This window comes from Cyprinodon tularosa, unplaced genomic scaffold, assembly GCF_016077235.1.
Source record: "Cyprinodon tularosa strain WSP-4 unplaced genomic scaffold, ASM1607723v1 ctg478, whole genome shotgun sequence".
Classification (NCBI taxonomy): Eukaryota; Metazoa; Chordata; class Actinopteri; order Cyprinodontiformes; family Cyprinodontidae; genus Cyprinodon; species Cyprinodon tularosa.
Genome location: NW_024039205.1, coordinates 58,951 through 130,626, shown reverse-complemented (window position 1 = coordinate 130,626; position 71,676 = coordinate 58,951). Strand labels below are relative to the sequence as shown.

At 36.6% G+C, this 71,676-nt stretch overlaps 3 protein-coding genes across 16 annotated transcripts in view; 1 reads left to right on the top strand and 2 right to left on the bottom strand.

The window, feature by feature from the left end:
- LOC119794382 (cAMP-specific 3',5'-cyclic phosphodiesterase 4C-like) overlaps window positions 1-39,509 on the top strand; it is a 168,172-nt gene extending 128,663 nt beyond the window's left edge. For 7 of the 11 annotated variants that reach the window (XM_038301908.1, XM_038301909.1, XM_038301911.1 and 4 more), the window contains 15 exons: window positions 13,670-13,861; window positions 15,762-15,803; window positions 17,908-17,944; window positions 20,109-20,182; window positions 20,269-20,318; window positions 21,945-22,057; window positions 24,831-24,924; window positions 30,726-30,898; window positions 30,974-31,072; window positions 31,655-31,819; window positions 31,911-32,010; window positions 32,315-32,469; window positions 33,377-33,499; window positions 34,786-34,968; window positions 35,106-39,509. In XM_038301908.1, coding sequence (XP_038157836.1) covers window positions 13,670-13,861; window positions 15,762-15,803; window positions 17,908-17,944; window positions 20,109-20,182; window positions 20,269-20,318; window positions 21,945-22,057; window positions 24,831-24,924; window positions 30,726-30,898; window positions 30,974-31,072; window positions 31,655-31,819; window positions 31,911-32,010; window positions 32,315-32,469; window positions 33,377-33,499; window positions 34,786-34,968; window positions 35,106-35,660 — 2,155 coding nt within the window. In that variant the 3' untranslated portion in view covers window positions 35,661-39,509. Of the gene's footprint in view, window positions 1-3,822; window positions 3,858-13,669; window positions 13,862-15,761; window positions 15,804-17,907; window positions 17,945-20,108; window positions 20,183-20,268; window positions 20,319-21,944; window positions 22,058-24,830; window positions 24,925-30,725; window positions 30,899-30,973; window positions 31,073-31,654; window positions 31,820-31,910; window positions 32,011-32,314; window positions 32,470-33,376; window positions 33,500-34,785; window positions 34,969-35,105 lie in introns of those variants that run through there. The other 4 variants (XM_038301913.1, XM_038301912.1, XM_038301910.1 and 1 more) reach the window with 2 other exon arrangements.
- A 2,874-nt stretch (window positions 39,510-42,383) lies between these two features.
- On the bottom strand, window positions 42,384-44,296 carry LOC119794384 (gamma-interferon-inducible lysosomal thiol reductase-like). Its single transcript, XM_038301917.1, has 7 exons — window positions 44,073-44,296; window positions 43,543-43,731; window positions 43,173-43,244; window positions 43,010-43,102; window positions 42,791-42,943; window positions 42,630-42,698; window positions 42,384-42,503 (listed from the first exon to the last, which is right to left on the bottom strand). The coding sequence occupies exons 1-7, from the start codon at window positions 44,208-44,210 to the stop codon at window positions 42,435-42,437; spliced, it is 783 nt and encodes a 260-aa protein (XP_038157845.1). The 5' UTR covers window positions 44,211-44,296; the 3' UTR covers window positions 42,384-42,434.
- A 6,399-nt stretch (window positions 44,297-50,695) lies between these two features.
- On the bottom strand, window positions 50,696-71,257 carry LOC119794397 (phosphatidylinositol 3-kinase regulatory subunit gamma-like). Of its 4 annotated transcripts, XM_038301937.1 has the most exons (13): window positions 70,662-71,257; window positions 68,095-68,205; window positions 67,559-68,056; window positions 65,092-65,244; window positions 62,279-62,384; window positions 61,255-61,353; window positions 58,786-58,966; window positions 58,536-58,658; window positions 56,926-57,068; window positions 56,654-56,830; window positions 56,321-56,392; window positions 55,984-56,145; window positions 50,696-54,446 (listed from the first exon to the last, which is right to left on the bottom strand). In XM_038301937.1, exons 3-13 carry the CDS (start codon window positions 67,938-67,940, stop codon window positions 54,257-54,259), a joined length of 1,788 nt encoding a protein of 595 aa, XP_038157865.1. In that variant the 5' UTR covers window positions 67,941-68,056; window positions 68,095-68,205; window positions 70,662-71,257; the 3' UTR covers window positions 50,696-54,256. The 4 variants fall into 4 exon arrangements, with proteins under 4 accessions (XP_038157865.1, XP_038157864.1, XP_038157866.1 ...); XM_038301936.1 differs by having other exon boundaries at window positions 67,559-68,205; XM_038301938.1 differs by having other exon boundaries at window positions 58,536-58,655; window positions 67,559-68,205.
- Window positions 71,258-71,676: the final 419 nt, after the last annotated feature.

Below are 71,676 nucleotides of genomic sequence, written 5' to 3'. Positions count from 1 at the left end.
GTTAAATACAGATTAAGTAGAGCTTTGTGTAGCTGCTGCAGGCCTTAAATGAATAAACTTCAGAGTCTTATTAGAAGACAGTATTGATGAGGAAGTTCTGTAAATGTGCCACTACTGAGAAACAAGTTTATCATACTGCAATTTGGGTCCTTTGATTTAGAGTTGGCAGTTTGTTTTATAGCAGTTTACAGCATGAATGAATATTGTGGATCTGGATTTAAGGTATAGAAATTACCAACAGTACTGTCTTTACTAATGTATGATGCTTTTGTTGTGTCTCCTACCTGTTCTGTCATCAAAAAAGATTTTTTTCTTAAATTTGTAATATTTGTATCGAGTTCCTTGTCCAATCCTTGTTCTCATTTGTTCTAATTTTCTAATATAAAACCATAAACTAGTGGTCCTTAAAAGGCTAACTTAACTTTTTTTCTAGATCTAAATGGAGTGGAAATTCAAATATTAAAAATACGCCTAATCTATCATAATTATATTTTAGGAAAAAATCTATTTTTGGCGGTTCTTACTGGTATATAGCAGGATATTATGTGCTTCCTTTCTGTGCAAAAGGAAAACCAGTTATAAGTTATAAGTTTAAACATTTAAAGAGGAAATGCTGCATGTTTTTTTTTCTAACAAAAGCAGTGGAGATGGATGGGGTGAAGGGTTTTTTATATAAAAAGGTGTTGTCAAAAAGTATTTGCGCCCTTACCTATTTGCTTTTTTCTCCTCATAATTCCTTTTTTACACTTTCAGTCTCCTAAGGCCAAATAGGCCGATGCTTTATCCTAGATACAGTACCCAATTTTTTACTCTGTTTTTCAGTTATCATTACACAAATCCTTTTCTTTTTTTCATTTCTGGATCATGAATAGTGACCTCAATAGTTAAATGACATCCACTCTGCAAACACTGATGTAACAGGAAAATCATTTAGGGAAGCGCCTCCACAAATATGTATTTTTTTTTAGCTTTTTTATCTAAAAGAGCAGAAGTGAGGTGATTTTAGGAGACAGGGCAGCCTGACAATGACTCTACAATGACCAGTTCCAAAAACAACAATGAATGCCATTGCTTTCCAATTGTTTATTTAGTTGGTATGGAAGCAGACGCCTTTTTGAATATGAAGAAATGCTGGAAGACTTTGTGGGAATGATCGATATTTAACGATACCCATATGAACCCAAAACAAAATCTGGATCTCATTAAAAAAGGAAAACTTAAAAGAACCATCATATGGTTTGATTTTATTGTTCTTATACACAGCAAAATATATTTAACTCACGACAAAATACATTCAACACAACATTCAAGTATTAACATTTTCAATAGACCAATAAAAAAATGTTAAGAAATATGGGATTAGGAATAACAGGTTAATAATGATTTTATATATTTAAAAGTTATTTCTAATGTGACGAATGAGCTTCAGTGGAAGATATATATAGATATTTTTATATTTATTTGTATTAAACAGAACATTTAATGTTTTTTTCAGCTGAGGTAGACAGAATAACTGAAAACTGCAACTATTTAAAGAGTTTTTAACACAACAGCGGATCTAAGCTCTTTACATGAAAAAATCACTTTAAGACACATTTAAGACCCTGTTGTCTACATCTTGTCTTATCCTGCTGATCAGAGCTGTGATTGGCTGCTTCTAAGCTAATTAATGGAGGAAGTGGCTCACTTGTTCTTTACCTCCAGACTCGATCCCTGTGCTCTGAATGGTTCCAATTAGTCCTGTATGTGCATGATTAGAGGAGCAATCGCAGCCTGTCCTGTTACTGGGCAAAGATGCTACGTTTGTGTGTGTCTGTGTGTGTGTTTGTTGATGGCCTGAACAAGCCTTTCTAGTTGTGTACCAGTGTGATGCCAGGTTGTTTGATTTTTGGGTCGATGCTAGGGCCAAATCTAGATCTCTGCTGCTGGGGCCTGTAATTACGTTCACACAGACACTGCCTTTTGGAGTGTCTGTGTGTGTGTGGGAGAGAGTGGTTTGTCCTGTTGCGTTACCACTTTCATCCAGTTTCTAATGATGTTAATGCTGACCTGCCACGGTATGGATTCCTGCCTCGCTGTAGGGGCAGAGCTAATCGCTGCAGATATGATCAATACCCATCCTGAGGAGCAGATCAACCTTTGAGGCGCCATGAACTCCAAAAAGTTGAATCCCAACAGCTCCAAAGAGTGGTGTCCAAAAACAGCCTTTTTTTATTTAGAGTTATCGCACAGTCTGGGGATATATGGGATTTAAATATTTTGTAGGACTGCACAAACAGTGTGAAAGTTTACATTTAACAGAAAAAAATGTCTTTTTTTGTCTCATTGTTTTAAAAGAATTATTGTCCATCCAACTGTAGATCAGTTTCTCCTCCCATTCCTGCATTAGTCCGTCCGTCCGTCCGTCCATCCGTCCATCCATCCATCCATCACAGATTCACACTAAAAACACACTGATCAGTGTGTTAGTGTCATAAGGCTCACAGCAACTTTCCACAAGTGTGGAAGGTGGGGGTTATGGGGGAAACACAGACAAACAAGAGTCTATCCTACAGTCAATTTCTAGCAGTTCTATACAGTTTTCAGTACAGACAAAAAAAAAAAAAATGAAATGTTCAGTTATCAGCCATTAACTTCAGTTTCCACGGCAGTTTTATTCTATGATAGCTGCTGAAGAACCGGCCTTTCATGCAGTGTGATCTGCAGATAGATGCATTGGTCACCATATTGCCATGACCAAGAATGGATTCAAACCCACAATTTTTTTTTCTTTTTCATTCTAATAACTCTACAAACCCTATGACATTCACATCATTAGCCATCCATCCATCCATCCATCCATCCATCCATCCATCCATCCATCCATCCATCCAGATATTCTATTTGTACCTACATATGCAGTCATGGAAAGCATTATTAGGCCAACCATATTTCTTTCATTTCTTGCTCTTTCTGATGTCTCATACAATTAAAGGTTTTTATTTTGGCCATATGTAATGATAAAAACAGAAATAGGTCATAAGTAGAATTTAACATCATATGTCAAGTCATTTTCTACATCTTGATATTAACCAGAATTATATCAGTTCTTACATCAATAGCTTTGGAATGAGGATTGAACTTAATTTTTTGTATATTTATATTAGAATTTATCTTTACACTTTATCTTTACATATTTAACCCTGACCTCTGTAGAAATCGCTGCTCTTTATTCTACAGTAAAGTATAAATACTTTAAAATGCCCTAAATACTAAGGATATTTTAGTCAGGAAAAGTATGGACTTTAAAATGGGAAATATGGAGAAACTTGCAGCTGAAGATACATTCTTTATTGTTCATCTTTACTTTGCAGAATCTGTGACTGGATTATTCCGGAACCATATTTGTAATGAGTTTACTTTGATATACCACATTGACATTCCCAGCCATGTTACACAAAGGGAGCATTTCCACATGCAGGTGGTTTTCCAAAAGTTGGAACCTGATGGTGGTATTTTTCAAATCTTCCACTCATTTTGAACTAACGTAGATTTATACGAGAGTTGGAAAAAATACTGGAATCCACATTGTTGGTCCATAAACCAAACATTTTTGTTTTTATTTATGCCTTGGAGGTCTGCTCTTTTCTGGCAAGAGTCAATCCTCAGCCTTTAAGTCAGAGGTGACAGAAAAATAATAAATACCCCAGCTGCTGTGACTGGCTGCAGCCCTCTACTCCTGCTGGCTATATTTAGAGACATGAGCTGCTCAGTGATCAGATGTTGATGTTGGACACAAACTGTTTGCTCCGTTTGAACAGAAAGCCACAGTAGATTGGTTAACAGAACTGGCTCTTTATGGAAGTTTGCCGGTCAAGGTACGTCATACATCAAAGTAGATTTAGCTCATCCCAACATCTCCCAGCATGGTGCAGGTTGGTTTGTTTAACCTATCAATAACATTGTTTTAAAATCCAAGGCAACAGGTCCATGTGGTTACTAAGGAACTACATCAGATATTCATTTGTTGTTCTAGTAAAACTGAAGTATTGATATTGCTGAAAAACCTCTGTTTTTCCCTATACGACTAACCTGACTCAGATCTGACAAATTTGTTCATCTGTACCTGGAAATTTGGCAACGGTTTTCTGTACACGCTGTAGGTAGAAAGTCATCATTACTTCAGTGATTATCTGTATTTTAACATTTATAATAATAAGTAAGGAAGGAAGGAAGGAAGGACAAAGGGAAATAAAGAAAAAGGAAGGAAGGAAGGAAGGAAGGAAGGAAGGAAGGAAGGAAGGAAGGAAGGAAGGAAGGAAGGAAGGAAGGAAGGAAGGAAGGAAGGAAGGAAGGAAGGAAGGAAGGAAGGAAGGAAGGAAGGAAGGAAGGAAGGAAGGAAGGAAGGAAGGAAGGAAGGAAGGAGCCAACTAAAATACTTTACATCTCAGAAGGAAAATTTTAAAATTAAATACAAGAAATTTTGAATTAAAAAAGAAAGTAGCAAAAGATGGTGACAAACAAAGAAGAAAAAAAGTCAGAAAAATGATTGGAAGGAAAGGAGAATACAATTTTAAAAAAGAAAAAAGAACTGAGAAGAGAGAACAGAATTTGAATGACAAATGTAAGGAAATTAGAAGAACGGTAGAAAAGAAAGTCATAAATAAAAAGGGAGCAATCGACAAAGGAAAGAGAAAATATGAAAGGGAGGAGAAAATGAAAATGTGTTAATGCTAAAGAAAAGAAAGATTAAAAAAGGACTAAAGAAAGTCAAGAAGAAAAGAGGGAGGGAGGTAATATGGAAAAATGAGAGGAATAATTTTGGGGATGAAAAAAAGGTAAAAATAAAAGAACAAGCAAAGAAATGTAAAAATGAAGATGTCAAAGAAGGACAAAAGTTGATAGAATAAACTGAAGGAAACTGAAATGATAAAGAATTTCAGACTGGAAAGAAAGGGAAAACAGAAAAATTAGGAAAGAAAATACAGAAAGAAAGACAGGATGAAAGGAAAGAAAAGAGGGTAAACAAGTGGAAAAGAAAGATGCAGGGATTTTCACCTACCTACTGTGGTTAAACAGTATACCGTATTTTCACGACCATAAGGCGCACCGTACTAAAAGGCGCACTCTCAGTTATGTGTGCCATTTCTGTATTTAACACACACATAAGGCGCACCGGACTATAGGGCGCGTTTTTTATATACAGGTACATGTCCTCTACTACCTTTAAATACCTCTACTGCGTATTTAAAAATACAGCGGGGGCAAAACTGAGTATGACTGTGCTTTATTCATGTATTTATTACAAAGTATTAATCAAACCTGGGTGCTGGCCGTGAGACAGACACATCGCAGATGACAGTGCGCTGTGATCACTCCTAAATTAACTTAAAATCCTGAAACCTGCCGACGGAATTTGTTCGCTTTTATTACTGGTATCCTGGTGCCTGCAGCTAAAATTATTTAGATGAAAAACACCTGCCAGCAGCCGCCGGTGAACCTGGAGGCTGCCCAGCCTAGAGGCTGCTGATGAATGGATTTCTGCTGTCGGTGCACCGCTGGTATGTGGGGGCTGACTGCAATTATTAAGTTTTCAGGTGTATTTTCTCACTTAAAAACATATTAAAACTACTTTATTCCCACTGATCACAGCAAATATAGCTGCAAGATTTCGATTATTTTGATGAAAAAACACCTGCCAGCCACCGCGGTGAAGAGGAGGAGACACGGCCCAGAGGCTGCTGTTGAATTAAGTTTTCAGGTAGAAAAATAGAGCAGGAGCAAAACTGAGTATGTTTGTGCTTTATTAATGTATTTATTACAAAGTATTAATCAAACCCATCAAAGTCATCCTCCTCTGTTTCTGAATTAAACAGCTGCACTAAATCAGACATGCCAATTTCCCCTTCTTCGCTGTCAGAGTCACTTTCCGTGCAGCGCGGCTCCTCAGAAATAATGCCGGCTTTTGCGAAAGCTTGAACAACAGAGCCAGCAGACACGTTATTCCAAGCATCTACAATCCATCCTCAAACGGTGGCGTAACTTGCCCGGCGCTGCCTTCCACTTATCCTGAAACTGTGGTCTCCGTCTGTCATCCATCGCTCCCACGCCGCTCGCAGCCTTACTTTGAACGGCCGCTTCACACCGATGTCGAGCGGTGGAAGTTCCTTTGTCAGATCTCCGAGATAACGGCGAGCACAGCGTTTATTTTTTTTCACCATGTTTTTCACATCAGCTGTGAGATGGGCAAGCATGGAGTCACATATTAAAAGCGATGGTGATGCATGGAAAAAAACCACCTGTTCTCCTCACATAGCCTACACCTCCCTCAGCCACGCTTTCATCATCTCCTCATCCATCCAGCCCTTTCATTTGCTTTAATATCATATGTCATCAGAGCGATGTGTCTGTCTCGCTGTCAGCTCCCAGATCAGCTTCTCTGATTGGTTGATGCGGCGCGTCCAGCAGCAAAACTTCAATTTTTTCCATCTCGAGCAGCAGCAGCGCGTTGGCGGTGCGCTCCCGACTCGCTCAAAACGCGCTGCGGGACCTTTTGCTGCGTCTATACGCTCGTCAACCGTTGACTTTGCATGTAAACTCGCTGCTTCTGCTGCACCTGCTGCGTCCGGTTCACAGCGAGCACAGCATTAATTTGTTTCACCATGTTTTTCACATCAGCTGTGAGATGGGCACGCATGGAGTCAGATTAACAGCGATGGTGTGGTGATGAGTGGAAAAAAAACCACCTGGTCTCCTTACATTCAGCCACTCTTTTATCATCTCCTCAATGAGGTGGTCTCAAAAGTCGCAGTTGCAACACACATAGGGCGCACCGCACCATAGGGAGCACCGCACATTTTGAGGGGAAAAAAAGACGTTTATGTGCGCCTTATAGTCGTGAAAATACGGTAAGTAAAACAGATGTATATCCAGTTGTTACAGCTGTGGCTTCATGTCTTTATGAAGATTTTTATTCTCTAAAGCTGGTTTGGCTTTATGGCAGATAAAGACAGTGTTTAACGGTATGAGACGTTTGTTAGAGCAGCATATTTGGTGTATTGCTTCCAGGGTCTACACCTGCTCTGTAGACCCCATATCTCATCATTGTGGATAGTCTACTGTACCAGTAACACTAAAGCAGAAACCTTTAGTTCGAAATTTGACATCTTTGTATAAAAGGCTGAGATCAACAGAATTAATCGGTTTGCTTGTTTTTTTGTCACCCAAGCATTTTGTAGCCCAAGCATTCTTCTTATTGTATGCAGTGGTTATGACATTTTAACAGAGAGAGAGAGAGTGCTGGGGACAAACCATACACAGTGGTGGTGATAGATATGTTTGGTATGGTGCTGGATGAAGGGGAAGCAGGTTGTTTTCAGATCACATGGACAAAAGACTTCAGGTGTAAAGCAAACATAAGCTCACACTTGCATCCTCATATTTTAAATTTCATCACTAAATTTGCGGGCATGCTCTCTCACTGGGATGGTTTGTTCTAACCTCAGAGAGGACTCTTCTTCATCACCTTTTGCCTCCTTGCCTTCTTTGTGTGATGTTTAGGGATTCTCTCATCCAATTCCCACGCTCAGAAGAGCTAAGAACACAGAAGAAACTGCATCTATGGATGTGTGTGTGTGTGTCTTAGAGAGTTTTGACCTTTGTCCATTCATCTGTATCATCTCCTCATCATAAAAAAACAAAACATCTGGCCTTGATGGTCATTTTCTAAATCACTCACGCATACATAGATGAAAGTCTCATAAGTCCCTTAGCTCTGGCTCCCATGGGCCTCTTCACAGAGCTGGACAACAACTGGAACTGATTGAGCATTTTCCTTATGACGTCTTTTCAAGTTGCCTATAAAGATGGAATAAGGTCCGGTTTTGATAACAGGAGTTTATTTAGTTTATTTACTGCAGGAAAAGGCAATTTTCAAACAAAACATCCATGTCTCAGTCTGTGCCCACCCCACTCAACAGAAAGCTGTGCTCATCTTTCTCCTTTGAATGTTTTCTAACATTTCAAAGTTATTGTTTTCTACTGGAATTTTATATTAAACAGAACTAAATAGTGCTTAAATGAAAAGTGAAAACAATTGATGGTTTTAAAAAAGTGTGATATACTCTGCCCTCTTTTTAATCTTATACCCCTTAATTATATTTGGTGTAAATAATTCTTCCAAGCTGCATATTCTAAGTAAATTGGATCCATCTGTTTGTATTTTGATCTCACTATAAATCCAGATGCTGTTTGAAGGTTTTTCTTTATGTAAACATTTGTGAACAAGACCAAGGAACACAGCCGACTGAATGAGGATGAAATTGTATGTTTAATTTAGGGTTATGTTGTATAACAGTATCCCATAGAGAACTGTTCAACAAGGAGATCATCATCAGAGAAGCTTAATAACTGAGTTGGAGAGATCCAAGTTCCAGGTGACAGAGTTCTCATCATTCATCCAATAAATCTATCCTTTAGAGAAGAGCACCAGAGGAAAGTGGGAAAACAGAAAGTCCTTTTTTAAATTCCCCTTCCTCTGGCCACATGGTCCCATACAGTTCTTCTTGGCCCACATGCAAAGCATTATGTGTGGAGGAAAACACTGCATGCCACCTTTAATATAACTCCCTCACAGTGACACATGTGGGCAACAGCATCATGTTTTTCTTTAACAGGGACACAAAAACTGGTTTTAGAGGATGGGACCATGGGGTTTACTAAAGAGCCTTTATTGAGATTAGGAGGGAGGTATAATGTAGGTGTCGTAATGGCCTAGTCAAAGTCTGGGTCAAAGTCTTTTTGGGAATCTGCAGCAAGGTTATCCGTCCAATGTCAATGAGCCTGAGCTCACTGTCATCAAAACAATAAGCAAACAGGTAGAAAGAGATATCTTTAAAAAAAAAAAAAAAAAAAAGGTCCAGTTTTGATTGTAGCTAAACATGCTTCTTTATACAAATGCATTCAGCAGTTTTCAGCTTTTATTTGAAAAGGACTTTTAAAACATGTCTGATAGTGTCACCCCATTTCAAAAATTCCAGTAGATACACTGAAGTTTGTGGTTGCAACAAATGCAACAATAGTTTTATGTGATTTTTAGAGATTTGTCTCCTGGAGCTCCAAGGGTATGGTTTGTTTGTCTGTTATACAAACAAATTGATTTTTTTTTATGTTTGAGTGAAAAAAAAAAAAACGTTAAAATAAGAAGCCTAATTAAAAAAAATCGAAATGCATAAAAATGTATTCACTCTGTCAAACCTTGAGCAATTCATTGCATTGCTTTTCTGTAGAATAATTCCTCCCCAGGCGGTAAACTAAACATCCTGTGAACAAAAGGAGAGGTGAGGATGTGGGTGTTCGGGCAACTGTTTGTTTATGAGGGAGGAAAGTTTACTAAGAAAGACTTAAAGCCAGAGAGAAAAAAGATGTGATGTACGTCAGAGAAATGGAGAACAATGCAGGAGGCAGGAGACAGATTGAGGTCAAATGTTCAAGCAAGTTTAAAATGAACCAGCTTTCCTGTCAGTCTTTATGCTTGCATTGGGAACAGCAGGAGTACAAGAGAAAACAATGAACTGTCAGTTATGTGCAAATAAAACAAAATATAGGAAGATATCATCCTGTTGAATAGGACAGAATATTTAACTCAAGACACAGGAGTAAAACACAAAACAATGTCAGAATCAGAGTTCATTTATTCTTATTGTGAAAAAATGTGATCTGTAACAAAACGTACAGTAGTGACCTACGTTTTGCTGACCTTAGTGGTCCACAGCACCTGAAAATTAATTTAGAGCGTCGGCAGAACAATATGCTGTAAAGCAGCAGAATGTAGCACACTTTGCAAGATAGAGGCGCAAACAACACTGACAGCTGCTGCAGTGCCTTAAATCGTTCACTAGTGGGTGCCATGTCCCCACTAAAAGCTTCTGGAATCTGTATTTCAGATTTTAAAACTTGCTTTACTTTTTACTATAACTGATAAGTTAAATTTGGGCATTATAGATTATCTATATGTTATAGATTTTTTTCCATTTGATCAGTCAAACTTTAAAGATACATTGTGACACATTGACTTTGTGTTTATACCCCAGCATAACTATGAAAGAAAACTTCATCTCATTACAGCTGGCCTTATCAGTCGAAAGGAAGGATCGTCTTTGAGTCAATGAGTCGATGTAATTAACTGGTTTTCCTTAGATAGAAAACTTTGAATCAATTTGACTGTATGATCTGGTGAACTGTAAAATGCCTTGAGATTACATTTGTTGTGAATTGGTGCTATAGAAACAAACTGAACTGAATTTAATTAAATTGAAGGCTTGGATTTCAATAACAGAAGAGGATATGATTAGAAAAAAATAATATATATATTTTAATGTAAATCTGGAGGTCTAGTTTAGAACCTCTGAGTGTTTAACATGTTTATAAAGCAAAGTACCACTTCAGGATCCAGTAAGACCAGAAAGAAATGTAAAATTTTTTTATTTAAAATACACTGGATAAAATGAGAGTCCTCACATATAACCTTGACTATATTGTTGTTATATAATAATATATAATTTATTATAATATAATATAAATACCTTATTTAATAATGTTCTGTTTACACTACCCCAGTAAAAAATGCTCATTTTAAATGCAGCTTTTGCTCAGAAATCTATTTTTGTGACTTTGTATGCCTGAGTGCATGTTTCAGGAAATACATGTGCAGAGCATGTGTTTATTTCTGCTTCAAACTGTGCAAGGTTATAGGTGTATTTTTGGAGGTTATGTACTTCCAATATGTTGAGGACAAACATCCATTATCATTAGTAAAGCAGGTTGAGCTTTTTTTAAATCAAGGGTGTAGGATGAAGGAGATGATTGAATGAAAGAGAAAACAAATGTAAAAAATAAGTTAAGATGTCGAGAGGTGAGCTGATCCTTGGAGTTACATTGTGGGATTTAAAAATAGTCTCTTAAACATATATTTGAAGGACAAATCATCTGAGATGGCTGGAGAGAAAAAGGGAGGAGGGGGGCATCTACGTAAGCATCACCACTAGTCTCCCAGTTCACCTCTTTCCTGTCAGGTAGATCTATTTTTAGCCTCTGACGTCACTGGGCTCTTCTGTTGGAGCCTCGTCACGGCCCACTACTGGGATCCAAGGGGAGGAGGGGGTGCAGAGCGGGGTGCTGCTGCTGAGAGTGGGGGTGGGGTGTTTTCATAGAGGTAAATCCTGCTGCTGCAGCCCTGCCTCTCTCCATCTCAACTCACCAATCGGGTGTGAGCTGCTAAACACATCACTATGGATGCAGCCTTAATGGTTTCTCCTCCTCACCATCCTCATCACTTCATCTCTCTGTGAATTGGACTAGTTCCATTCACAATGAGTTGCATAATAGCCCTGCTTCATTTATGTGAACTATTACTGGTAGAGCCCTGCAGGCAGGGCTAAAAATAGCCAGAGAGGCAACCTTGGTGCTTTGGTTTCTATTGATATGACCAAGGAAGGAGGGAGTGCAGCTGAGTGTGGCCTAAAATGGATCCCATTGACAAAAAAAAAAAAAAAAAAAAGCCCACAGAAATAAATACACAGAATATCTACTGTCCTGGGAGAATCAGATTTAGAAATAAATTGAAAATGAATATTATTTTTAAAGCAAACCAAAGCAGCGTGAATGTCTAGGGAAAAAAATACTGTTTTATCTAGGTTAATATTCTAAAGATTTTTCCATTCCTGATCAAGCAAATGTAAAAAGGGATTTTTATTGAGGCCAAATGTTTAGACATGTGATGGTGTTCTGCTCACAGCAGCAAACGCAATCAAAGCCTAGTTTTAAACTCTTGACGCTCTGCCCCATAAAAGTTGTTTCTGCTGCCATTGGGCAGAACTGGAGAGTAGCTGCTGTCATTGGGGCAGGGGTTTATAGGTCGTAGCTGTGCTGATGTAACATGTTGGCGTTGACGTCATGTGGAGACCGCACACAGAAAGATGTGCGTATGAGTATATTTGACTGCGAACAGCTATTGCTGACAAGGTGACCCGTTCTGCAATTGAAGGATATCTAAAGACTTTTTGTGGCGTTTGTTAGGGGGCGTTCAGTACGATTGTGTCATTTTTTAGAAGTTTACTTTTCTATTTTGTTTTGCACTTTCACCCTCTTTTATTTCTTGTTCTGCTGTCAGAGCATTTGGGTCAGTCTGTTCCATCCGACCCTGATTCCTGTTAGGAAGCAATGTTATTTCTGGGCCTTAAAGACTCCCCATCAATCAAAATTGAGTCATTTTAACTTTTTTTGTTTTATGATTTTAAATTCTGTTCAATTCGTCACAACTGTTTTTTTATTATTATTATTATTATTATTATTATTATAATTATCATTAATGCTGTTCACACCAACCCTCAATCATTTTAAAAGTATCCATCTCTGACTTTAATTTTGACCATCCTATAATGTTACCGCTAACATCAGAGATTAAAGGATCAAGTCGTACAATATTGGCTAAAAACATATTTCTTTCAAAATTGTTGATATTTTTAGCTAAAATATTTTTAAAACATAATATCCTGAAAAAATACTGAAGTCACTGTACTCACACAAAATACACAATATGATCCAACCGCTTTATTTAAAACAGAAACTACTTAAATAATCTTTGGTCTCCTACATGGTACGACCAATTCGGCTATAACATTGCTTCATCTGGTTATGTTCATTTTGATTCTGATAAGCTGAGATATAAAATGAACAAAATAAACCCTGGATATGCTTTATAGTAGTTTTCAAGTGGGTAGAATTTAATTATTGTTTAATTTTTCTCATTTTGGTTTTTATAGAGAACCGCATGTATAAGGTACTGATATTAGCTGAATAGTCGGGCAGTGGCCAAGAAAAAGCTCTTGACAATTTCAGGAAATATGCCGCTTAAAACGATCTTACAATTATCAAGGCTGCACTTTAAAAAATAAAAAAGTCTAGAGAGCTGTACTAAACAAAACTTCCCCTGCCTGAAGGTTCAATCGCACGCTTGGATACTTTTGAACATTATAGGGTTCTTACATGGCCTGCTTTAACAGTCTTGAAAAGTTTTTATTTCACTCTTTTTTTATGGAATAAAGTATAAAGAAAGGGGAAAAATACCCAAAAAATGTTATTAATTTCCTAACTTGTATCCTGCCAGGCAAAGAAAAGGTAATACTAAAATTGACTACAATACTAAAATGAATTTATATGCAGTGTTTATATTTTCATTTCCCATTTTTGCACTTTGCTTCAATTTTGAACATGTCAGTATTAATTTTTCTGGCTTCTGACCACGTGGTGTGATTTAAGTGCCAAACAAACCTGTTGTTAAAAATAGTAAAAGGACTAAATACTGCACTACTTAAGCAGCTCAAATATTTATTTGTTTGTTTCTTAAATGTCTGATAATTTTAAAAACTGGAGAGAGAAATCTAGAAATTTAAGTTTGAAAAAAAAGGTAGGACCCTGACATGAATGATTTGGAAGTTAACATTTCTGCACACTTAACTCTCCACCACTTTTTGTTTTTCTTTTTATTTATACTCCACACCTGCCACATGTTTTGTCAGGGAAACATAACTTCACATTATTTGGTAGAAATGATAAGAACTGGCATACAAATATTTAAAAGTTTCGGTTGGTTGTGTTTTAGTGTGTTGAATGTTTTTTTTTCTCGTTGCAGTTTTGATGTGGAGAATGGCCTGTCGGTGGGTCGCAGTCCACTGGACTCTCAGACTAGCCCAGGCTCTGGTCTGGTCCTTCAGGGCAACTTCCCTCACAGTCAGCGCCGTGAGTCTTTCCTCTACCGCTCCGACTCAGACTTTGATCTGTCGCCCAAAGCCATGTCTCGCAACTCCTCCACTGCCAGCGACCTGTGAGTAAATAGACATGCTGTGTTCTTGTAGTTGTACCTCACATTGACCAGGAACCCTGAAGGATCTGCTTTGTCTCCAACTGAACGATTGAAGAGCTTGATTTGCATTAGAGCTGTATTGTAGAGTGGTAAAGGGTGGAGATAGCTTTTCACCATGACTTAAAAGATGTACGCCTGCCAAGATGGAGACTCTTAACATTGAATCATTGGGAAAAATTAACATTTGAACTACATGCTAAGGTAAAGAATAGAATCAATATTAAATTGTGTGACTGTAAAAAGAGACTAAATGTTTTCTTACCTTTAAAAATACATTATTTTGTCTACATAAGATTAAAATAGTGATACATGTTATATTTGTTTACATTGATTTAATATTTTGCATTAAAACCAAAAGAGAAAATCTAAAGTTGTGCAAAAAAGAGTAAGAAAAAACAAAAACAAAATGCAATCCAATTTTTTGTTTGTTTGTTTGAATTCTGATCCTCAGTAACAGCTTATACTTTTCTAAACCAGTGAATGTTTCAATTGGATGGTTTCCACACTGTTGTATTTTAAGTAGATCATTTTAAGAAGAGATGTACTGCAAAAAGCATCTTGCTGTGAGAGCTCTCTCTGGATGAGCTGCAAATAGTCAGTATCTGAATTTTAACATACAACTTCTGAAAATGTGCCAACCTCCTCATCAATAGCACCATCAGAATGGCAATCTCTGAACTTTTTATTCTGTTAAGACAATAACACTTTAGGCCCTTTTTAGAATTTATTAAAGACTTATGCTTCATTTAAACCAAACACAATTTTAGCGGCAGAAGCAGCTGGTTTACATGCAAGGTCTATGCTTGAAGTGCAACAAGGAGCTTCAAAAGTTATTGCAGCTCAAGCAGCTCATCTTGAAGCATCTGAGCAGCTGCACTAGCGTCTCATGAGCATTTAAGCATTTGAGATGCTTGATGCTTTACCAGTAGTAGATGCTGGACTTGGAAAATGTGAACTTTTGCTGCTCGATGTGCCACATCAATCAATCAGAGAAGCTGATCTGGAAGCTGGCAGGGGCCCTCAGCACTGCTTATGCAGAACTCTAAGTTCTGGTGCCTGCAGTTTATACCACATACCTGAAAAAAGCTGATATCTACTTCCAGCCAACACCAACACTTGGGGAAAAGCCCCAAGAGGCGCAGGCTTGATGCAGCTACTGCCGGAGACTCCTAGTGATGGCTTACCACTGGTATATGGAGGTCTGTACGGCTCCAACAGCAAAATAATATTTTAATGCAGGGTGATGTGCTTTAAAACATATTAAAACTCATTTTTAACCACTTATCACAGAAAATATAGCAAAGCCACTCTGCCATTGAACAAAAGATCAATACATGGATCAGATGCATCTGTATAAACTGTACTTGACATGCATTGCACCTTAATGTGGACAAGCATCAAAGAATAAGAATATAATAGCAGACATTTCTTTGCTGCTCAAATCATGTTTGGTGTGAACGTAGCATAAAGTGAGGATGTTCTTATAATTCCTTTATTTTTTGCTGGATAACCTACTGCATATATATAAAACCAGGCCAGGTTTGACCTTTAAGAAAAAGACAAATCAGCTGGTCAGATATTATTTGGCAACAAAATATGGTGTTTTCCAGGAAAAGCCTGATTGGTGCATCTTTAGATTGTACTCTCATTGTTTTAGATGCTATTTTGCATCTGGCTTTGAAGCCTTTTAGGAGCAAAGCTTAAGATTCAACTTTCAGCCGATTAACGGCCTGTTTCGCCTTTCGTTTGTTTTGATTTCTATACCTAAAGAATTATCTGTGCAGCTAGAAGTCTGTTTAGAGACAGTCACTGTGTACATAGGGCCTCGACCACCAATAGCTCTCGCTCCTTTGTTTTAAAGGGAGGAAGGATTGAAGCATTGGGAAGTTAATTGGCTACCTCGGTGAGACAACGTGTGAAGAGTCCTGTGTTTTGTTTTCCTGTCTTTCCCCTTTGGGCTCCCTTATGTCTCCCGATCCTTGTGCTTCCAAGTCACCTTGTCTTGAACATGAAGTCTAAGCAAGCATTTGACAGGAATGAAATCACCCATACTTCATTTTTCATTGGGAGAATGAATCTGGGACTGATTTCACACAGCGTCAAAATGTGATGCACAGACTTAATTTTCCCTGCAGCATGATGTTTAAGTTTTTTGAAGGGAAAGTTTTTTTTTTTTTTTTAAAGGGGCTTTCTGTTATGAGGTTATGATGACTAGTTATTATCTCACTTAATGAACACGCAGAGAATTGCAAAAACCATGTTGTTACGTATCAACCACACACAAAGTAGTGCACAACTGTAAAGTTGTAAGAAATGATGTTCTTTTCATAAGCAAACATTAGAAATGTTCAATAAATTTAGTATACACTCTTTTTAATCTGGTACCTTTAACTAAAATTCAAATCCAAAAGAAGTCACCTAATTAGTAAACATATCATACCTGTTATTTTATTGATTTATTTGATTACATCAGTGAACAAAATACTCCATATGTCAAAGACGCATCAGAGATGGATCTAATAAGAAGTTAATAGCAGACTTAGCTTATAAAATGATATTTGAGGTATTCAACATCGCATGAAGCAACATTAAATCCAATATATGGAAATTAAGAAAGTTGAAAAATAAGCAGAACATTCATTTCAATCACAGCAGCAATACTCTTTGAGTGTGTCGACCAGCTTTGCACATCTTAAAACTGGTATTGTGTCCATTTATCTTTGGATATAGAGCATCAGTTTTCCTCCAATACTGGCTTGTGTTTAGCATCATCCATACTCCCATCAGTGCTAAACACCATTCCTGCTATAGAATAGCATCCCCACAGCATAAGATGCTGTACTTATGGGTATTGGCTCCTTGATATACTGTATAGCACTTACTTGTAGTGTTTAGTTTTGGTCTTCACTGACCAGAGCACCTTCTTAGTCACTGTCCTCTACATTTTGTCAAAACAAGGAAATTAACTTTTCATAGCTTTCTTTAAAAATGACTTTATCGTTGCCCCACAGCTTTATAGAGAGCATGGCTGCTCATTGTTTTCTTAAAAGTTTCTTCCCTCTGAGCTGTTGATCTCTGCAGCTCCTTCCAAGTTTCTATGGACCGTTTCGGCTGCCTCTGATTAATGCTGTGTTTGTCCAGCATGTTATACAGGGTGGCGTCCATGCTCTGGTAGGGTTAGGTACTCTTTCAGTTTAAGATAATGGACTCAACATTGTTTTGTTAAATGCTCAAAACGTAGTTGTCGTTAACTTGTCTAGTTGAGCTTTAAACATCTATCAACTTCATCACTGACTGTGCTCTTTGTCTTAGGGATATTTGTTCACTGATGTGCTTTACGACACCTCTGAGTTTATTATACTGGGATTACTTAAGATATTAAGTAATTAAGTATTAAGATTTTTATATGCCTTTTTTTAACATGAGGTACTTGTTAATGACAGAATTTCAATTTTACATATTTGGTAGCTGAAAGTCAAATGTTTTTAATAAAAGCAAAGAGGTTTAGGAAGTTCTAATCTGCAGGTAAGGTCTTTTTAGCCATAACATCATAACAGGATCCTTCTTCAAAAAAAATTGTGAACTATCCCTCTAAGGTGCATGCTGTAGACTCCTCTCCAAACAGCACTCAGAGCATGAACACTGCTCCTCGCCTGCTTTTTGCTGTTAATGCACAAACCTGTAAGCCTTTTCTGAAGAAGAAACATGGGTTTGTGGCTGGATTACCAACTGGAACATTTTAAGCCAATCAGTCCAGATAATTTTAGTATTTTCCTTCTTTTTAATCTTCATCAGCTTTAGAGATGTTTTGCATTTGTGTAAATAGAACAACCCACTCTCCATTCCCTTCACCTAGACTTGAGCACAGACCCAATATGTATGGTTTCAACAAAATGCAGCTGCCCTCCAATATCCTTGTGTTTTGTGTTTATTTGTCTGCAAGTTTTGAATCATATGCCTCTCCCTTTCCATGGATTTATTCAAATGTTTGTATGTGTACGTTTCAGGCATGGAGAAGACATGATTGTGACTCCATTTGCACAGGTTAGTCCCATCAATGCATTTTCCTGAAAGTTGATGTTTCTCATATTTGAATTAACCAAAAAGTGTATCCCAGCAAAGGTTTAATAACCCTAGAAAAAATGATAGATTTTTTTATTCAATCTCTAGTGTAGTTGGACCCCATAAGCATAATTAAATGAATTAGTTTAGACTAAAGAACAGAAAAAAAACACATTTATAAGTGTTTTCTGTTAATTGTCTTTATATTCCATTGGGTGGTAATATACTACAATTCTGCATGTTGTAAATGAAATGGTTGAAAAAATGTCAAAGATTTGACTCATATATCAAATACTAAACTTCTTCTGCCTTTCTGTGGTCTGGGATTATCTAATAATTGTATGCTCAGCGAGATGTTTTCTCTAAATTGATTTTATAAAATTGTTGCAGTAATCCTGCCTGTAAAATCTATGTACCTCCATGAAGGAGGTTACTCATCAGTCTGAGAATTAAAAGATGGTTCATTTTTCACAGAAAACACCCACACACATTCTCTTTGTACTGCACAGCTTGTTCTGACTATTTATCCCCTCAGCTCTCTCTGCACGAGGGATTTCTCTATTCATTACTCTGGGTTTCACCTGGAGGAAACTCAATATGTATTTTTTTTAACCATAATCATCAGCACACTTATTTATTTACAGTCTTAAGTTGCGAATTGACAGTGAGCTGCTCTAAGTCCAAAAGGCTACACTGATTTATGCTGTGCTTTGTTTTTTAAGGTGTGATTTCTTTTTCAACATTTGAATGATTCAGATCATTTGTCTATAATGATACTTATTTAAATGTCATTTATGATTGAAAAAGCTTCCTACGTCTAAAGATGAGAGGTTTCCCCAGCAGTGTAATGAAGACTTGTCCCTCCACCACCTGTTTTTTTTTTTCTCTGCCACTAAGCTGGATAGAAAAAGATGTTGCTACATTTCAACCTCCCTTAAAAAAAAGAAACATACAAGAGTTAAATACAAAAACTAACATCTTAAAACAGTCAAGGCAGCATCCTACTGTGAGAATATAGCCCATCAATAATAATAAGGTAACACCATTTTGAAGCTACATTTCACAAACTATTAGGAGAATAGCTGATAAACAGGTTGTTGGAATCATTAGGATAATTGACTTGCTAATATCTTCCTTTTACACTTGTGTTCTGGTTTATAATACCATTAACTAATGTGTTATGCCATTTCATCAGCAGCAGGTATACATTTTGCAGATATTTATTTCTCTTTTATTTTTTTAAATGTGTGTTAGTTTTAAGCTGGGAATATTTCATGCTGGGCGACGGCACTGACACTGAAGTAAAATCTAAAAGACACTTTAGAAAAACAAGGAGCTTTAGTCAATCAAATTATTTTAGATAAGTTTTGGGTCATAGTGCCACAATGTGTTTTTATTTAGGAAGTTAATGGAGTAATCAACCAGACTCTTGCAATACTTGTATGTAATTATAAAATTTGCAGAATTTACTTATAATTGTTGTAAAAAAAAAAAAAAAATGCATTTGTCAAAAAACAGTTAAAGGATACCTAAATGTGCTGATGTCCTCTGGAGTATGGAGAGTATGCTAGGAATTCCTAAAGTGTAACTCACCCCAAAATATCGGACACTGCGTTCCCCTGCCAGGTTGTACCGGAACTTTGGGATTAATAAATTATTTTTGAATTGAACTGAAATCACTTTTGAGTTTAAGCTGTATAAACTGAGCCTATGGGGTGCTATTTTAATATTACTGTGCATTTTTATACATTATTGTTGCTGTCACCGCGATTCCCTAGCACTTACAAAGAGTGTGCAAAAAGGAAAAGGAAAACTGATTTTTTACATTTTTTATAACCCTGATGGTACACCTTTAATGATGTTTAATAAACATAGTTTTAGACAATGTCTGCTGAGAAAAATAATGGTTAATAAAAATAGAAAATTGCAAAGATTACAAAGTTAGAGTTGAGTTTGTACTAATAACTATTTCTGCAAGCATTTGTTTTGCGTTTGGTCCGGCTTTTGAACTGATCTTTGTTTCAACAAAGTTTAAAGTTGCTTATTCAGAGGTCTTAACCATCTTAACAGAACCTCTCTACAGAAATCTGTGTTACTCCTCTAAAGAGTCTCTCAGGTTTATTCATACATCTTTTATTTTCTGTAGGTTTTAGCCAGTCTGCGAACAGTAAGAAGTAATGTTGCTGCTTTAACGCATCTCCAAGACCGTGTGGTAAACAAGTAAGTGTAGAATTATGGTCTAAATGACAAACAAATTGATGTTATTTATTTAATTATTTATTTTGACCTTATTTACTTTGTTCTAGGCGACCATCGAGCACCAGTCAGCCTCCTTTGTGCAAGCCGTGTCTTTCAGGTCAGTTTGTCAGCGGACTACGTTGGTGCAAACAAGTAATTCATCCATCACCTCATGTTGCAGGTTTTCCTAGTCGCCCAGCATGTAGTTAAATCACATTTTCTGACTTTTAAGTGCTTCTTTTGCATTTTATAGTATGACAAAAGTATTTAATTACCCACCAACAGTTAGAATTCTGGATACCAGGTCTGTTTACCTGTTTGAACTTATTATCTTTATTTAAGAGACCTTTTCACACACTTAAACTAACTCTAACCTCTCCACAATGGCCGAGACCAGGGAGACCTGCGCAAGACTGGAATGGGCTAGAGGAAATTAGGGAAGCAGTTTGGTGTAAATGGAAATAATTGAAAATGACAGCACATTTCCTGGCCCGTCCTAAGGTTTGCCAGAGACCATCTGGATGATGCAGTGGAGGAATGGGCTACGGTCATATGGTCTGATGAGACACACATAGTTTAGGTCTAACTCCACTTGCCTTGTTAGGAGGAAGAAGGAAGGGGACTAAACAAAGACAGCTATACAAAAAGTGAGTCATAAAGGTGGAAACATTGTTCTTTGAGGACAGAACGACCTTAAACCTCATCAAGAACTACAGGAAAAGTCTGTTATCTGTAATTGAAAACAAAGGTTTCTGTACCTAGTGTTGTTTTGTTTTTCTGATGAATCAAATATTGATGCTATGTAATAAAATGCTGTTTAATTACTAAGAATCAGACAAAATAATTATCTGGTTTTAGATTCCATGACTCACAGTTGACGAGTAACTGTGATACAAATTTAAGACTCCGATGTGCTTCTCCAAACCATGACTTGTTTTATTTTTTAAGTCAAACTTTAAAGTTTTTAAGTAGGGATGCACAATATAATCGGCCCCCTATCGGTATCGGCCTTAAAACTGAATATCGGATATCGGCCACCCCACCGATATTTAACCCGATATTTGATCAGCTTCTGAGTTTCTAAAGTCTAAAAAAATAAAAATAAAAAATACTACTACTTCTTCCTCAAAAACTTCTTTTTTACAGACTTAAAAACTTCTAAAGACGAGGGAAAAAATATTGATACATTAAAATATCACAATATCTTCATATGCTGATATATTGCCATTTAAAAACACCAAATCAATCTCTTTTACTAATGAAATATTGCTATATTTCATCGTTATGCTACGAAATACCCCTAAAATTCACAAAATTTTGCCATATTTTTATATGTTGATATATTGACGCGGTATCGATCTATTTTACTAACAAAATCTCACAAGAATTTGCAAAATATCACGAGAATTTGTAACCGAACGATGAAATTTCACGAGATTTTGAAAGTAAAATAGATCGATACCGCGTTTTTAAAAATCAATTTGATATCAGCATATGAAAATATATTTGAGTATATTATTTTTCAAAGTGTCAGAAATGGATAACAAAACTGCTATTTTCAATGACTACTTATTTTTGTCTAGCTTTAACATCGGTATCGATATCGGTTATCGGCTACATGAGTTTTAAAATATCGGCATATCGGATATCGGCCAAAATCCCAATATCGTGCATCCCTATTTTTAAGTCAAACCCTCTGTTTTCCCAACTTTTACCTGAAATGTTTATTTTTGACCTTTTTTAGAAGAACCTTATCAGAAGCTGGCGATGGAGACTCTGGAAGAGCTGGATTGGTGTCTGGATCAGCTAGAGACTCTTCAGACAAGACACTCAGTCAGTGAGATGGCATCCAATAAGGTAAACTAGCATGCCTCTCAGCTTCATGCAATAGAATGATGCTACAGCATTTTTCTATTTAACATATTTAAACACATTCTAGTTTTTATTGTAAAAAAGGATTTATCCTGCAAGTTAAAAAAGGAGTTATTAGACTTATTTTAATGAGTTTAGAAGGAAAAAAATATTTATATTGATTGAAGACATCAACAATAAATTTCAATATGGGAAAGAAAAGCAATCCATCAGTTTTAAAAGGCACACTGGGCTTTATAAGTACCACATGCCTCATCTGAAAGAGTTAATTAGCATCACTTCTTTCTGTTTCTCATCTCTGTGTGGCTCCCCAGCCATACCATCGGCCAATCAGCTGCCAGTTATTCACCCAGCCTCTAAAGCCAGACAAATACTATTGGTCAGAGTGAGCTGGAGGGTGGAGGGAGCATGCAGGACAGAGAGGAGAGTTCCTTACAGAATCTCCCTCCATCCCTCCTTCTCATTGACAGTGTGTAACAGTAGCTGGATTAGGGACTGCAGTCAACAGCCACCCTAACACTGCTGATGGTGCTCTTTCCATCCCATCCCTGTACCCCAACCTTATCTCCTGAACAGCGCTGGGACTGTGGGAACTTGGACCTCTATAAGAATTCCTTTTTATGTTAAGATAGTCCACAGTGCAGTCAGTTACTGAAAAAACTTGGATTTTTTTATTCTACTTACACCAGCATGCATTTGCTGACATGCATCTGCTGGCAGTTTGGGTTTGCCGGTGCTGGAGACTCAGACAGGTGAGTGATAGCTGGATTTTCCTTGTTTACTGTTGGATCTGATAGGTGATGGTGGCTTTACAAGGGTGGGTGTGGAGTTTCCTTGGCATAGTAGAGTGATCTTTTGCAGGACTGGTTCTATAGTTATTCTGATCAGGGATACAGATAGGGGGAAAGGAATTATAATGACAGAAGTGTCATAAGCATGCTACATTTAAACGTTCTGTCCTCATGTGTTTGCAAGCTCAGAAAAAGTACTGAATCATTGCAGAGGAAATGACCTACACCATTTTACCTCCAGGGTAATGCATGTGTTTGGGTGCACCCATATTTGTCATACAAATGTAAACACACCAGCATCCCTCCTTACACAGAGCCCTTCCTTCCTCTTACCATCCCAATGTGCCGAAGCTGTTACATAACCAATGTGGACCTCACCACGGAGATAAATGAGAAAAAAAAACATCAAGGATTTTGTTTTCGAAAAACTTCTTGGCAAGAATTGCATTGCTGCTTTGTTTTTTACCATGTTAGTGCAGAATTCTGTACTGAAGAACATAGAGCTGTTTGTATCAGCATAAATTTATATTTAGAATATCATCATGAATATCATGTTGATAAGATTAACAAAAGTAATCCATTATTATTATAACAGGATAAAAAGTGTTATGGTAATATGAGCTCTACTTAATGCAAAACCATTAATGTAAAATAAAAATATCCCCACTGTTTAAACTTACTGACATGATACTTATAAACTTCATAGATGCTACTGATATTTTAAATGACAGACAGGCAAAGATATAGATAGGACAGATATGTAGGACATAATACCAATGCATTCAGCTATGCAACTTTAATTTATGAATTTTGTTGCAAATAAAGATGCACATTTTGGGGGAGTGCGTTTCTCACAGCTTTGCATACGTTGAGATTAAATGTACATTTTCATTTTGTCTAACACTTTAAACTTTGTCAGATCAAATTTACAGTATCCAAGCCTACTTCTATTAGGAGACTACTGCCTTGGTTTTATTTAACTTAGCTCAAAAATATTGACAACTTTGTGAAGCTTTGTTTGCACAGGCTGTCATTTCTAAGTAGGATAGAGTAATGTCGGTTTTGCTGTGAAGCAAACATGAATTGGGCCTTAAGAATTGTCTAAAATTGAAACACCCAATCAGATAATGTTTGCTATATTAATTTGCCTGTTAGTAGGTTCAAGTAGACCCTACCTGAAAAAAAGGTAATGAGTGTACAGGGAAAGTGACAATAAAGTTGATTCTGTGGTAAATTATCATGAGCAAAAATTTTGATTATTCAATTAAACCAATTCTGGAAACTATATCAAACCTAAACAACTAAACTTCAAGCATCTGTTGTGAGATGGAATATTTTTATACTTAATACTTATGAAAAATTAAAATTGTTTATGCAATCATGAAACAATATACAATAAATTCACAATTTCTAGCTATTTTAAATTAATATCAGGTATAATTAAAACTATTATTCAGAAAATGTAGAATGTCATGTTTTCAGAGGTTATGACCGATTAAAAAAAATAAATAAAAAATCGAAAAATAGTTTTTAAGTGTTTGTAGTTTAACCAGATTTACCAAAGATATACCTGCTATTCATACAGAGATGATTGTTGGTCTTGGTTTGTTGTGACAATTCAATAAATTATATTACAATATGGTGACATATAAAAAAAATTATGATTAAAGTTATTGAATAATATTTAATAAATAAGCATATGACATTAGGTTTATTCATTTATTTTAGATGTACTGTAATGTACAATTCTTTTTTTTTTTTTTTTTTTTTGTATTTTGCTATTGCTGGAGAAAGACATGCTGCTAGGAAAGTTTGCCGTGTTTCTCTCTGAATCAGAATCTTTCTTCTTGCAATTTGAAGTAGCTGACAGGGTTTTCAAAAATGAAACCAGTTCTTATTGGTAAAAACTCTTTATGCAGTTGTGCATCTGCATGTTTTAACTTCTTTATCGGTTTTCTGCTCCACAGTTTAAGAGGATGCTGAACCGTGAGCTGACACAGCTATCAGAGACCAGCCGCTCAGGGAACCAGGTGTCAGAGTACATTGCCAGCACTTTTCTAGGTGAGTTTTGACATAATGAAAAAAGTGGGCTCTGCAGAGACTGATCTAAAAAATAGTTGTGTAGTGTCACAGAGGTGTTTTATTTCTCTTAAGTGCAGGTAGAAAACTATAAATACCCGTGATAAAATATTTGTAAATCTCTGTAAGAGCAGAATGGGAAATTTTATTGTGCTGAATCTGTTTTGCTGCTCTTCTTTAAGATAAACGTAACTGCATACATTTAGCTGAATTTGTATTGTTAGTAAAAAAAGAAACTAATAAATAAATTAGATTAACAATTTAACAATTAAATCATAGCGAAACATTTGGTTTTTATTGTTTTACTTGGCATTAAGTGTCTTAGAAGAATTTTTACGTAAATCTCCTTTATATCACAACTTTCACTGATAAAAATATGGAAAATGAATGTATACAGATCAATCATATAAGTAAAAACATGGTTAAAAAGAACATAATAACATTTAATTATATATATATTTGTGAAAAAAAAGTATTGTATTTTGAAGATCTTAATGCTCACAATGTTTAATAATCTCCTATGTCACATTAATTGCATAATTTTTTTGCAAACCTAACAAGGCATGGCATTCAATCCATTGGACAGCATTCAATAGAAAAACAGCCAGAAGGTCAATAGTTACTCTGGAGGAGCTGCAGAAATTCACCGTCCATATAAAGAAAGAGAAAAGCAACAGTTAAAATAATTCCAAAGAGTGTTTGGTTTATAGAAGCCATTAGCCATGTAGAAAGAAAAAATACTCTTGTTAAAAGAGATAGAATGAGTTTTTCGGCTTACAAAAAATGTTGTTTAACACAATCATCACAATAAACATGTTAAAGCAGAACAGGGTTAAGACTGTAATGAAAATCATCTTGTAAAAACGACCCTAAAATGAAATTATTTATATAAAAGTACGATTATAAGTAGTCATCACCTAAGTGCCTTAAATCCACTCTAAGTTTGATCTATTTTGCAAAGGCGGCTGGACAACAATGTCAGTCTCTAAAACAGTTGAAAGAAACACCTCAAAAGACTAGCAATTTAGCTGCAGAAAAAGGTTGATCCACATAAAAAGGCTACACTTTTACATATATTTTGTTTAAAGAAGGTAAAAGGTGGAGAAATTACACTGGTATGTTTTTGGAAAACATAAGTTATAGACTGCTCAAAGATGAAGGTGTAAACAGCACAATATAATCAAAATCAATTCAAACTTCTGTGAAATCAAACTGTCCTCCTAGGAAGCAAACTGAATGTCAATCAACTTCACATGCTGTTTTGCAAATGGAATAGACAACAGGTGGAACTTAGTGGTAACTAACAAGACACAGCCAATAAAGGAAATAGTCTGCAGGTGGGTATCACAGACTACTTCTCAGTACCTACAGTATGTTTTGGGGCTGATGTTTTTGTCATTTGTGATTGTTGGTGGTGCATGAGGTGGACTAGTAGAGCAGCTAATCCAAGATGGATAATTAAAGTGAGATGTGGCAAGAAGGTTTGCTGTGTCTGTCAGCATAGTATCCAGAGGCTGGAGCGCTACCAGGAGACAGCTGTAGGAGGGCAACAACTCAGCAGCAGGGGTGCAAGGAGGAACAGAAGGAGCACTCCCAGGGCCCTGCAAAATGACCACCAATGGCCACAAATGTGCATGTGTCTGTTCAAACGGTTAGAGGCTGACTCCACGAGAATGGTATGAGGGCCCGATGCCCACGGAGTACATGTGACAGTGATTGGAGAGACAGTGGATGGTGATTTTCTGCCTGCTAAAAGCATGACCGGTTTGACAGTGGGTCAGTAATGGTGAGAGGTGGTATCTCTTTAGAGGGCAGCACACAGCCCTCCATGTTCTTGCCAGAGGTAGCATGACAGCCATTGGGTACCGACAGTAGATTCTTAGACCCCTTGTGGCCCCTGTGTTCCTCCTAATTCACAACAATACTAGACCTTGTGGGACTGGAGTGTGTTGGCGATGCCTTCAAGATTTGCTTATAGCTTCAAGTCAATGAAGCTATGGACTGGCCCATCCATTCCCCAGACCTGAATCGATTGAGAACATTTGGGAAATCCAGTCTCGATCCATCCACCAACGTCACGCTGCACCACAGACTGTCCAGGAGTTGATGGATGCTTTAGTCCAGGTCTGGGAGCAAATTCCTCAGGAGACCTTTCTCCACCTCATCAGGAGCATGCCCAGACAGTGTAGGTAGGTCATACCAACACATGGAGGCCACACACAATACTGAATCACATTTTGGCCTAATTTAAGGATATTACATTAACGTTGGATCAGCCTGTAGTGTTTTTCACTATAACTTTGTGTGTGACTCCAATTCTAGGCCTGCATTAGATAATACATTTTATTCCCATTGATTATTTTTGTGTGATTTTGTTGTCAGCACCTTCAATCTTGTACAGAACAAATTATTCAATAAGAATATTTAACTCATTCAGATGCAGGATGGGTTATTTGAGTGTTCCCTTTATTTTTTAAGCAGGGAACAGGATAGGATTTAAAAGCTAAAAATGTGTCACACGAAAAAAGAAAAAATCTTACAGTAAAAAGAAAATTTAATTAAAATTCAAAAAAATCTAAAAAAGGACAAAAATACACAATTATGGAATTTATATTTCTCTATTTTACAGCAGGGAAAGGAGAATATATGGGGACGCAGATAATGAGAAAAGGAAAAGCTGAAATAAGGAACGATAGTCATTTCTAACTGAAGCAATGAAAAGAGCATTTTTCTGGAGGAGAGAACAGACTGGGAAGGTGAGGATTTCTTCGTCTCTGAAGCAGGAGGAGGTGGGGCAACAGACAGCATTCCCGGACACATTGTGTGGCGTTGTCGTGGCAACTAGGTTGAGTATTATCCGACGGCGTGTTGCATCAATAGGAGGCTCAGTCTTCGGCAGCCCCTCTGGCAGGATGGTCCAGCAGAATGAGGATGGAGCCGTCAGTCAGGCTCTGTTCTGAGATGAATGCCTCAAGCTTGGCTGCATTTGGAGATGAACCCCATGGCTCTGGGTCTGAGGAAGAGGAGGCACTGTGATAGAGGTGAGAGAGGCCAGACGGTGCCTCCTGCGAAGATGTTGTTAGGATCGTTGATTCGTCTGAACGGTGGCGTGTGCTTGTATCAAGGCTCAGATCTGGATGTTGATCAGGCAGTCGCTGCTGCCAGGCTAATGAAGCCAATCATGGCTGGAGGATGCGAAGGATGATATGTAAACGTGAGGTAAAGAAGTCAAAGTAGGATGACTTAGCGAATTAGCGACATGGTCCTTACACATCATAAAAAACAGGACATGTAGCATCTTCTCTAGGATTTTTACTCTGTTGAAATGGCTGTTTTATTATAAATCTCTTGTGGGAGCATTGCCAGTTGTTCACAAGGTCCTTGTTCTATGTTATTTTGAAATCATACTAAAAAGCATACCCATCTTTATTTTTTTAAAATGCAGTATTTCTGCAATACTAAAAATTTGAATACGAATTTTGTGAACAACTTCCTATCTGTTTCTTTTTAGCTTTGTAATATAGATTTTTATTTATCTGCTAAAAAAAAAAAAAAAAGAAGCTATATAAGATTTAGGAGCATTCCTAAAAAAAATTGTTTTAGCCTACATCCTTTTAGCAGCAAGACATTTAAATTAAGAGCGGATGTGATGCATTGGCATGTTTTACAATACAGACACTAAAAAATATAGTTTTACAGTTTCAAAAAGTTTAAAGCAATTTTAGACGTCTTCTAGCTTATTTTTAGCATCTTCTAACAGTAAGTAGCATGGCTAGCAGATATATACATACCCGAAGCCTTCCAACATCCAACATGTTACACGACTGAATTCAGCTCAAATGAACAAAACAGCAACTTTGCTGTACATATTTCAACTTTCCTTTATTCATCTAAAGGCCTTGATCCCTTGCAGTCTTAATAAACAATGCTGTTTCCGTTGAAATGTCTCCATGTATCTCTGTACTTCCTCTGGTCTCTTTTGAATATTTCACTGACCATGAAAACATCTGCTGTTCAGTTTTTTTTCCTTCTGTGACAGCATCCGAACCTAGGAGGAGTGTAGTTGCCTCAATGTTAATAGTAACAGTCACACATGGTGTGTTTACTGTTAAAAAAAGGTCAGATTCTTGAGTTTCTGACCACCCTCTCACCTATTAGGACTGATCACCATAGTATTTAACTACAATACAAAATAAATAAAACGAGTTTAGATGTATATAACCAAGTTTAAAATTATTTTATGCCTAAAATTAATCTCGCTTCTACTTGCTTTCTGTTATATTTTTGTTATCTTTCCTTCTTAGATGCTTTGAGCTCCTGCTCATCTTTGAGCCTTGATGAGTGGGCTTTTTCGGCTGCACAGCACAAACATTTATGCTGTTTCCATACTAGAATAAATCATCTGAACTTACATGAATGGGTCCTCTTTGGTCTCTGAGGTTTTCAACCAAAAGATTCATGTTTGGTTAGTTTAAAATGCTCAGTTGCCTTTATGTATGTCTGGTTATTGAATCACCCATCTTCACTTTCAATAAAGCTTTGACTTGCTTAGTTTGTTTTTACTTGGGTTTATTTTAAGAATTACAACCAAACAAATATTTGTATGTAATATATTATTTCGTTTTTCACCTAAATTACTTCTACTTCTTGTTTTGAACTAGTTTTACAATGTTATATAAGCAACTTGCTTTGTTAATGTCATTAGCACGGGTAACATTGCTCAAATAGCTTCCTGTATGCAAAATATAAAAAGTAGATCTTTACCTTATTATTCTAAAAAAGCTGATATATCAAGCAAGTTCCACTATAGAGATAGGCCTGAAATTCAAAGGCTGCTGTCCTGTTATCCCGTGAAAGACATATCTCTACATGTTGATAAGTTGATCAGTTTTGAAAAGCTTTTTGGTCTCATGGGTTTAGAAAATAACTGGCTTTGAGTCCTCTTCCCTCTGTGACATCTACACTGAAGAGAATTGCTGTGGTCGCAACCTGATGAAGCTTCTGTTTTGAGTATTGCCTCATTATGACTGTCAACAAAGATAAAGGCCATGTGAAATAACAGTAGTGTTGCACCGATACCAGTATCGGGCAGGGACCTGATACTGCACTAAAATGGTGGTATCAGTATCGGCAAGTACCACCAAATAGGGCAGCAATACCATATTGAGAGCTAAAAGTTTATTTAACTTATTGTCACCCATTCCAGGTAGCCAATAAAACGATCTACTGGTTTCATTTTGTATTATTCTGCTTTAAAAAGGAAGGCAGCAGCTTGACAAAGCCATGATGGCAATTACTTTACATCCAAGTAGTATGCAGTTCTTCATATATACACCCACACACATCAATTTCAAACAGATAGTATCAGTATTGTATCGGTATCCGCCAATACTGCACAGCCAGGTATCGGGTATTGGCATCAAGGTCAAAAAATGGCATCAGTGCAACACTAAATAACAGTAGAATGAATTAAATGTTAAGATGACATCGCAGAGAAGGCTGGATGATGAATTAAATAATAAAGGTGTCTGATTTGCTGAAGCTATGGAAAACTAACGTCACGCCCACATTACTGCATGTCAAAAGTTTAAGTGGGCTAATATCAGTATACATATCACAGGTCCCTTACATGGACAACTTGATTTTTATCTACGTTATTTTTTATCAAAGCGTTGGTGAATATCTTTCATTTTGTCTTCGAAACATTAGAACCGATGGATTAAAAAAACAGCTCCCTTTTTAACTTTGGGTCTGTTTTGTTTTCGGGGGGTTTTCACATGCAGAGAAGCAACATGACTTGGAGATCCCGTCTCCGCCTGCTAAGGAGAAAGAGAAGAAGAAAAGGCCGATGTCACAGATTAGTGGTGTGAAAAAGGCCACACAAAGCCCAAGTTTAGCCCCTGCCATCATCCCTCGCTTTGGAGTCAACACACCACACGAGAGCATGCTGGCAAAGGTGGGATCGCACACACTTAAATGCAAAAAGAAATAAGAAATGTTATTTACACATCATTGGTTTTGTTCTTCACAGGAAATTGAGGACCTTAATCGCTGGGGTATGGATATTTTCAAACTAGCAGAATATTCTGGAAATCGCCCTCTGACGGTGACCATGTACTCCATCTTCCAGGTAACATAATTCCTGTGTAAAAACTAAATGGAGTCCTTTGGCAAAGTTTAAATAAGAAACAGACTGCAAAGAAATAGGGTTGTCACGATACTAAACTTTTCAACTCGATACCGATACTAAGGAAAATACTCGATACCATTTTCGATACCACAAGGATAAAAACAAAGACTCCAAAATTCTACAGAAATATTTTCATTAATAACTAAAATACAATAAATAAATACAATAAACAATAAGAACAATATTTTGAGGTTGTTTGCTGTGCACAATATTAAGCAAGCTTGATAAAAAACTTATAAAATTAAAATTAAGTGTTCCTTCCTTGGCTATGCTTTGCACACATAACAATGACACTAGCCAAACTGGTTAAGAAACAAAGCACTGTAGCACTGTATCGATACTTTTAAAAACGAGTATTGTATCCGGATACAACATTTTGGTATCGATACTTTTTTGAGTCTCGATACTTTTGACAACCCTACAAAAAAATAAGATCTGCCCCATCTGTAGATCTTAAATAAATGAACAGAAAAAAGAATCTGCAGGTGGTTGATGTTTTATTTGTTGTCCCTCATTTGACAGGAGCGAGATCTTCTGAAAACCTTCAAGGTGCCAAATGACACCTTTCTCACCTTCATGATGACTTTAGAGGACCACTACCATGCAGACGTAGCTTATCACAACAACATCCATGCAGCTGATGTGGTGCAATCCACCCATGTCCTCCTGTCAACTCCAGCTTTAGAGGTTCGTATTCTCACTGTTTTTACTCAGATTACATTTTTTAGCTTGAATTAAGGTTTAAGTGATGCTGTTTTGTTGTCTTTCTTTATCCAAGGCGGTGTTTACAGACCTAGAAATCATGGCTGCTCTTTTTGCAAGTGCCATCCATGATGTCGACCATCCTGGTGTCACCAACCAGTTCCTCATAAACACCAGTATGTTTCCTTTTGTTTCGGCATTCAGCTGAGAGAGAACTGTTTATTGATGGCTACATTAAAAAAAAAGAACAGAACCAGACGACTGCAAATGCAAAAAAAAATTAGATTAAATAGAAAGTTTATAATGTATGTAGTGCAACCTAGTTATTGTGACCAGAATATGTGTGGGTGACTGAATTTGTTTACTCTTTTAAAAACTACAAACTAATTAAAACCAAAGTACATCAGCTTTGATCTTTATAGAGTCATGTTTGAATTAGGATTTTTTTGCATAGTGACCTGGTCTCTTTCTTTATTTTAGGTTCTGAGTTGGCACTAATGTACAACGATTCATCTGTGCTGGAGAACCACCACCTCGCTGTTGGCTTCAAGCTACTGCAAGAAGAAAACTGTGATATCTTCCAGAATCTGAGCAAGAAACAGAAAGACTCCCTCAGAAAGATGGTGATTGACATGGTAAGGCTGGGACCTTTGTTCCTGCAAACTCTGGATAAGAAGATATGGAATTTCATAAAGATTGTCCAGATGTGAATACGTATGGCATAAAAGAAAGAATAGGGTTTAACTAGGTTTATTTCTAGACTTTATTTTATTGTCTAAATGTACCAATCTGTCTCTCTTTCTGAAGCATGACATGTACAGAAATGGCATTAGTAAATAGATAATAAGCATTTGTTTTGATTATCAAAAATAGGGACATTTTGCTTAAAACAACTCTAGGAAAGTGAAATTTTTTGCAGAAAAAAGGAAAAACTTAAATCAATTTTAAACATTTTACTACAGTTTTATATTGCACTTAGAAAGTCTAATATATATTTATATTGGGAAAATAGAAATGCACCAGAAAATCATCAATATTAATATATATACATTATAATACATCTTTCCCAGCTTCAAGCCAAACATAGGTATATTTGTACTGTTCAGTCTTTTTCTGTAAGTGCTGCATGCTGATTTGGTAACTTCCAGGGGCATTAAGTGTTATGTTCCCTGCTGCTAACAAACTCTGTAGACTTGAGAAATATCTACAGCTTAGAAAATAGACAAACTGACTGCATCCAAATAAATGAATTGCCACAAACTTCATGCACCTCTTAAATGATCTCTGTATACTGTTTTTTAAAACAAACTTTCCCTTTATTTTTGATTAAACTACAGAATATCCCCACTTTGAAACAATAAATGACTGTTCTATTCTACTGAAGTTATTTCAAATTAAAATGTCAAATATAAAGATATTAAGCTTAAACTGCAACATTAAAGCTAAAAGAGCACTGTTGAGGGATTGAGGAACATGACCAGATTTCATTTAGAGGTGTTAAGGATGGTTTCAGTGGTACAGATGCTGTCTTGCTGTGTTTAGGTGCTGGCCACAGATATGTCCAAACACATGAACTTCTTGGCAGACATGAAGACGATGGTGGAGACCAAGAAAGTGACGAGTTTGGGAGTCCTGCTGCTAGACAATTACTCTGACCGAATCCAGGTAAATGAAGTGCCACAAACTCATGTTATCATCAAACTAATGTTATTTGGGATACTTCAGAATGGAAATCTGCTCTTTTATTAATGCAAAAAAGCGTTTATGCTTTTCAAACATTTTATTGCAAAGACATCTGCAGTTCACACAGATTAAACTTTCTGCTGTAGGTTTTTCTGGAATTTGGGGTTCCATCAAGTACAGCAGTAATGAAGATAGAGATGTGTAATCAAGGTTATTATCATTAGCTAAAACTAATGAAATGACGAAAAACTACAGTAAAAAATATTGTTAACTGAAATAAAGATAAAAGTAAATAAAAAAATTAAAACATAACTAAAACTGAGTGTAAAAACTGATAAAACTAACTGATTTTAAGGGAGAATGTGCTCATTTTTGTTTGTGTCTTTAAATGAATTAATCTGAGGTCTAGTTTCCTGTTGATTTTTCAAGTTTTTTGACTATACCACATTACAACAGCAGATGGCAGTCAGCTCCTGTGTGTTTAATGGTCTGTCCTTATCTGGGATTTTATTTCCTTTTATTGTTTTTGACTTATTTTGTCTTGCCCCTGGTATTTAACTCTTATTACCTAAAATAATATAACTATAGCTGAAACTATTAAACACTAAACTTAAACTAAGCATTTTCAAAAACCTAAAACTTGATTAAAAACTAGCTAATAAATGCTAAAAAAAATTTAAATTAAATAAACAATATGTTGTCAAGAGTAAATACTTTTTAAACCTTGTATGAAATGCTGTTAGTTTAACAGCAGATGCAGCTTGTACTCTTGCTTTGCAAATCGTTCTGTTATTTTCTGAGTCAATGAAAATTTGCCGCATCAACGAAAGGTTCTTCTGTTGTTTTTATGGCAGTGCTTTAGCTTTGGCACTTTACCACAAATGCTGTTATGTTCAGTCTGTTTTTCTTATTGTACAAACATGAACTGTGACATGCAGGTCCTTAGATGTTCTGGGTCCTTTTGTGATCACCTGGATGAGTAATTGATGCCCTCTTGTAGTACTTTTGGTAGGGCCATTCCTGGGAAGGTAAAGCACTGATCCGTTTCTTGTCAGTGTAATGAATGTCATGGTGGTTCACTTGAGCCCCAAACAACTGCTTTGTAACACTTTTCAGACCTTGTTTTTCTATAACGATGTGGATAACTATAACAGGGGGATGTATAGATGCAGGTTATTCTTGTCTGCCATTAATCTTTCTTTCTCAAGCATTGGAGGAATGAGGATGAAAGAACTAAATAATTGTGAGGGGTCAAATTGTTTTTGCAGGTTCTACAGAACATGGTCCACTGTGCTGACTTAAGCAACCCAACCAAACCACTGGAGCTCTACCGAAAATGGACAGACCGCATCATGGTGGAGTTTTTCACCCAGGGGGACAGAGAGCGGGACAAGGGGATGGAGATCAGCCCCATGTGCGACAAACACAATGCCTCCATAGAAAAGAGCCAAGTAAGGCACTCTGATTACATTTTGTAGAAAAGTTTAAGGAGTTTAAATATTTTCATGGGATTCTACTCTGTAATATTCACTAGTTTTATCACATTGATGTTGGTTTCTATTTGATAATTTTGTACTTTCTTACCTAGGTGGGATTCATTGACTACATCGTGCATCCTCTGTGGGAGACCTGGGCAGATCTGGTACACCCTGACGCCCAGGATATTTTGGACACGCTTGAGGATAACAGGGAGTGGTATCAGAGCATGATCCCCCGCAGCCCCTCGCCAACGAGCCCGGACGAGCACCACGCTGAGGTGGGACCGGCAGATGGGACTCCAGGAGGAGCAGGAGGAGCTATCCCATCAGGAGGAGACAAATTCCAGTTTGAACTCACACTGGAGGAAGAAGAGGATGAGGAGGAAGTGGAGTCTGACCTCGAGAGCCCCTTAGAGGAGGAGTCTCTGACAAGGCGACACGATTCCTCCTCGCCTTCCCTGCCTCCAGACCCCCGCAGTGGCAACAACAGCAGATACCGCCCTCCCTCACCTCACCCATCTCGGACCTTGAATCTGGCCTCCATGTCTGTGCGAAGCCCCCACCCTCACAGGACACAGGCCTCCCCGGGGCCGGAAGGTTCGGACAGGAACGGAGAGCTGAGTCAGGAGGGCGATGGAGTGGCCTGCCTGCGGATGGGAACGTAATGACCAGCACCAGCCGCCCTGCTGAAGAGACATGAGTGCTGGATGTGTAGGCAGGGCGAGCCTTTGCCAACAATGTCTGTAAAATCACCACAGTCCCTTTACACTGGAGACACCCTCTCTAGAGAGCAGAGGAACGATTCTCCTCTGCATTTTTTTCTTTTTCAGCAAAATGAAATGTTTTCTCCTCTGTCTGAGTGCCTGATAGGCCTTCCTGTTTCACAGCAGCCTCAGTTTGGAGCATTCCTGATGAAAAAAGTGCTGCATTTAAGCTTGGAAGAGAGGAATTAAGGCTTGTACTCACAAAAGGTAACAAAACCTAAAAGGAAATGTCTTCCTCCAAATAACTGTGACATCCGAACAGCGAATGAGGACTACCGTGGCGTGACAGGGTCTTGGAAATTATTTTGCACCATTGTTTTTAATTTAGAATCTAGGATTATTGAGTTGGGATAAGTGAGTATGATTTATTTCTTTAAGGATGACGTGTGAAATGAGTCATTTAACCAAATATGGGATGTAGATGAGAAAATCGACGGACCTAAACCTCAGGGTATGAAGTGAAGCATAAACCTAATGTAGCACAGGTGTACTGATCCCCGACCCCAAACTGTCTGTCCTGTTCGTCTCAGTGAAAAAATGAGACATTGTCCAACATGTGTGTCTTTACATTTATTTAAATCCCTTTAATAGAGAATTTGGCAGATGAGGCAATCAGATACTCAAACCAGCTTGTAGCACCATAGGAACCGAACACTTTGGGCTGAACCTTAGTCTTGCCTGTTGAAAAGACACCAATGTATACTTAGTTTGAGCTTTATCTATGTTTTACCTTATATTTTAGATTGTTTATGTTTTAATTTCTGTAATATTCCTTGTCGTGTGTTTGCTGGTCTCATATGTGTTTCTGTGCTTAAAAAAGCATTTTTTTAATCAGGGTGCCTCCGGTCCGCAGTAGCACTTTACCGTCTTTAGAGTTCAGCTCTTGTATTTAGTCACACAAAGGGCTTCACCCACTGTAGGCCTACTGATCACAAACAAACCTGTACAGGACATGAAACTACAGCTACCAGAAGGCAGGGCAGGCCCTAAAATTCAGTGTTTTGGATGAGCATGAAATATTGCAGCTCTGCAGCAGCTTCTACTGTAAAGCCACAGGTTGGAGGCTTCTTCTGTTTTCAATACCTAATGAGGATTATTGGATTCTGGCAATAAAATTGATATCAAAGCAATGTCAAAATTAACTAATTTAATATGCTCTAAATCAGAGTATTTACAAAGAGCACAGTAGCCACTGACACCACTGTATAGAGGGTTACTACACAGATTATATTTTATAAATTTAGTGTTTCAAGGAATGACAGTTTACCAACTGAATACAGTTGCAGATAATATGAATATTAGCTGCTCATAGATTTGAAAAACATTTCTGAAAATTATGGAGCATAAAACCTTATTCTGTCTTTGTCTGTATTCAGAAGTTTACTTTTCTAATTTCACCAACAGAAACAACATAAACATTTCTGAATATGATATTTTGAAAGAAAATATCAAAAAATTTGTACCCAATATGGCGACAGTGAAGTTTATTTCCCATTTAACCAGAACTACACAAAGTGTTTTACAACCTCTATTTGCAAAACATCTCCCTTAAGGATGCATTAATTGATCGTTACTAACATGTTAATAGCTAGCAAAGCATCCAGCTATAAGGTTTGGAGAGAACCTTTAAGAGAAACAATAAATCTACACCAACAGAAACGTTTTTCCTCCTCCTCCTATTATTATCTGAGAGCTGCAACGTACAAAAGCTGTCCAGCTGATGCAAATGCTCATAAAAGCAGCATGCTATTTGTGGCATTTGTCACGTAATATGTGGCAATTGTTTTACTCCTTAAAAAATGGTGAAGTTAATGCATCATCAATATGAATTTTCTTTACATGCACTAAGAAAGAAAAAAAAATGTATAGTTTAGTTAGAAATATAAGTGTGAGTTGTTCACTGATAAATGAAGACAGCAATATTTATACAACTGTACTTTTTATTCTGTTATTAGTATTCAAATTATATATTTCTAATTGTTGTTTTTTTTTATTCTATTTTATTTATCTAAATTTTTCTCTCTTAAAATGAGATTTGATCACTATCTTGTTTACTAAGTTGTACCAATATGTAATTATCCGTTTTACAGCAGCACAAGGTAAAGAAAACAGTGTAGTTAGTTGAATTATTACTGATATCAGTGTACTTCTCACAATTTTTTTTGTCTCGTGTTTAATTTTCCAGTCAGCTTTAATATAACTGGCATGCAGATGTGAAACAATGACTATCAGAAGCAAAATAGCTTTACTGTATTTGTTCATGCTCCAAATTATTATGTTTAAGGCTGCAGCTCTCAGATAATGCTTTCCCATACAAGCAAAATACAAAAACAGCCTCATTTTTTTGGAGATTCTCCTCACTGTCCAAAGTTAAAATCCTTCTCTAACAATCTTGGTGGTTTTCCAACTTGGAACCATAGCACACTCAGCTCAGGTGTGACGTTTGACCTTTGAACTCCAAGACAAATGAAACGCAGAATAATTTCAGGGATAGATAAAGGAAAATAGACATTCCAATGCTTTTGTCAAAGAGTCAAAAAAATAAAAATAAAACTTTGCTCAAACCAAATGATTAATAGATAAGTTCATGTAACTATAGTGAAGGAGCTCTTTTGAGACCCAGATGGATTGGCAATAAAAAAAAAAAGTCAGACTTCAGTTGGAAAAAAGTCTTCTTCTTTAGCAAATAAGTGGAATAAATAAAATTAAGTTTCTGTGTCTGTTTTTTCCAAGAGAAATTACCAGGTTTCTTATTAAACATTCCCTGGCATCACCTTTTCACCAAGCCACATGTCAAACATCAGCCACAGGTTAAAGTTATTCCCATTTTCCCAACATAAACAGATAAATACTTTTCACCCTTTGTGTCGAGAGATGCTGCTGTAGAGCTCAATTAAAAAAAGGCTGGGACTTTGTGTAAAATATAAGCAAAACAGAATTTAATAATTTGTAAATGTTATAAACCCATATTTTTTGTGCAAATAAGCTTAGTAGACATACCAGGTGTTTAAATAATGATATTGGGGCATTTTCATAATATAGTGGGATAACCTTTAATTAAATTGCACTAAAAGGTGGGTAGGGTTTATCCCTGAAGCGTCCTCTCTTCCTTTAAGAATTGTGTGTAAATGTCCCGTTCTTCTCTGATACCCTAGGTTGCATGGTTTGCCACCCTCTCAAGTGCCACATATTTTCAGTCAGTTAAAGGTCTGGACTGCAGGTACAGTTCAGCACTCGCACTCATCCACTAATAAGCTTTGTTGTTATGGATGCAGGTGGTTAAACATTGTTATAGTTCTATAGACCTCAGGCATCCAGAATTTGCCAGCTTTGACTTTGGCACACACATTTTCTAATTTTTATCATGATTTGATGATCGATAGATAATGTGATGTTCCATCTTCCTAGTTTCCATTAAGAAACTTTTTTTTGTGGGGGAAATTGTTCCACTATTGTGAAATGTGTTTTTTCACAGACTGGTAAACGTTAAGAGATCCAGACTTCTTACTATACTCAGTACTGTTACTGACCAACGGGGAATTAGTTGCAATGTGCTCCTCCAGCTTCTTATTGTGCCTCAGTTCGAAGGATTTCAAAAGTTTTCTAATTTCCTGGTTTAAACGGTTGTTTGAAAACTTTCTGGGAATGTTGGCAAATCTGACAGAATTTCAATAAGTAGTTAATTTTTTATTCATTCGTTTATAAAAGTTGATCTTTCTAAAAGTCAGATTTCATATACCGGTAGATTGATTAAATACATATAGTTATACTACTGGTATTTATTTCTCTTAAGTTTGTATGTATTGTTATATGTTAAAAACAAAACCAAAATTCCGCTTTTAAAAAATACAATATTATGTCAGAACAATAATGAGTTTTAATATAAAGAAAAACTGTATTGTTAGACAATCAAAGGTTATAACTGAACAATCTGGTTGTTTAAAGAGTGCCATATTCAAGTGTTAGAGCATGGAAAACGGAGAAAAGAATTGGAATTACCTGGAATAAACGCTTGGAATATGTTCCTCTGTCTTTATGTGCTGTAATTCAATAATATAATAGGTTCTATTGATAATTAAACTATTAAAAGAGATCAAAATATTGATATTTCATCTTAAGATGCACCTTTAAAATATGGGTTTATGTTTGTAATAAAATCAGTGAAATCTGTGTTCGTTAACATTTTAAACAGAGTCCCAAATGTTTTTGGTTGTTTCCCATCAGGCTCTAACCTGCCTGACTAGGAAGTTGGTTTTGCCACAAGTTTTGAAAACTCACAAAACCCCTGCCAGCCTACAAAGCTGTACATTTTTACACTAGAGATTTTAAACAGATGATTGTATCAAAGTCATTAACTTTATAAGTGTTAGTTTTTACAAACATGTTAACAGTATTTAAAGGCGTTTTCATAGGTTTTTGTGCAGCATAGAGAACAGCCCTCTGCTAACCCCGATAGCTGAGAATGTTTGTGGTTTCAGGCGTTTCATGACTTTCATCTCTTTCTGTACCAAGTAGGCATCAAGTCTAGAGCCGGTAGAGACACCAGGCGGTTAGCTAGCACTACAAAAGATACTTTGCTTCCTGGTTAGGCAGTTGTAGGAAACACTAGTCTAACAGTATTTCAATTTTTAGGTAGTAAGCTTTATCAATCAGCATTACATGACTGAGCCTTGTGTTAAAGACCCTTTGTGCTGTTTTCTTTTTGCTGGATGCTGACCCTCAGACATTTACACAGGATTTCAACTATAAGAATGTTTGACATGAAGGAAGCACGAGAATCGCCCAGCGTTTTGTTGACTGCTACGACAAACTTCAAAAATTGTGGGATTTTTCCATCTCTTCCTTAAGTTTCCTTCCATCCCTATCTGTGCAAAAATTACCAATGACAAGAAAGACGTCCCAAAAAGCAAAGCATTAGATTTATAGGTTCGTCAGCATTATCCTACTAAAACCGTAACTCCAACCAAGGACAACAGTTGTTCAGTGGCTCCATGTGCTACGGACACAAATACTTGTCTGATGAACTTTTTAAAAATGATTCCCTGGTGTCATTCTCATCATGCATTCTTCTAAACTTGTATTTTTAGACCCGCCCTTCCAAGTCTGAGGTGTCAGGTCATCTAGTTGAATTCAGCACCATGGTTTAACACAGGGTGGACAACAGCGCCACTCAGTGTTAGGTGTGTTAGATGGCAGGGAAATCCCTGCCTTCGGTTTCAATGCTGATACTGCCTTCATACATGTTCATGCAGTCTTTCAGTCTCTGTGTTGTGCAAATGTCTAAAGATATTTATTCTTTAAATGTGTCAAAAGTACTGTAAGAACTGATTTTATGTTCCGGAGCCTAAAAACAAGTATGCTTTACTTGTATGAACTCGTCTGCCACTCCAATGTTTGTTTTTGTCAAAGAAATGAACTATTTTTATTTTGCATTTGAAGCCAAAAGATTCTCGGAAGTTCAGGGTGTTGTGAAAAATGCCAATAAATGATATGGAAATTTATAAACATTCTTGAACACAATTTTTTCCTTAAAGGATGTAGAATAATATTTTTTTTACAAGGGAAATTCAGCTACACAAGGGTTAAAAAAAAAAAAAAAAACAGGGCAAAGTGATATCGCAGGGGGTCATCATGCGACCCATTAGTACCATGTCAAGAGTCAGTCCCCCAGGTTTTCAAGGTTTCAGTACAGCTGATTGCAGTTCAGCAAAAGCCTTTTAATTGGCTATCCAGGAGGGGGGAAACTATGGAGGATTTTTCTGCCAAAACTCTCATATACTCCCTTGTTTCTGCTCTCAAATCTAATGCTTCTTGCACAGATATTTTCTCTTCTTTGCTTTCCTTGCACACAAACCAGTCTCTGCTCAGGTCAGAGGCTCTTACACCTGCTGGCTTTGCTTGTGGATTTTTTCTGCTCTCAGAACAGAGTCGGATCATCTTCTCAAGCATTCCAGCCAATAGAACAGCCTCAAAGGGTTTGCTTGTTTTTTCCTGTTACTTTTCAATATCAGGGTTTCCACAGATTAAAAAAAATAATGACTTCATTGGCATTTAAAATTCATTAAATGTGATTGTGGCATTTGAAGAATTTCTAAAAAAAAAAAGTTTATAACAGTTTAGTCAGCTATAATCAGATTTAACTGGCTCTGCCTGTTTGTGTGGAACCGCTTCTGGTTGATCATAAAGCCAGATGTTTGGAAAGGAAGCTCGAGGCAAAAGTGATAACGAGGAATTTCAGGACAGGGATGCAGCCTGTCAGGGTAAAGATGAAGGATTTTGCCGTTATAACAGTCATGGGTACTTGATGGCATTAAAATTTCTAATCACTAAATTAGAGTTACTCATTCCTGTACAAACCCTGAATATAAGTTGAGCTAAAATCACATTTAGGACAATTGAAAAATAAGGGGGATTCAAAAAAAAAAAATAAAAATTTTGCTTTTTCGCAGACTTACAGTACTTGGAAGTGCAACTTTTGTGTTCACCTCAGGCTTATAGATTGACCCAGATTCTAGACCATCATCATGGCTTAAAAAAAAAAAAATAAAAATAAAAAAATAAAGAAATTCTGTGTAGCTAAAAGCACGCATTCTAAACTTCTTTACAGCAAGTCAGACTAGGGCATTTGGTTATGATTTTATTGTTTAGTCATTTAAGGAACAAATGACAATTCTTTTATTCCATCAAGCAGCCACTTTTGCTCAGTTTGACTGGGGCTCCGGTGCAGGCAGGAGGCTTCACTCCCTGTGGATGGTCAGAGAGTTGGGGGAAAAATTAGGAAGTTACAGGACTGAGGTTCTTGCCAGCCAGTGTGATTCACCAACACCCCACCACATTTGTCAGTTTTACAGATGCCAGAGTGAAACTTGCCTTGTAGAGCTCACAGACCAAATGAAACAGGGATGATGCCGCCTTGGCTTCGTTCTCTTCGGTGTACTCCTGCAGCACAAAAGTGGCCCATTACCATTTCTTTCTTTGAAGAAAAAAAAGTCAAGACCTTCACTGTGACCATCTAACGCTTAAGGTCTCACCCCATTAAATGTGACCCAAGGAACATGAGTATGGGCTGGATTCAGAGCTCTGGTCATGACAGCATAGTCATGCATCAGCCTGTAACCCAGACGTCCGGTCACACATGCATCAACCGTGGCCCAGGACACAGAGGGAGCATACAGCTGGAGACACTAAAGGAGAGAAAAAAAAAAGTCAGTTTTAAATTTAAATAAACCCACAGAATAAAAGACACTCACTGGCTCTGCAGCATTGAGGACATTTGAAGCAGACTCCATGCAGTGGATTATCTGAAAGGCCAGGGATGTTTCAGTCAAATGGATGATGCAGGCCTGAAGGAGAGAGACATGGTTTTAAGCCTCTGCATAAATCGGCACAAGATACTTTAATTTATTATCAAACCTGAATCATATTTCCTCTGCATTCTGGTTCTCCATGTTGACAAGTGAAGGGACTGTTTGCAGATAGTGTTTCCTGTTGAAAAATAATTTCTTATATTTTAGTTGCACTTTGAAAGCAGCAAGAAAGCTTGCTCCTTTAGGGCGACCATTATGCACATTTTGGATTAATTCCTGCTCCATGACAAACCAACTTCTCCTGAAGCTATACTCAGTGTCACACAAGCCCACTAATGACCAGTTTAGCCAATTTAGGTAAAGTCAAACATAAAAACCTTTATGACAACACTGGACCTGGAGAACCAGGATTTCCAAAATCCCCTTCAAACATAGTTCATTGCGCTCCAGTTATGTTTGAAGGGTGACAGGTGTACCTTGGCATTGCCGTAAGGAACCAACGTTAGGGACATGATGTCCTGAAGCATTGTCCAGGTGGGGAACAGCTGTTTGGTGATGAAGGATCTGCAATCTGGACAGAGGGTCTCATAGTACAGGGTGAGGGCGACACGAGGAACAGTCTGGTTTGGCTTTATGGCACCGAGCTCCATGCACTGCTTCTGGACCTAAGGAGAAAAAAAAATAAAAATGTGACACACTTTCACCCATCTCTAAAGCTCAGCAAGTTTGGCTTATTTAAGCCAGAGCAGCTCTAGTCACATGAAGAGCCATCAGTCCCCAATTTATGAAGCATGACTTTAATTTGAGCTTAGACCACAAGATACTTCATCACAGCTGTAAACAGGATTATTAGAAGCTAACATTATAGCTTATATTTTTTGGAAAAAAACTGCTGCACATTATAAATCTTTGTATTTGGCATCTAAACACCTAGCTTTGACACATCTCAGCTTAAGTTTACAAAAAGAAATATTTTATTTTCTAATCCTCTGCAGTCTGTACTCACCTTGCATTCAATGGCAATCTCCAGAGATCGACACCATTGAGACGGAGGGTAACGGCAGGCTGGTTTGGGATGAGAGAGCCCAAAACTTCTATGGTCTGTAGAGATGAGGAAAACCGCAGCAAGCAGGAAGATCACCATTGTGATTCTTAGCAGGGGTTGGAAAAAATAAAAAGTTCCACACAGCTCTTCTAAGACAGACGGCCAGAGAAGACTGAGAGACTCCTCCTCTGAAGAGCTGCTTTAATCAACCCCATCATCATCATCAGCTGATGAACACCAGGTGTTCCACATCCATCGTGTGCCTACAAGCTTTCATGTAAATCTTTATACTCTTTAACTGATTTGTACATTACGCTGAGATTAGAATCAAAGTTCCTCTTTGGAAATGTGGTTTTCAAATTAAAGAAAGATCATGCTGAATTTATCTTAAAATTATAACATGTAGACTGACCAGAAATAACTTTTGCTGTTTGATCTCATTCATGTTTTGCATTTATTAGAATTATTGAAAATATTGCAATAAAATATATCAATTGTTAAATTCAAAGGACTTTTGAAGGGAAGTTATTCACATTTTTTTTTAATATTTAGACTTACTGAAAAAGTTTTTCTTTTCTTTAAATAAAATATTTTTTAAGCCCATTTAATGTAATGCAGAAAGAAGCCTCTCTAAAGATCCCTGAAAGCATAATAAAAGAGCTCCCATTGTGTTTATTCTTATACTTTTTTTTTTTTTTTATCATAGCAACATTTTGACATATATACCTGACATATAAGTTAAATTGATTTTGGTTTGATTCCAACTGGCTTGATTTATTAACTGTTTCTTATTAAATTAGGCCTCTTGTGGTGCCTTCACAAATAAGAATAGTACTCTGGACCAGAGGTCTTTATTTTATGTCCATTTGCATTTATCATATTGTAAATGATGTAGCTACCAGTTTCTTCCTTGTATTTGGTGACAGGCAAATTTATTTGTACTGCAGAAATCAGTATAATGAAAATCTAAAGAGCTTTACATGAATTAAGAATAAAATAGAAAAAAAATTAAAGCAGAATAAAAAAAAAAAAGGATTAACATGATAAGAGCAGATAATAAAACAAATTAAACAGCTGAACCACAACCTTTAAATACTAATAATTTACAGTTAACAGTTTAACTTCAACAGTTGAAGACAGTTCTAAACAAATGGGTTTTAACTTTGACTTTAAGATCTCAGACTTTAAGCACTTTTACAGTCTACTGGGAGTTTGTTCCAGATCGGTGGAGCATAGGTACTAAATGCTGCTTCTCTATATTTGGTTCTAGTTCCTGGGTGTAAAGAGTAGGCTGTAACTAGAAGACCTGATTAGTGTGGGAGGTTGATATACCGACAACAGATCTGTTATGTATTTAGGTGCTGATCCATTCACTGATTTATAGACTAACAGATGGATTTTAAACACTATTCTCTGAGCTACGGGGAACCAGTTTAAGGACTTCAGAACCAGGCTAATGTGATCTACTTTGTTAGTTCTAGTGAGAACATGGGCAGCAGCGTTTTGGATCAGCTGCAGCTGTTTGGTGGACTTTAAGGCAAACCTATGAAGCCACTGTTTCCGTAGAAAAATTGTAATAAAACTAAATGCATGTATGAGTTTTTTCTAGATCTTACTTGGACATTAGTCCTTTAATCCTGAAAATGTTCTTCAGGTAGTAAAAGGCTGAATTAGTATCTGCCTTTATGGGTCTCTGAAGGTTCAGGTCTGAGTCCATCATGACGCCAAGATTTTGGCCATAATCAGTGGTTTCTAGTTTTAGTAGCTGAAGCTGTGAGCTAACTCTGGATCTCTCCTTCTGTGGTCCGAAGATTATTACCTCAGTTTTGTTTTTATTCAGTTGTAGAAAATTATGGTGCATCCACATATTGATCTATTCTAAGCATCTAGTCAACCCTCTGATGGGTTCATAGGCACCTGGTGACATTGGGATGTAAAGCTGTTTTTGTTGTCTGCATAGCTATCATAGCTGATGTTGTATAATTTGAGCTAAGGGGTGTATGATGTTGAATAGCAGGGGCCCCTGAACGGAGCCTTGAGGAACCCCAAATGTAATTTTTTTTCTGCTCTCTGATTTAAAGTTCCCTGCTGACATATCAAAGTCCCTGCCCTTCAGGTAGGATTTAAACCAGTCTAGTGCTGTGCCAGAAAGGCCAATCCAGTTTTCCAGACGCTCCGATAAAATCAAGTAAGCACTGAGGTGTGAATTTATACAGGTGCCATTTAACATCTTATTCTGGTTGTTTTTAAGAGGTCACTTAACTGTTGAAACACAACTGCCCAACAATAACATTTGTTCTGCTCTATTTTTTTTTTAAGAGAGCAATTTTTCTTTTAAATCATTTGATCACGTATGGAAAAAAAATTATTAGGATATTATTGTTTCCTTTATTTTTCTCATCCAATTCAATCTTTATGCCAACTTTTCTTTAGTTTTAACCAAAGACACCGTCTTCACCATCTTCCTGTGCTCTTTTCTAAAATTACTGATTTAATTTCTCATTTACTCACTGCAGCTATCATTTTGACAACTTAGGGGCGCCATTTGTAGTTTTTTTCTTTAATTCTGCAGTTCCTTCTTATAATTTTAAATTGTTTTTTTTGAGACAGTTAAATTAGATAAGCTTTTTATGACTTTTTCTGCCCATTTTGGGATGTGCTAAGGTATCATGTTTTCATTTTCCAGTCATGTTTTCATTTTTATTATAGATCTACAGATCGCAAGACAAAATGGTTACTTATAATGCCAGTGGTTGGTGTCTCTATGTTGCATTACTATTCCATTATTTTTAATCATACATATCCACTATGTTGTTAACTTCCCTCTTACAGCGTTAGGCTTGGCTCTCAAGTTTTCTGAGATTTTGACTTAATTGAGATTCAATTCTGACTTGGACAAACTTTAACTGTTATACTATGTTGTCTACTACTAAGGCACCAGATTAAATTCCCATATTTGCATGTTGTGTTCTATTTTCAGGTGCAAATGGATTATCAGGATAAGTGGCCAGGATATTCACTGTGTTCACAGGAATCTACGTCATCTCTATCACTCTCCTGGCTGTAGCGGCTGGTAACTTTGTCACAGGGAGCAGTTTTGAAAACAGTCATATAATGTATTGCATTATTTATTTTAAAATCCTGCCTGGTACTCTGTGTTGCAGAAGTAATTCTGATTCTTTTATTTCAGCCTTGCAAGGAATTTTCAGTTCTGGTGATGATATTGAAGGCCGGCGATTTTCTATTCCTGTTATCCTCCAGGATCTGATTAGGTGAGAGAAAAAGTGTTAAACCAGAACTAATGCTGGTTGTTTCTAGCTGCATATTTGGCTTTGAGGGGAGTCATCTCATCAAGTGAGTCCAGTCTTAACATGATGACTTGATGCGATGACTGGAGTCTGGTGTGCTATTGCTTGATTAGAAAGAAAACCTGCAGCCAGACGGCCCTTTGTGGAACCAGTTTGACACCCCTGCTTTACATCATTCAGTGTGGCAGCACATTGCGTCCTGAGCGATGGGTTGAATTCAAATCATACTTTTACCACTTTTGAACTCTAAAGATATATTTCTTTCTCTTAACAGCTTTTTCAGATTGATAAAATCATTTTCAAAGATTTGATAGAACTCAACCAGCAAGAATAAGTTACAAGTTCTGCTCATCTTAAACTAAAAAAATAACTAAGAATATGCCTGGCTCTGCTATAAACAAAAACACAAGTAAATGATAGGGGTGTTTGATAGTTATAAAGCTCATAAAAAGCTTTTTTAAATTTGTTTATTATCTTGTGTTTGATGCAATTGGCTTCTAGAGATTTAAACGGTTAAATATGTCTGAATGAAAAGAACCACTTAATAAACCATTTCAAATTTATTTCAGAATTGAAAGTGCTTACTTCAACAGATTTTTTTCAGTTGGGTAAAGTCAGGTATTACACCAATAAAAAAGAAAACTTAAAAACACAGTTTCTTCCGAAAGGGTTTCTGTAAAAAATATAATAAACACAGTTTTTTAACAAGATGCGTGGTGTTGCATAATTAATGCAGAAAATCAACATTTACAGTAACAGGATTTCTTTCAAAAACAACAGGTTGTTTATTTATGCTAAATTCCATTAATGAAAAAAAAACATTTTTAGGCATCCACAAAGGAAAGAAAATGACAAGGTTAAAGAAACATTATTTTAACACAGAGTTTAGAATGTGAGACAGAAATTAAAGATGGTATTAAATTATACGCACAGCTCAGAGTACCTGCAAAATGAATATTCTACAATGCTACACTCTTTTTAACTAAAAGAAAAGAAAAAAATAATTAAAACATTGCTGCAAGAGACCATGTGTTATGGCATGGAAGAACGTTCTGAAGCAAAGACCAAGTGCTGCATTCAGAGTAATATAAATGCAAAAATTGAACCTGCTGACTACTTTATTCTCAAAATCAACTTCTTTACCAGATACATTCCAAACTCCAACCATTGTACTTTCCACCTACTTACATCGCTGGGTAAGAACACATCTCTAACCTTTCACATGACAATTCCGTTTAGCAACCAAGCAAGTAAGAAAAAAAACCTTTCCTGAAAAATGTAATTTATCCAAAGCTTCTTTTAGGTGATGTACAGGTAGTACTGAGGATTTTAACAATGATTTATTTCTGTTGTATGATGATGATTATCACTTACACCAGAAAATTAATTCCACTGTAAAGTATGTCCACGTACAGTTCAGTATATGCACTAATTTGGTGGGACCTATTGCATGAATTACTACATCGAAGCATTGAGGCCGTCACGCTGAGGCATTCAGAAAGCCCAGGTTGCTTTCTGCATTCGGCTCATCTGCATTTCTGGGTGTGGTGTTTTCTTCTTAAAGGCACACTTTGTGACCTAAACAGTTGATGGATATGAATTATTTTAAATGGTTCCTCAGGCCAATATACAGCGCTTAACAATATCAATGCTACAATTGGGGCTCCCCTCTTGAAAAACCTGCTGTGCAAACTGGGAGAAGACACACTGTTGTTGGCCAGATCATGTGACCTGGAAGAACGTATCACTTTACGGCCACAGGTTCTTATGTAGTAATGGAGCTATTGTTTTTGCTCTACCATGTTTCCTGCTCAGCTACAGGTTATGGCTGAGGCAAGGAAAAAGTTGAAACCTTCTGAAAACGGGAAAGGGATCATGCCTGAGGAAAAAAAAGAGTCGATCATGGAAAGGATTAATTCGTTGCCGCAGGGTGAAAGAATAAGCCAGATGTAAAACCAATTATCTTTTGTCAACTATTAACACTTAACAACCTAGTATACAGTCATTTATCTTTGTTATTTTTTTTCTATGTTTAGTAGAGGAGAAAATATGGGCAGTTACAGGTCTAGTGCCCCTAGTGGCCAAATGTTACATGGTGTGCCTTTAAGATGCCACCTTTTAAAACAAAAACTGCACCTGATTTGGTTTAGAGTTATGCAGAGCCTTAAGCTTTACAAAAGAATCGCTGAGTTTTAATTCATGTCCTGAAGCTTTTAGTGGATGGATCTTATTAAAGTCTCTATTTCTACCACAATCCACAATGGCAGGACAATGAATGAATGAATGAATCCTTGTTAATCCCAAGTTTTTCCTTCCACTCAACTTTCCATCAATTAAGTTGGAAATGGAGAACTGTTAAAACAACCAGGTTCTCTGAGGTTTGCCACTCCTTGTAGGGACTTGTCCTTGTCACTCATTTAGTCTATATTAATGAAAGGTTGAGTGGAAAAAGGACCTATGGTAGATTTACGAGTGAGGGTACATGAACATACTTTTCAGCAGCCTGGTGTTTCTGTTTTTAGAAATCCGTTTACTCTTATTGATCTTGCTCTATGTAATAATGTTATTTTAGCTGTAAGACATGAGAATCCAACTCAACAGTAATAAACAATTGATATGTTTCTTTCAAAATTTAAATGAATCTTTTGAAGGATTCACATTTTTAAAAGCTGAAATGAACTTGTTCATGTTATTCATTGACATTAAGTGCCCTATATTAGGAAATTGTCACCTTTATAAACAGTTTAAACTATTTCTATAAATTAAGCACCTCTAAAATAGTTTTGATTTCATCCTCTAGGTTGCAATAATGTTCCATTCATCCACGTTGCACCTTCTTTTAATTATTTCCTAAAGATAATTTGAGTCGACCACTCTATCAAACCCTTACATTTACACTTCCTGTATCCCTCTTACTCTGTTCTTCCTCTGTTCTGAATAATCAAGCCTCTCAAGTCATCTTTCCAACACAAAGTTATATTTATTAATAAACAAAACCAGCTGTTGACGTCTACTAATAGTTTTCTTTCAATGGATTTATTCTTTCATGCCATAAATCCTTGGTATCTTGCATAATGACATTAAAAAAACTTCCAACGTTGGTACTAATTACAAGAAGTAAACTTTTAATGATTGCCAAATTGAATCGTAGAAGTATGTTTAAAAAAGAAAAACACGGCAAAAAATGTGGCATGTTTTCCTTTGTTGCTCATCTGCAACAGCAGGCTGTTGCATCTTGATTTTTGTCAGAAGTTTTCTTGTCATGAAGTAGAAATCATGCCTAAATTCTCTCAGCAGCTTTTCTTTTTTTCTTTTTTTTTTTATCTCAACATGTTCACACTTTCCATTGTGTTTGCACAGTGATAAAACATCATTCATAAAAACAACAATGACACAGAAAAAGACCAAATTGGGCACAAAACTATTCAACTTTACAGAAAATATCAACTATATATTTGTAGTCATCTAAATAAAGACGCTACAATATCTTTTCATTGATGCTACGACACATTAATCTCATTAGCAACTTTTTTTCTCCATAGATCTATATACAGATATGACATGTCCACCTGCCTCAGAAAAAGGGTCGGTGTACATGAGGAAAGTATCTGCAACTATGTGAAGATACTTCTTGTGCAAATGCTATGCATTAGATTGAAACCCCACAGATCAGTGGTCATGCCTGCTTTTGTTCACATAAAACCCGTATGTAATCTTATTTATTTTTTGGGATTTGTGCAACAAAATCAACGGATATACAGCCCGTCTCTAAAGAAATGATTAAACATATTTATATTTCAGTCTGCCAAAAGTACAAATACACAACATGAACCATAAGGGGCAGACATCCTAATTATTTTTGCTTTCATACAAGTCGAATCTTTTCGTCTCACTCCATTGGTTTGTTCCAAACCTGTGCATTGCAAGACGTCACATTTTAATACTGTGCAAAACTAACAGACGGATGTGGATACAGGCACACTGAACTTTAAACATGTTGCAGACAGGCAGGCTCCCAGTGTGTCATTTAAAACAGGTGCATTAAGGGAAAACTACAACAAATCATGACAAGCACAAATTGCACAAGGAAAGGAAAAATCTTTACATTAGTTTGAGGTAAAGAGCAAAGAAAGTGTCTTATCTAGCTGGTGCTAACATTGTTGAAGTAAAACTGGTTTCTAAACAGTACCCAGCCTAACATATTATATGCTTTATAACTAGATCATGCAACTTATAACATTTTTGTTTTTTCACAACCAGAAAAGCTAAAATCTGTCCGACTCACTTCACGGCAGGTAACAGTCTAACAGAACTGACAACATCGAGTGACAGTACGTAAAGACAATCAAGCACGTGTTAAGAGAGAAGTGCAATAAAAGTGACGCTTCATGGTAGAGATCAACAAATATTATGTACGCCAAAGTATTTATCTTAATTTCAAGAGAGAACTGAACTAGCCATTCAATTTTCCCTCTTCACAAACAGATTAAAACGATTAACTGTAATCCACAAGTGATGTGTCATCTCCACTCAGACTGCACAATCCAAAGCCTCTGGATTGGAGATCAGTTTCCCCCAGAGTTAAATAATCCTGGATAGGTCTAAAATGTAAACAATTCTTTTATTATAATCCCAATAATAATAATAATAATAATAATAACAGAAAATAAGCTTGGAAATTTTAAACTAACAATCTCCTTACTTAGACACAGTGTTTAAAACTTGAGTTTTACCTCAAACTGAGGTAGTACTACTTTAAAGCTTTAGGAGGTAATGTTTGCTCTGTACTGTGTCTTACATCACAATGCTACTGAATTATCATGAACGTTTTAGGTTACTAATATTTATTAAAGGACCGTAACGGATAGCTAACAAACACTTCATCTGGCTTGAATCCCTTCCAGTATGCTGATCTGAAAAACTATTTTAACCTATCCACTGGTACCGATGGTTAACATGTTTAAAAAGCAGAGATGCACCAGTCAGAAGTCAAGGTAATTCAGTTTTCCCTCCTTCAACTCTTAAAGATGAAAGAAGAAACATTTAAAGAAAACCTCAAAATATTTTCAAATCTTTTTCATTGATTGCAATAAAAATTAAGAGATTACCATTTTTTGGTCCATACAGATATAAACTAAACAATCTTTTCCGTTGCATTAAAAGATGTTTTAGAAAAATAATTTGCATCAGCAAATCAGAGCTTTGTAAAAATCAAAAATTGTATCAGCCGTTAAAAAAGGTTGATTTTTCTCAAATAATGGAAAACTTTTTTTTTTATTCAATGCATAATTTCACCAAAAAAATGTGTGGAACAAACTATTCATATATTTTTGTTAGCATATTCATCCAATGACAGGAAACATTGCTGCTAAATGTGTTGTCACCTTTTAAAAGCTCATACAAAATAATGCAAATAAAGATATTTTTCAGCTTTTATGTCTTTTGAATCTTTTCAATTAGACTTTTGTTGAATATTAACATTGTATTAGAGGAAATGGCAACAACTTGACAGGTTTAGGTGTTCAGGTAGCGCAAATCTGTGTTGATCTTTACAAAAAAACTAGGGTTTTGGTAATTAAAGTAAAGATGATCTGTGCTAAAACAGCGATTCTATCAGGTTCACTAACAGTAATTATACTCACATTTAGTGAAACAACTGCTCTTCAAAACAAAGTAGTATTTAATGGTGGGTTTCAGATGCCTGTAGCTGGTGTTTCGCTTCATGGTCAGAATACCGGTAATTAAAAATGGCAGCTGCCCTAAAACAAGTTATGATCCCTAAAATAAACCTAAAAGTATCCAAATTAAAAGTAAAATTGTTCGGCAGACTATTAAAAACTTTGATTGCAATTTCTAAAATAAATGCAGGAAAGCCACCATATTGCTTTCAATTCTCCTCTGCACAGAAAGCTTACTTGCTTGCAATGGTACTTTGACTCATCCACATTTTATGTATGTTTCTGTTATTATGTTATAATAGTACAGCCTCTAATAGAGGCTTATTTTTATGTTTATATGGATCTGTGCTGAGGTTTCTTTAAAATCTTCCATTACATCTAAATCGAGGTTATTGCTTCTTTTTAATGATCGCTATGAATTTTTAAAATTATATATTTAATCGGAAACAACCTACTGATTTCATCAGACAAAAAGTCTGTACTATGAATATCATAGCTGGAGCGAAACTCTTTAAGGCACCATTTTCACAAATTCTTAACAATCTTTAAACCAACAGTTTTAGTCTTGTAAAATGTTAGCGATAAAGAGTTTTTATACTGTAAATATGTAAAAATCTTCTGTCCAAATCCTTAGAAAAGAAATATAAAGTTATTTTTTATATTAATCTAAACCAGAATTATTTAAAGAAATAAATCTCTGTTAGATCTTCACGCTGTCTTATATTTCTGCCTAATTTCAAATAAGACATAATAAAGAGGAATCTATTTTATTTATGTTCAATAACACGAGGGTTAACTATCAAAGAAAATTTAGGAACTAAGCAGCAGAAATAGTAAACGAGTAATAGTAACTTTTTCTTCAGACAGCTTTAACTGGATACCTCTTCATCTGAAAGGCCTAACTTTACTGTGGGAAACATCAGTTACACACTTTTAGGATTGCAGACTAAGTCTGGGACCTAATCAGAGTAGAAGTTTCTTTGGTTAAAATCCTAATAAAACCCAACCGCTGTTCTTTGTAGTAGTTTTAGTGAAAAACCAATCAGAGTAAGTTCTTCTAGCTGTGAATCTCTAACGGGGACTTTGTTCAAGCTTGGTAACTGTGTCCTCTGTGCTATGCTGTGAAACTTTGGGAATCATGGTGGTGTGCTGGTGTGTCTCAGCTGGACTGCTCACTGAAAGCGGGCCAGGCCAGGGTTACATTCAGCTGCTGGTTGTGTTGGATCAGTGATGTGTGACGGTAGTGGAGGACGAGCTCCCTCAGCGATGAGTACAGGTTGTAGGGCTCAGCGAAGCCATATCCTGTAGACGTCCTGTAGATCACACAGTGTTTGACGTCGCCATCCACTCTGCACAAAGGATCACATGTCACTCTATGTTTTCAGGTAGGTTTTAAACAAAATATGCTTGTTACATATTTTCTGACATGATGTATAAACAATTGAACTTCAAATGCACTTTGCAGAAATAAATTAAAACTAAGACTGCTACTATTTCCTGATTGCCTTATCTTTGAAACTAGATGCACATACTCTTAAATGTTTTTTTTTTTTTTTTTTAGAGAAATCTGACCAAATTCTGAATTCTACTGCAATGAAGTTAGTTTTAGGTAGGATATTTGATCTCTGTGGTACTTGCACATGCTGGCCATTTGTTTTTGGTTTCAGAAATAGGAAATCCAATATTGGAAAACTGTTTTCTTATTTCCAAATAAAAAAAAATGCCAGTTTTGTGTTGTTTAATTTTCAAATATTTATTATTTTTAACAAATTTAAAACAATTTTTAGTTAATTTTTAGATGTAAATAACATTTTGGCTCATTAGTGCGGGTAGCTTGCTAACTTGAATGAGCGCATGGCTGGGGAGTAAACTGAGCCCGTGTTCTGTCAGTTGAGCATACCCCGTCAGACCAGCATACCCACAGTCAATACCCATTTATCCCTTAAGTTTTGTATGAAAAACACACTTTAAACTACCTCATGTACAAAAAAACCTATTAAATGATTTATTTGTTTTTGTTTTTTGAATCATATGGCGATCTGACCCTAAATTGTTTTTGTACATGACTGAAGGGATACACGCCTGTCGAGGTAGCTTATGGTATATTTTTCATACAAAACTAAAGGGATAAGCAGAACTAGCATCTGCGTAAGCAAATCTTAGTCTTGCGCATGCTTATTGACTATGGGTATGCTGATCTAATGGGGTATGCTGATCTGACAGAACACTTGCACTGTTTGAGAGTAGTTCATCAAGCTGACTAAATGAGCTTAAAGTAGGGCATAATTGATCTGATTAAAACTAATTTGAGTAAAGTAAAATGATTGATAAGTATGATTGGTTGCCTGTATTTGAGAAAATTTGCTATAGATTTTATAGTGAAAGTGATCTGAAATAGATGCTGAGGATATGATTTATTGTTTATATTTTGGTGCAGATGTTCAAAATGTCACCGTGTGCTCTTGGTCATTCACAGAATGAAGCTGATATATGGGTGTGGCAAACTCTGATGTCAAAAGAAACATTTTTGCTTTTTGCGGAGTAAAATAAAGCCGTCTTTCAAATTAAATGTGTAGTTTAGGACAGCTTAATTCTGTACCACGCTACATAAGCTAAGAAAACCAACAGAAGAATGCTGCAGTTTTGTGTTTTGGCAACCGGTGGCAGTATCATCAGAAGCTCTGTAATGCATTTTTGTAGCAGAGGTGGATAATCCAGGTTTAGAAAGTAAAAAGACTGTACAGAGATTTGCATTTCCAGTTCCACAACACAGGCTTATTAATAAAACACAATAATGGAAAATTAGCCATATTTTATAAAAGGTAACACAAATGCTCTGGTTTAATTTTTGACACTTTTTATAATAGGTGATATGAAGATACTCACACAACAGAGCAAGCAAAGGAACCTCTCTGAGTCTGGCTGTCTCTGATTAAGAACGTCCCATCTCGCCTTCCCTTCAGCAGCTCCTCTGCCTCTTTTCGTCTCATACCTCCGACGTACCAACTCCTCTCCTCCTGGTGGCTGTCATCTTCAAGTGTGTATGGGCTTACATAAAGACAGATAAAATTAGCTAAAAGGAAAAAGATTCCTGCTAAATTCAAGAAATCTAATGGAAAACTTAGCAAATCCTCATCTCATTGCTTGTCTATGGTATGATGTTATGTAATCAATGGAGGTTTTAGAGCTAAGAACTTTTATCCGTATCAAAAATGACACTTACTCCTCTTCATCAGCTGCTTCACCCAGCCAGTTGTTAATATGACTCTGCCTCATTCCTTGTTGGGTCAGCCACCTGGACAATTTTCAAAACAAGGTTAGAAATCTAAAGAATGTGGAGCTTTGCATTTAGTCTACTGTATGAATGTTTTTCTGAGCTTTTCGTTTTAGTAATGGGGAAATACTTATTTGCAATATACTTCTGGCCAGATTTATTTTTAAAATGTATAGTTTTCAACTACTTTATTACTAATAGAGAAAATATGCTACAACACTTTGCTAGAAGTAATTCAACTCTGAGTTTAGTATGACCTGCCTATGTGTTACTGAAACTTACAGGAGGTACTGATCTCTGATTTTCCTGAGCTGCACAAGATCAGGCTTCAGCCTCGCTATTTTTCTGTCCACCTCCATGTGAGCTAGAGCTTTTGTCCTTAGTTCTTCTTCCAGCATCTTCTTGCTGTTGTGGATCTCCTCCACCTTGGATTGCAGTTCATCTGAGTTGTTTTGAATTCTGCAGATAAAAAGAAAATACAAGGAAGTACATATATGGACACGAACCGCTGTTGATGGGACTGGGTTTGAAAGATAATTAATATGGAAACTCACTTTTCATTTTTTGTGCCACTGTCTAAGGTGAGGAACATGTCAATGTATTCCTTGCTGTAACGTTCCTGAGTTTCACACTCCTCTTCAAATATCCGAATGATTTCACTGAAAGCCTCAATTGCTGTTCTCTTACTCTGAAGCTCCTATAAAAGAGAGAAATAAGGGTTTAAAATCCCAATTTTCTGCGCAAGAGTGTCATGGTCCTCAAAAATCAAGGTTCGGTACATATCCCATCTTTAAAGTCAGGGTTTAGAACAATTCAGTATAATGTCTTTGTTTTATTTGGTCAACAGTAAATCAAGACTAATTGTTATTGTGTTATGTTCTAAGGCTTAAAAAGTGTAAAGTATAGAACCAACTGAAGATTTGGTTGTTTTCTTTTGTCTACTTTTAAGGGTAGGCTTAAAACTTTCCTTTTTGATAAAGCTTATAGTTAGAGTAGCTCAGGTTATCCTGGGCTATCTCTATAGTTATACTGCTATAGGCTTAGACTGCTGGAGGACATACAGTAGGGACCTCTACCTGCATCATTTTGCTTAATTCAATCTCTATTCTTCCACTTTGAAGAATCTGTTAGTTCAATCTGTATCGTTATGCTCTATCTGCTTTTTCTCACAGTAACTTCACCTCGTCTGTTCCTGTTTGGCTGTGACACCATCCTGGAGAGAAATATCAGCTCTGCTTTTGCCATTTGATACATGTAGAACTGAGTTAAGTTCTACGTTAACAATTTGGGATGGCTGCCGTTCAGTTTGTCCGTGAAAAAGAGGGGCGTTTAGTACAATACTTCGAGCTGATTGGGGGACCTGGCAGCAAGTATCTGCCTTCCATAATACACTTTCAGCCAATCGTAGCAGCGAATCGAGACGTTGCATAAGTTGATAAATCAAACTTTTTCCAAATCCAGTCGGAAAAAAAGCACAGACATCTTTCCTATCAACAAATGCACATAGTGCTTCTCTTTGTTCCTTCTTTAAACAAGAAATTGTCGCTATTCTAGCTAAGACTGAGTCAATTGTGGCATCGACTTGTGAGTCCTCCTGCTTAGCCATGTTTGTAATGCCCGGGCTAGGCCCTTCTCACTGTCATCATTCCTGCATGCCCCGCCCCAAAAAACACTTCTGGTATGTCATTGGTCCGCCTCACTGGTTGTTTGGAGATGGAGTATTAGTGGGGGTCTTTCAAGATGGATTTGTTGTGAGACTGAAAACTCAGATCCCGTTATAATCCAGCTTGCAGCGCAAGTATACGTCACGCCAGCTGTCAATCAATCCTGGAGGCTTGCAGTTGGCATCCGGTCAGTAATCCCTCAGCCACAGCCAAGTAGATACCTCTATCTCTATCTCCTTTTTGTTGTTGAAAATTTGTACACTGATATTAAACGATCGCTGGTCAATTAAAACCATAATGCTCCCATATTGCAAAGTAAAGTCGTACCTATGTTCTCATTGTGTCATTTTTCAAAGGTGTGCTAAAGTATGTTGTGATGCACATTAAGTCATGACGCTGTGTTCAATCAGTACACCTTTATACCAAAGAAACTGGGCTGTACAATACAGCAGTGATGCTGTGGTGAACTGTGAATTTGTATAAATGTTGTTGTGTTGTACCTGTGAGGTTTGGTTCAGCTCCTTAAATAGGTGGTCATACTCTTGGCTCTTCTCCTTGTATTGATCCTGAAATATCCTCAGCTGCTCCCCAATTGCAGCGATGTCAATCTCCATCACATGCTGCTGTACATAGAAGAATGTAAAATCTTGCAGGAGTGTTTTGGTTGGTTTTATTTTAAATTGATTGATATTTTTTCAGACCAGTAATTATAATTGACAATCAGTAAAATCAGTAAAAGTCAACACCTACCTGATAGTATCTGGAAACTGGGTAAAGTAACCTTATGTCAAGTTTAGAGTTGTACTGAGCTAGTGACCTCTTCCGGTAGAACTGGATCAGGTCTACCACCGACGGAAAGGTCAGTGGCTCAGAAAAACCACATTTTCCTTCATGATGAAAGATTCTTATCAACCGGTTGTACCCATCTTTTCTGTAAAGGTGCAAAAAATAAACATTCATGTCAATTTTTAAATTTTTGGATTTAAAAAAAAAATAAGGCTGGGGACTAAAGCAATACCAATATGTATTACAACAGACACCATGTCAATATTAATAGAAAATACATCTAATGAAGTTTCCTATGATTCACTGAAAGCTGATCAAGAACCACACAGCATTTTTAAGAGAAAAAAAAATGGATTGGTAAAAAAAAAAGTCATCTCTAATTTTGCATATGAGAGACTTATTGTTATAAATTTTCATCCATATCTCACAGCCCTAGTCACAGTGTTTGTACCAATGCTACAAAGAATTAGTACTGCCCTTTTTCACAATCTGGTAAAGGTTCCATAAATCTCAGCTTAGAATTATTTGGTAAAAGTCTTACATTTTCCAAAATTCTTAAAAAAGATTTTTCGTCTAGAGCTGATCTGTTGATATTTATGGACTCTGTAGCTATACTGGACAATTTCCAATGAGAAAGGTCCTGTAGGGGAGTAAAATTTTGTTTTAGTATTTTGGACGGTTTTTGCTTCCCCTGACTTTATGTTTAACACCTCACTGATACTAAAATGCTTTAAATTGCCTACACTCAGTATTTTGTTGCCATTGAAACTTGATAGAACCTGAATAAGCTCTGGTTACTAATTTGGAAAAGTTCAGTTTTTTGTTTTGTGATTCAATTCCAGTTTGACGCATCACCAGTCATGGCCAATCAAGCTGCAAATATCTGTTTTTAACTTCAATTGGAAAATTGAAGGTATACCAACCTGAGGGTAAAATAGCAGGACTGGGTTACAAATATACATGATTTAGTAATTACAAGAATGTTGGTTATGAAAAAAAGCTGGAGTTCTGTTTCTGTACTCTATGTTACATGAATGGAAAAGCACAAGTGAAATGCATCCTGTAGCTTCTCTGCTGCCAACTGCTGCAGTTGCTGCCAAACTGTAATCAGGAAACCTCCATATCTGAAATCCAGCTGGTTCTGATTCCACTGAATGGGACATAAACCACAAAATGAATAAAGTCATTTATTTGTCATTTGTAAACTGGGATAAAAGTAACATTCCTTTTAAATAATCATTCCTCTCCATTAAAAAGGCCTCAATCAGGTTTTTTATTTTTATTTTATTCCTTTCAAGCCTAGAGGTATAGTGCAGAGCTAGTTTGGTGCTGCGTGTACCCAATGTTTACTTCCTGGCCCATGAGCCAATCATATGAAAGTTCCCAGGATAGAGCATTTAGTGTTTTATGTTGGCAAAAGAGCAGCACAGCCAGCAGAAGTGGACCCGAAATAATCTTAACAATACCCAAGAAGCCTGAGCATCCTTTAAAAATGTTTCCACAACAGTTTGGCTGAATGGTCTTTATTCATCATCTTGAAATTTGACTTTTTGTCTGTTGTACTGGTTTGAAACAGCAGGTGCCATTATTGCTTATTGCTCCCTTAAACAACAGCTAGATGTACAGTATATTGTATGTTACTCATCTTTTATTGCAAGCCAGTTTTTTCTAAAGTTAATATTGCCTCGTAAAAAGTTGTGCTTTAGCGTATTTTCGAGCTTGATTATCTGCTCCCAGTTTGGTCTTGCAATAAGCTGTTTCTGTTACCAGCAGATGTGCTACTGTACAGTTACTATTGCAGCTTGTGTCAAACATTTTAAAGTCACATCTATCTTTTGAAATAACAACAGGTAGCTTGCCTTCAGCAGCTGTTAGCTGTTTTTCTTAAAAAAAAAAAAAAGGTTGTGAAAAACTTTGCTTTTTCAGCCATTAACAACAGCTGAGTAGCAGCTTACAGCAACAAGTTTGGGAGGGGAGTGGAACTCTGGCCTAGATATCTCTGCTAAGGAGATTTTTTATTTCAGCTGTCACATTAAAGATGTTTAAAATGCAGGGGGGGAAAAAATAGAAATCGACCATTAGGGCTGATTCACGATTATTTCGGCATCAGTCTAATTGATCCCTGATATCCTAATTTTTCTTTTTTGGGGGGGGCTGAATCATTCGGCCAATATTGCTTTTGCTGGTTCCATTTCTGTGATATGTTAATTATAATAAAACTTTTGCAGCTATATTTAAAATAATAAATGCTGATTAATGCACTAATAAATTTGCGAACGCATGCATGTATTGGCTAATACTGATACAAGAAAAAAACCCACAAATTTCAGCCCGCTGATGCATCGGAATAGCTCTACCAAAAAAAAAAAAAAAAATCATTTCTATGTTTTTGAGACAATAAATTTTTAGATTAAGATTTAAATCAACACTTACCGCAGTGTCAGAGTATATTCCCCTTTAATTCTGCTGGAAGCATTTCGTACCAGAAATGTACCATCAGGGGTGTTTCTCATCATCTCATTTACTGCCTCTCTAGATAAAAAAGATAAAAAATATTAGTTTTTTCAAGATTTTAAAAGACTGAAAAAAAAAGATCTGCAAAACATGGCTGTAGTATAAAACTGTTAAGAGTCTACAAATTAAAACTTATTTTAAAGGTGAAGCAGGACCTTCCATTGTATTAAATGAATTAGATGCTGAGACACCAATGTGCTGTAATGCTCAGAGTGGGTTGATCTCTCAGCTTCTTGCATGTTTTTTGAATCCGTATATTCCATGATACAACTTTTTACATTGACTAAATAAGTTGGATTTTTTTTTTTATATAGTTGATGAATAACAATTCAATCAGCTGTTTCAGGCCTTGACCATGCTGACTGACTTTTCTTTCCTCTCACAGTACCCAAGGGAGATCCTCTGGGCTCCATCTTAGGACCCTTTATCTTCTTGTATGTTAAGAGTTTGGCTAATGGTTTACAAAGTAATGAATCATACTCCTCTGTGGAGATATAGCTCAACTTTGTTACCTACTGAAATTTTTCATATAAAACTCCATAAAAGATGCTTAAAATTAAATTACGTCTTTGTTTTGATGACTTCTTGTTCATTTAACAGGTTGAAACCCCTTAAAAGATTTTTATTTGTAGGTAATTTGTGTTTGATTTTAGACAACGCTTGTTCTACTCTGTTTGGCCAGGTTCTCATTGAAACATATTTTAATCTTAATCAGAAATAAAACTGGATATAAAGGATATAACCCCAACACACTAACAAAAAAAAATAATTTAATTTTAATTTAAAAATAAGCAGAAGACAGTCTTGAAACAAAATGTCTTTTACAATCTAACTTTTATTTTGTATTTTTTTAGGACTGCAGAGAAAGTAAATAGTGACTGAGGCTTGAAGGAAAGTTTTATATTCAAAACTGTAAGGAACATGTTATATAAATGTTTCCTACCTTGAAATGTTGCCCCAGTACCACTCTGCTTCAGCCAGCTGATGATCATCACTGCTGCTGTCAGAGGCTGCCATAGCTATGGTGATGTTGTTCTCTAATGGGATACCTAACCACAAGGAGAGCAAAAAAAAATAAATAACAGGGACATTTTTTTCTTGATTTTGTATTTTTTAATTAACAATTTCTTTTTTTTTTTAAACATGATTCTCACAATTCTGTTGAAACTGATCCATTATTGATTGATTCATGCTTCCTTCTGAAGAAATTTAGTAACTGATAAAGTCATTGACATGTATTTGTATCAGAGGGGTCGAAAGGTCATTTCTAAACCTTTGTGAGTCCAGTGACCCTTAGTTAGAGCTATTATCCACTATGTGGAGAATCAAAAACAGAAGTTATTTTCCATGGATTAGAGTCTCTAAAAAAGAAGCATTTGGCTTGGTTTAAATTGATCTCAGATAATAAAGTAAGAATCTTGGTGTTATTTTTTAACAGAACCTCTCATTTAAATCCCATTTCAAAGAGGCTTCTAGAATGTCATTTTATTTGTGGAATATTGCAAAAATAAGAAACATATCTATCGGTGATGCTGAGAAACAAGTCCATGCATTTGTTACTTCAAGGCTGGACTATTGTAATTCTTTACTATCAGGAAGTCCACAAACTGTAATTGAAATCCTTCAGCTGATCCAAAATGCTGCAGCCAGAGTTCTGATGAAAATAAAAAAGCGAGATCATATTTATCCTATCCTGGCTTCCCGTCATTGCTTCTTGTAAAATCCAGAAAATTATTTTAAATCCTCCTTCTCACATATAAAACCTTAAATGGCCAAGCTCCATCTTATATCAGGGATCAGATTTTCTTCATGTTCCTAACAAAGCACTTCACTCTCCATCTGCAGGTTTGAGTTGTGGTTCGTAGAATTTCCAAAGGTAGAATGCGAGGCAGATCTTTCAGTTATCAGGCTCCTCTCTTTGGGAACCAAATACCAGTTTTAGTCCGTGAGGCAGACACCCTGTCTACCGTTAAGGCTAAGCTTAAAACTTCAGCATGGTCGTTTATCCTTTTTGATAAAGCTTATAGTTAAAAAAGAGTGATGTTTGCTTAGTCGCTGAGTAAGTAGAGAGGTAGGGGGAGCGTTAACAGTCCGATCTAGTGGGGAGAACTTCAATCCGGACAGATGTTTCTCCTCGGCTCTACCTTGGCTCCACTGTGGCTCTACCTTTCTTTAACCTCATCCAAAATACTTAGGCTTTCCTAAGCTATTTTCTGCACTTGTGCTGCTATATGTTTGGGCTGCTGGATAACATAGGGACAACTTTTCCTCATTTTGCTTCATTCTATATACTTCAATTATCCTGTATTTGTCCAAGTTGCACTCTGTATAAGTTCCACTCATGACTTAATGTTCTCTCTGCCTTTTCTCATCATAATAGCTTCATCTGGTCTGTTCCTATTTGGCTGTGACTGCATCCTGGAGAGAAATATCAGCTGCCATCGACATTTCTGTTTATAGATTTTGGAGCTTGGTCTGTTTCCAGTGTGGTCCTCTTTTGTTTTTTTTGTTTTTTTTTTACTGTGACTAGTAGCAGAATTGGATTGGAGCTCATCTCTCTGGGTGTTGTCTCCTGGACGGAGCTGGTTGATAGTTGCCTTTTGTATCTCTGCTTTTTTCTGTATCTGTGCTTCTGTCTCGGCTTTGGCAGATGGCCGCTCACACTGAGCCTGGTTCTGCTGGAGGTTTCTTTCTGTTAAAAGGGAGTTTTTTTTCCTTTCGTTTTGAGTTTTGCCTGATACCAATATTTATCTAGCATGGTCTTAGCACAATTGCTCTGTTAAACAACAGCAAATCTATACTTTTATTACGTGTTTTTTTTTTGTGTGTGTGGCATAATAGAAAATGATTATTCAAATTATATTACCCAGAGAACAATAGTCAAAAACAAAGTATTGTTATATTGGTATATTATACAACTGACACATTTATCATCAACCAATGGGTTTCATAAACTTCATATAGAGTGGAGTGCTTCTATCTATATATGGGAGATTTTAGATGCAGGCCAAAATATTCCTATAATTGTTTTTTGGCTAATATCAGGCAAACCCTGCCTCTCAGTCAGGGTTTTGGACTGTTGGGTTCAGGGGCTGTTGCATGTGCCAAAGCAGCTCTTCCAATGCTCAAACAAACTCTCCAATGTGGCTGAACTGAATGATTCTGCCTGAATTTAATAATTCAGCCAAAAATGAAAAATAAAAATCTCACCATTGATGTGAAAGACTCATTGACAGTTATCACAAACACTTAACTGGAGTTTACTGCTGCCAAGGAGGCAATTATTTCCTTCTCCCTCAGGATCATAGAGAGTAATCCCTCCTTAATAAATTAAGTCAGCTATGAAGTTTTTCAAATTCCATTTTGTAATTACTCAGGTTGTTTTTGATGTTTTAGTTGATTTATCCATAACATTTTACATACAAGTATAAAACAAAAGAAATGGAAGAAAAACAACTTTGTGCTTTAGTTATGAACAATTGTATTGGTTACTTTCAACTTATATAAAAAGTACTTAATTGTAGTACATGAATTAACCAGTTGGTTGTATTGAACACCAGTCAAATACAAATCCACTTAACGTGCATTTTCAGTTACGGCTGATAGAGTTAATGCATCAGTATGACAAAGGAAAACAAAGTGATGTATTACACAGACAAATCAATATTTTTAAACTGGAATTAAGCTGATTATTAACTGATTATTGACTGGAATAAGTAACTAACAATTGTAGAACAAATACATGATGTAGGGTACCTTCTTCTTCTCCAGTGTTGGTTTTCAGGTCAGGATTTACATGATCTTGAGCAACGTGGGGGGAGAATTCCTCTGAAACCCTTCCTCTTATGCAAGTTTTCCCCTTGTCGTCGTTTAGGCCCTCTTCTGTTTCCAGGAACTCTGAAATATCAACTACACAGCAACCTAGGTTTAACCGCAATGCCAGAACTAGACACTCAGTATGTGACCACCTGCACTCTATGGCTGTCTGCACACACTGCGGGTCACCCAACTAGACTCCAGGAGATATTGCGGCACTCTGTCTTACAGCTTGCAGGAGACTCTGTCCAGACTAGTGTGCTGACAGGTGACACTGTCTGACTGCCTAAAATACCAGAACTGGCACTCCTCAGCACTTGGGCACACTCAGCCAGACCCAGTTCTGCTTAACCCTCCACCTCGCCTTGCCTCGCCTAACAAACAACAGCTGTCTGCATTGAGATGCCATGTCAGTCTGGCAAACTTATGATGATGAGCTGCTATCCTGTATGTTGCACATGTGGGTGGAACATTATAAATCCAGTTGTAATGTGAGAAGTTGTCAGCTATGGATTTCTTGAAAGAATGATACTTAATGTGGATTGTTTTCATAAATACATGCGCTTATGTGCTGATATATGTGTGCAGTGAGAGGTGCTGTTAACAGTTGATGTAAGTTATCCTTTCAGCACTTGCGATGGCATGCTTTGAGATGTTTTAAATCGCTGCTGCAGGCGGAGCCTTATGCAAGAGGAATCATACGTATGCTGTTGTAATATAAGAAAGGCACAAACTAACAAGCCCATGCCCTCAAACTGTGCAGCTCTGTCAAAACTTGTCTGGTATTAAAAGCTGAATAGCATCTGTATGTAATAAAACACCGGCTCTATGCTGTCTTGCAAAAAACTATTAATGCCCCTTGAAAGTTGTCACGTTAACCCCTCAAATAGGCTTGTTTGTTTTGTTTTTTTTCTAGTTGTACAAAAAATGAAACTCATGGGAAAAAAAGAAGGGTATGACTGAAAAATGTGACATGCATTTCAGATCCCTCTCCTTATAAATAGTTGTTGGAACTAAGGCTGTGCATAATGGCTGGAAATGTTTCATATTACAAGCCGTTCATTTTGGCAACATGAATAATAATCATTTTTTTCTATGATCTATTTGAAATAACAACCAGGGGGGAAAAGGAAGAATTTAGGTTGTTATCTCAACCTTATTTAAATGTAACCTTTAACCTTTGAAATAGCTCAGCTCTACTAAAAACCTTGCTTAGTTTTAGAGGTTGACCTTTCCTCCGACTACATCCCCCAGAATGCTGTGCGGTAGAGGCCTACTGCGTTGCAGCTCAGTGAAATTATAGAACATTCGATTGCGTTTCCCAGCATGAGTCGTTTTTGTTTAATGAATCCTTCAATGTTTTGTACACACAGAAACCGCTTTTAAATTGTTTTTTAATTTTATATAGTCAACATCTCTTCTTTTAAGACACAGTTAGTTGATTTAACTGAAACTGAAATTAATGTTTAAACATTTAAAAATCATAGAAAATTTACTTAAATTAACTTTATTTTTTAGCTTTTATTAATATTGTTTGATTGTTTATAAAGGGCTTTCCTGAATATTAGACCCAACATATTAAAAAGTCAAACAAACCAATGCATCAGATATTCAAGAAACTCTCAACTCAGCAAAGTTATAGTAATGCTGGATGAACTGCATCATCATACATAACAGCAAGATACATTTTTTAAACTCTTTTTTTCTTAAAAAATATAATAATCTAGTCAAACAGCTGTGAATTATTCCATAATACTCTATTAAGGAATGCCTAAAATGTGCTTTCTGGGCAATTTTTGGTGATCATAGACAAGAGTAGACATTTTTTGTTTTGTTTTAACATCTAGATATGAAGATCTGACAGCACTTATCTCTGTGTGGTAATTCGGGGCATATCCTTAGGCTCTCATCAGGCTTATTGAACAAAGAAAAGCAACATTAAGGTTTGAACTTTAACGTCATTTTGCAAACCTGATCATTTGGGTGTTATTTATTGTTTGGCCTATAAAAACTCAATTTTTAACAGATCAGCCACTGAGGATATTAAATTCTGCCATCTGCTGATTATTGATTTGGAAATTTAATGGCAAGAAATAATATCCGGCTTTATATTCACAGGTTTTGAGTAGCACACCAGGCATCATTTAGATGCAGGTTTTAAGGCTGAATCTGGTCGATCTGTCAGTCTTGATTTAGTCCAGAAATAGGTGTTGAAAATTGGACTGTGTTTGGTTGCTTTAGTCCAATAATTGACCCATTCAACAATCAGCATCTTATTTTTCACCTTTCACTTTTCAACCAAATGTAGACGTTGTTTGGACGTAAATCATGTCTTTTCAACCAATATTTGCTCTGGAACATCTCTAGTGATTCTTACAAACTCTTGAACTGGTACTTTTAATCTTACCTTGATCTGCTTGTGGAGCTATCTCTGCATGCTGCTGTGATTGGCTGAGAGGTGATGAGGTAATCGCAGGCAGGGCAGGGTCGGGCTCTGGATTTTCATCCATGTTGGTAGGGTTCCTGATCCCAAAGCCGTCCCTGAGATGGAGGGATGCTAGCGATGACGCTGCCTGGAGCTCTTCGTCTGTCCCGAGCTGGAAATGCTCTGCTGCCATTTTCACAAGGTTGACTGAATTGTCCAGCTTGGTTTTACTGAGGTTGAAGTGGAATTTTCTGCCACTGCGCTGCTGACCACATACGATCAGCTTAGAGTCAACTTCATGGCTGAAGGAGATGGTGGACATGCAGCGATCATGGCTGCTCAGTGTTGCCAGCATAGAACACATGCCCTTTGCTGAGCCATGGTTTCAAATACATCTTAGAGAAGGGCGATGGCATTGCCAATAGATCCGGTGTGGGCTTGTCTTTAAATAGAGCTTTTCTGCTCAAGAACAGTTCTACTGTAGCTTACTTAAAGGGAGTCATATCAGAGCTAACAGTTAAACAAAATGGTTGATTCCCGTATGTCTTTATGCTTGCAGATGAGCTGGAGGATGCAGATATATAAACTCCTGATGTCTTCATCAATGACTCAAACGTTTCCCATGATGCCTAATTCAAAGAACAACCACAAAAAAAAAAAAAGGAAAAAAGCATCTGGTTAAAGGAATAAAAAGTCCAGACTGCAGCGCCGTCATTTCATGACATGATGCTCAGAATTTTCATTATTTATTCTCTAACAGCTGTTATTCTGATGCATCATTTTTTCCCATTTAATTTATATCTTTGATTTGATAGTTTATCTGTAAAACATATAAGAATTAAAATATTTTCCCAAATATAAATCAGAATGGTTTATTTATATAGCAGCAAAATATATAGCCTAACACTTTTTGCCTAAAGACACTTCGGATCAATCCAATCACACAGACAGATTGGCTGAAAAAATTTGAGAATCTAATGATAGAAATAACTCTTTCTTGTAAAATATATATATTTTTTGTGTTAGTTGAAGAAAAAGATAATATAACACTGCATTGTTTTTGTCTCGGGCAGTCATTAACGATTTTTGCAGTAGCCGGGTTCCATATCAACAAATGTGTTTAACAATACAGCTTTTACTGATAAAAAATAGATGTATACAAACAAAGAAATATATTTTATTTAGTAAAAAAATAGTATTTTAAAACAATTTTCTCTAGGATTGGTTGCTTTTAATGTTTTTTTTTCCAATTTACTGAATTGTATTATAGTTTAAAAAAAAAATGAACCAAAGACTTGGTTAATAATAATAATAATAATAATAATAATAAACAATAATAATAATATTTATATTAATTAATATATATATATATATCAAACAAATTAATTATACTATTCAAGGAGTGTTAACGTTAAGGTGTCTTCTCTTCTCTTCGCCTGCTTAGTTAGAAATAAAGGCAATAAACTCAAAGGCAGTCATTTATCTTATTTTATTTTGTTAAAAACAAACATTTTACTGTATCCGCAGTCTTTATTTCAGAAAGCATTAAAAAAAATACATATATTATAAACTGTTTCCCAATTGGGATTTATTGGATTTCTATGGAATTTGCACCCTGTCAAGTATTAGTGAGGATCTTATCTGTAGACTCAAACATCATGTATGTACAGAATTAAAGAGGGAAGCCCTTTACGTGATAAAGAATGGGGGGGGGGGGCTGCAGCTAAATTCTGCTTCTATCCCATCGCAGTGGATTAGTCAGCGCTTTATTCAGCTGTATTCTCCACAGTGTAACCTCTTATGGAGGGGATTTGTTTGCAGATATCTTTTAGTTGCCCTACAAGGAATTAAAATAGATAAATGACTATATTCTTATGTTTGAAGCAAATGTTTAAAGAGTTAGTCCACATGACTGATCACATTCTATCCTAAAGGATAATAATTGCACGAAAGGGGAAAAGGTTAAATGCAACTTAAAGATAATTTATTAATTTTACCAGTATTTATCTTTACCTAAACAATTAAACATATTCTGCTTCCAGAAAAAAGATCTAATCCTTTTGAGCATCATGCCCAGATTTGAGATAAACTGCAACAGGCTCTGATTTTACTGTCTATTACTGAATACTAATCATTTTTCCAATGTAGTTCTTTCAGTGCTGTGTTTGGATGACTGTAGAGAATGCTCTTTTTCAACCAAAGAAGCAGATGCAAGTTTCATCAACTGAAGCTATCCTCCCTGATCCAAAGCTGGGGAGTGGAAAATGGCGTCTTGTTCAAATAGTTCGTATGGTATGCAGCCATTAAGTCGCCATAGATTTACGCTCTTGGTTGACCGTGTTGAGTGCGTATTGAGACGATTTTTGGTTTCTGGATCTGGTTTTATCCAAAATAAAGATGTTTGTTCTAAAAATAAAACAGTTGTTTAAATTTCTGTACTATTTAGTTCAAAATAAGTAAATATTCATATAAGAGAGTTCAACTTAGTTGCTTTTAAATTATAGTTAATTTTTGTATTTTTAAATAATATTCCAAACTGCTGTGAATTAATTTCCTTATTATATCTTTGTTTTCAGAATTGCTTTTATAAGAGCAAAATTGGGCAAATATGCTGACGTTCAAAGAAGGTTTTAAATGTATCAAAGCAATGGCGAGGAAATGTTCAGTTGATTTTTTTCCTTTTCTCTTTGAGGATATCCAACGGAGAGAATTTAGACCGCTTGACTGAAGTCCGATTATACGCCGTCATTTTGAAAATGTCAGTAATTCGGTTATATCTCTACATTTTCTGTTGTTGTTGGTGTTTATCTGGAAAAGTTGTTTTTTCTTTTAAATCTTGTTGACCGTGTCACATCCAGAACCGATAACGGGACACCTGATGTACGCCATATTTTCCCAACGCCTTCAAGCTCCCCCTCCATCATCCTGTAACTAAGCTCTGAATGACGAAGAGCTGTGAATGCAGAATATGCAGAGAACTTTCAAAATGGCAACTTTTGGTTTGGGAATCATCTGACCAACCTGGTAAAAAAGAGAAATGAAACCTCATCAAGAAGCTCTCCCAAACAGGACAGCATGCACCTACCTGGGCCAAGACAGAGGAGAACGGGACAGCGTGGGAAACCAGTGTCTCATCAACATCCATGAAACGGCGAAGAGACGTTGCCGGACGCACACGTGGCTCCGATCAAACCAACCACCGGCCTATGTCCTCACGCCATCCTGTGTCCCTCCGCCCCTCACCACCTCCCGCTCCTCCTATCCCGTGAAGCTTCTCCTCTAGAGCTCTCCATCTTCTTCAGATCCTCTCCACTTGGGTGTTATCTGTCCTTTTGAAGTGGCATATTTTCCCACGCTGTCATTCCTCCAGGTTTACCGTCTCTTCCACACGGCTGCATGTCATGTCTTCTTAAAAAAAAAAATCAACGCCGTTCAGTAATTGACTGCACTTCCACTTTTAAATGCAGTATGCAAGAAAAACTCCAGTGATGTTTAAAGACCATTCTAAAGAGAAATACAACAAATGTCTAAAATTTAGATCTAATAACAAAAGAAGGTAAAAGAATAGAGAAAACTGCATTAATGTAGCTCTGAAGCAGCACTGCTCCTCACTCTGCAACTCTTTTTCATGGTTTAAGAGCACTGTGTGAATGCACTGTAGGGGGACAGAGGCATGAGAATGAGACAGCAAGGGGGAAAAAAACTCCTATATAAATAAATAAGGAAAGGATGCCACTGTTGCTATACAGAGGAAGGGGCTTAGTAGTTTCCTGAAATCCAATTGGTCGGCCTGTTGCCATGTGCTCAGCAGCCAGCAGAGATGCTGCTAACAAATCAAGGAAATGTTCTAATATTAGACTGTATGTTTCCAGGCAGCAGGAGCCCCTGACCTCTCAACTCCGACTGCGTTACGTTCCACTTCACAGATCAGCATAATGACACAAGTGGTGTGGAAGTAACTGGTTAAAAAAATGCTCCGGCACTGTAGACAAAACCAGACACCCACCAACCCCCAAAACCCCATCTTTCTCCGTGGCTGCCCAGGTTGAATAATCACAGGAACAAATTAGGGTTGCAGGAGAAGAAACTATGTTTGGACT

Excerpts from the sequence above, each read along its gene's own strand:
- LOC119794384 (XM_038301917.1), bottom strand. The coding sequence starts at position 44,210 with ATGGTGATCTTCCTGCTTGCTGCGGTTTTCCTCATCTCTACAGACCAT. Across the intron at positions 43,103-43,172 it reads GCAGAGGAAATATGATTCAG|GCCTGCATCATCCATTTGAC; the intron begins GTTTGATAATAA and ends TCTCTCCTTCAG. Across the intron at positions 42,699-42,790 it reads CTTGGGTCACATTTAATGGG|GAGTACACCGAAGAGAACGA; the intron begins GTGAGACCTTAA and ends TTTGTGCTGCAG.
- LOC119794397 (XM_038301936.1), bottom strand. The coding sequence starts at position 67,940 with ATGTGTTCTATGCTGGCAACACTGAGCAGCCATGATCGCTGCATGTCC. Across the intron at positions 56,831-56,925 it reads AGTGGCACAAAAAATGAAAA|AATTCAAAACAACTCAGATG; the intron begins GTGAGTTTCCAT and ends TTTTATCTGCAG. Across the intron at positions 56,393-56,653 it reads ATCAGAGATCAGTACCTCCT|GTGGCTGACCCAACAAGGAA; the intron begins GTAAGTTTCAGT and ends AAAATTGTCCAG.